Genomic DNA, 68,940 nt, shown 5'->3' with positions numbered 1-68,940 from the left:
TGCTTTGTCGACCGATATCTGTTGATGAATTTTGGTCGATTTGTTGTTGCGTCTGTCGATCGATGGTGATGCTTCTGGTCGACAGGGAATGTAAATCTAAATCTCCTCCTATTCCCCTTGAATAGCTTCTGTCTTTGAGGTCAAAGCACTAATGCTAAGATCCATTGGGAAATAGATGTCATCACATCTCCCATCAAGCCTCTCTTCTGTAGATTCCAGAGCTCTGTAGATCCCTTATACTATCTGATCTATCTCCGCCCTGGTGTAAAAATCTGGTTGAGACTTTATCGAATGTGGGTGTGGTGGATTGTCGTCGACCGATGCTCGTATGCGGTTGTCGATCGATGTGCGTAAGCGACTCTCGATCGATGTGTGTAAGTGGTTGTCGATCGATGTAGGTCAAGCAACGTCGGTCGCGCTCTGAATTCTGGCTATGTCTTGCTTCATCTCCTTCATGCAATTTGTCAGCCAGCTGATACTATCATTCAGTGGATAGTAGACACCATCAAATTTCATCTGGAAGGCTTCTTTGTTCTTCTCGTGTTCTCCACAGACTCCATAGAACATCTCATTGATCTCGTCCTTAGTGTAGATCTCTGGTACCAGCTTGGTCTGTGTGAATGGGCTAGCATGTTCAGGAAGACATATGCAGCTTGGCTCATCTCTTGAAGCTCGTTCCAGAAGTCTTCTGAAATATCTGTTGTGAACACGAATGGTGTGTCCATCTAGATCTCTGGCGTATCCCTGATCATCTCTGTATATTCCATACTCATCCTTCTCTTCCCAGTAGAATCTCCTGGTACCCAAAAGATCGAAAGCTCTTCTGCCGAATTCTGGCCTTCTGTCGACCGATGTTGGGACGTCAACGTCGATCGATGGTTGAGTTGGATGGCGAGTCCTTTGTTTGAAGCTTTTGTCTATGCCGCTAGCTGTGTCATAGGACTCTTTCTGTTGGTGTTCTAGAATGTTGCGTTGATGTATGAACAGGTTGTCTGCTCCATTAGCTGTCTGAATGATGTCTGCGATGTCCTCTCGAGATACGTGCAGTGTACGTCCGTGTATTGCTCTTGCGTAGCCATCTGGGTCCCTAAAAATACCAAATTCGTATGGAGTTAGATACTGGTTATCAGATTTATCTTTTTCGCTTACAGTGGTTTTTGGTTTTGGACGGATGTCGATCGATGTTGTATTGTTGATGTCGATCGATTGTGACTGATTGGTGTCAATCGATGGACGGCTCTCCCTGTCGATCGGATGGCTGAAACGTGTTCTTTCCCAAGCAGCTGCTGCTCGATTCTGATCTGTTTCATCGCGTCTTTGCATGTTGAGAAACTCCTTGTATGTGAAACCCTCATTAAGTTCATCATCTCCTTGATCACGGTATGCTGTCTCTACTGCGTAGCTCTCGTGATAGCAAATATCTGCCCAACTGCCAATTGAGTAATCTCTGTCTCTGGTAGCGTCGACGTTAGTGTCGATCGATGGAAAGTAGGTGTTGTCGGTCGATGCTCGAAGGTGGTTTGGTTGGTGAGGTTGAGTGTCGATCGATGTTGAACTGTATCTGTCGATCGATGGCGACTTCTTTTTCCAAGAGGAATGATGGAGAAGTCTATCTTCCTCGTCAAGAGTCGCTCTTTGCTCTATAGCTCGTTCTTACTCATAATCTTCATCATACTCCTCTGTATGCATGGTGTGTGTTGCCATAGTGGGAATATAGTAGTCGTTTTCCCATTCTCCTTGACTACCGTCGACCGATTCTTTCTTTGGGGTGTCGGTCGATTTCTGATGGGCATTGTCAATCGATGTTGCAGTGTGAGTTTTGATCGACGCTGAGTATTCTGTCTCGTACTCGGCTCCACAGTGGCAAGCTGCAATGATTCTTGGATCATTGATTCTTCTGGAGGTCGTCTGTGGATTCTTGACTGGGATGGGGTCGTAGTGGGCATTAGGATTGATGAGTGTTAGACACAACTGGTTGGTTTGCAAGTTGCACACTGCTCCCACTGTTGACAAGAAGGCTCTCCCAAGTAATAGAGAAGAGTTCCAGTTCAGCTTGATGTCCAAGACGTGGAAATCTACTGGAACTAGGGCATTACCAATCTGCACCTTTAGGTCTCTCACAATTCCTCCTGAGTTCCTCTGGGAACAATCCACAAAAGTGAATAATTTCTGTGGAGGCTCCACTTGCAGACCCAGATGGTCTGCCATAACCATAGGTAGGATGCTTACTGATGCTCCTGTGTTGCACAAGGAATGTGGGAATTCAATACCCTTCACCGCGCAAGGTATTGCAAATTGCCCAGGATCACTCTTATTCTTCAATGTAATCTTCATCCTCATCTTTTCTCTAGCTTCACATAACATTCTCCTAATGTCTTCTTCTGTCTCTCTAGTTTCTCTGAAGAACATCCACAATCTGTGGGTATAATAAGTTTCATCGAATGGCTTATCTAGAGGAATCCTGAAGACTCTTTTCCGGAAACATTCCTTTTCCTTTTCATTAGCCCTCCTCTTCAGATGTTTCACCACTTTTCCTTTCTTTTCCTTAGGGTTCTTCCCTTAGGAACCCTATCAACATCCATAGGATCCACTCCATCATCTAAAGGTGTCCTGACGGTCTCCGGTATGTTTTTTGAAGGTTTGGGTTTGGGCCTGTGTGCATTAAGACGTGCAACATCTATCTTTGGCATCTGCACTCGGTACATAATAGGTGCTCGTCGATCGATAGGAGCTTGAGGTTGTCGATCGATGACAGTCTTCTGTTGTCGATCGATGGTGGGGTCAGAATGTCGATCGATGTTTACGTAGACATGGCTGGGTGGATGTGGGTGTTTTGCTGCGAACTCCTCATGAGTCATGATCCTCACGGCTTTGCAAGATGCGGTTGATTCTGTAGGTGTTGTCGAGCGATGTCCAGGAGAGGACGTCGATTGATTTTGGATGACCTCTGTCGATCGATGTTCGTGGCTTGGCGTCGATCGACACCAATGTGATCCGGCGAAACTCATCAGACTTTCTACTTCGAAATCTCCTTCTTGCAGCTTCTCTTCCTTCACCACTTGCCAGAAATCATCCCCAATGATGGCATTCACGTGGTGTCTCATCACATCATCTTCTACCCCTTTTGTTAAGGCTCCCTGCCTCTAAACAACTTCTCTTGTCTGAACAACCTGCATCTCTAGCTTCTTCACATGAGTGCTCAAAGTTTCAAACTTTGTGTTCAGGTTGGTGTAGACATAATCAATCTTCCCATTGAAGTCCACTATCATGCGCTGATGTCCCTCTAGAACTCTATCAAGCATCTCCTCAATCTTGCTCTCTTGAGTTGGCGGCGGTGGCTTCTGGTAGTAAGGGCTTCCATAACCCCTGTTGTTGTTGTAGTTGTTGTTGTAGGGTTTCTGGTGCTGCGAACTCTGGTTGAAGTTACCCCTATTTCCATAGGAGTTTTTGTTTCCTCCCTGGTTCCCCGAACTTTGGAATCCAGTTCCACTGATGAAGTTCACATCTTGTTCCTCTGCTCTACCCACTGTGCCTACAGCCTCTACTTCTTCAACCAATCAGACCTGCTTCCTGAGAAGCTTGTGAACACTGTCCAGCGTTTCCTTCACCTCATCCATCTGATCATTCCTAAGGATGGTGGCAGATTTCTTCCTCTCAAAATCAGTGTTCTTGGTACTGCTGCTAGATGCTAAGTTTTCAATAACCTTCACTGCCTCCTCTGGATTCCTGGTGTTGAAGTTCCCATTGCGAAGCATCAAGAGCCATCTGGTACTGCACCGCGATGCCTCTGTAGAAAGTACTGAGCAGCTGTACTTCATTGAATCCATGGTGTGGACAGTCTCTCTGATAAGACTTGAATCTAATCCAACAGCTTTTGAATGACTCAGCAGGCTCCTGAGTGAATGTAGCAATCTTGCTCCTCAAGTCTTCAACACGCGCTTCATTGAAGAAATTGCATAAGAATGCATTCCTGATGGCGCCCTGGATTTCAGAGATCCTGGTGGTAACTGCTTAAGCCAATGCGAAGCATCTACAGCAAGTGAGTACTTGAAGAGCTTGCACAAGAGGTAGTCTTCAGAGACTCCTTCGACTTTAATAGCAGATATAAGATCCTCGAACCTCTCCAGATGGGCCATAGGATGCTCGTGATATAACCCATAGTAGGGGGTCTGTCCCACGAGTGTGTAGTACTGTGGCTTCAACTCGAAATCCCTCTGAATAGTGGGAGGACGAATGGTTGATTGGTTGGTGTAGAACTGATCTGGACGGTTGTAGTCAGCCAACGTTATGTTTCGAGCAGCCTCATCTACTGGTAGAGTGGCTCTTGTATCGTCAGTATCGGACTCAGGGATTTCAGCCCCCTGAGCATCTATCCTCTGACCTGCTACATTACGCAGATGACCATCCTGGTCATGCAGGTTTCCTCTGTCATATCGTACAAGTATCAAAGTAGCAATCATGTCTCGCGGCTCAGTATCGATCGATGTCGGATGGAAGATGTCGGTTGACGGAAGATGAGTGTCTTCGGTCGATAGTGGTGAGCGAGTATCGGTCGACGAGACTAGTGTCTGGTTCGACGGTGGTTGACAGAAATGGATCGATTAACAAGTGGTGTTATCGATCGATGAGGAGCGTGCTTCTTTGTGGATTGAACGCTCCAAGCTTGCAGAATCTGGTGAGAAAAGTAGTTGAGTTTCCTTGTTGCTTCTAGTACTGCTGGGCATGTACCTGAAAATCCAAGAAAAAATTTTATGTCAGAAACTTAACAAAAAATTAAATCAATAGGCGATCAAAGCTCCCCAGCAACGACACCAAATTTGATATCACTAAAATTACCCTAAGGAGTGATTTATACTCTCTTAAATAAGAGGTCGAGTTGTAGTACTTAGGGATCGAATTCACAGGGAGCTAGTGAACCTAATTGATCTAATATGATTTGTTAAGTAGGAATTTTTTAAGATTTAAAATGTAAATTTGCACTTTTAGTTGAGCAAGTAATTGCTCGATTGATTGGTTGATGTTTTTGTGCTTAAAAGGAAATAGCTAGACTTAGGGTTTCTATTCAGGAAAGTTAGAATTATAATCCTACACATGCCTAATGAGTTGCATGCATGATAATGTAAAGCTCAACTGTCAATTCAACAAGTCCATCAGTTATCACATGTTTGAAATCGTCTATTAACTAGATCTAATGACCCAAACAAATGTGTTCGATCAATAGCAGTGTCGATCGATAATCCTATAGGGATATCAATCGATACACCTTTCACTCATTCGATCGATTATCCAATATTAATATCGATCGACGCTCTTCTAGTTAAGCTTTATGCGCGGATTGAATAAAGCTTACTAAGCTCACTTGAATGAAGCTCTCGCTTTTATCTATCAATCCTAGGGCAAGTTCTAGGTAGCTAATCTAGAAACATGCATTAATGAACAATCCTAATGACACAGTTACCACAACTCAGAAATCTATAGTTTGGGCTAATCCCTCATAACCTATTTAAACCCTAAATCTAACAGTGGAACTACTCAGACATGGCCAAACAATTCATAAAAGCAATTAGGGTAGAAAACTTCATAGAATAGTAAAATAGATGTTAATGGAGTATCAATCACAAATTATAACTTTAGATCTTCTCTCCAATCTATCACAATCCTAAAACTTTTTGCTGAAAGTAATAAAACTAAAAACACAGAAAAGCACACTTTGCCTCTAACATGGTGGCAAAGCTTATATAGTTAGGTTAAAACTCGTCAGGGGTAATCTTGTAAATTGGTGAAGACTTGGGCTTCAAGTCGGCTGTGACCAAACGGGATTTATGTGCGCTTCGCTATCGATCGATGTTCAAGTGTGAACATCGATCGGTATTCCTCCTCCAATATTGACTGATGGTCGAGATCGATGGTCATCTCGGGTGCTGCTCCAAATATCTCCAAAATGCTCCAAAATCATCACTTATCTCCAAATCACTCATGATCTTATAAATTTAATAAATAGACTCTATAATATAATAATAGATAGTAAAAACACCTATAAACCATGGACGAAAATGGGTCAAATCCATGGTCTATCACACACTAACATTACCAAACCAAATCGGTTTCAAAATTGAAGTTGTGGTATATTCTGATTGATAAAAATGGCTTTGTAATAGCAAAATTCTATGGGAAGTTGATATGCTCACATTAACCCTAGGGAAACTTACTCTCTCAAATAAGAAGTTATGTTTTAGTACTTATGGATCAAATGCACATAGGCTCTAAGATTACAAAATAGACATTGTTTTGAAATAAAGCTAGACAGTAATAGTAGAAAACAATAAATAGAGAATTAAGTGTTTTAAGTTATCAAGATGAGATGAAGCTAGACTTAGGTGAACTCTTGTATGATAGATATATAAACTAAATAAGTTATTTTGGGTTTATTAAAAGATATGTTCTCAAAGTCAAACTTGAATTATAATCTTGAAACTTTCTTATGTAGAGATTATCTAATGCTAGACCAAGGAATCTAACTCTCGTATGTGAGTCCTTGGAGACTGTCATTCGGTACTTTGTAGGAAGTGTCGTTCGATACTACTTCTAACAAAATTTAGAGAATGAGTTTGATGTGTTCTCTAACCACCTAGATTAACCCTTGTATGTATCTAGACAATTAGATCATTCTAGTTTCATTCACGTAACAGACCAAGATCTTGCTTGCGCTAATCAATCCTAAGATCTAAGTTAGGGTGATAATTCCTATACTTAGCAATAAGAACAAATAGATGAAGAACTAGTTAAATAACCCTAATGATATCACTCAAATTACCTTAAGTAGTGACTTTTTCTCTCCCAAATAAGAGGTTCAGTTGTAGTACTTAGGGATCGAATCCACAAGGAGCTAGAGAACACAATAGATCCTAATCAGCAATGATTAGCTAGGTAAATTATTAAAACAATAAATAAGCAAGCAAGGCGAATAACGCAGCTGTTCAGTTGGTTAGTTTGAGGTTTGTAAAAAATATGAGAAAGCGCTAGATCTAGGGTTTCTATTCAGGTAATCAGGATTATAGAGATATATAATACTTAGGTTGTCAATCCTAGAAATCAATTTTTTATGAGAAAGTATTCCAGCTTTCGCTGTTGAATCAATCCTATTGACTAAGTCCAATATCTCAGCTGACGCTTGTTGAGACGGATCGAACGTTGATCGATGCTATGGTAAGAGCGTCGATCGACGTTCTCTTAGGCAACCATTGGCGAGATGATCAATAGGTTCACTAGTATTATCTAAATCAGCTGTCTCTTGTTTCTAGAAATCCTAGCTCAAGGAAATCCATTTTGGTGCAGAACCTACCGTCGTAGTTGTCCATTATCCTAAGTTCAAGGTTCTAGTTAGCTACTCCAGAACACAAGCATTAATAACAATTCCTCGAAGGATATTTATCACCTTAGCAATTCTATATTTTGGGCTAATCCCTCATAACCTATTTGATCCCTAAATCTAACAAGTGAATTACTCAGACATAACAAAATAAATCATAACTTATAACTGAATAAATTGCATAAATAGAATGGAGTTAGAAATACTGAGTTCCAATACAAATCTCTGAAGGAATCTTGGATGTTCTCTCCAAACTACTAAAAACCCTAAGTATTGTTTGCTGTGAAAAGTAAGAAAGTATGAAAGCGTGTGTCGCCTAGAATAATGCCAGAGCACATAAATATTTGGTTAAAATCGGCCAGGGGTATTTCTGTAAATGTTTATGACTTGGGATTTAAGTCGGTTGGAAACCTAATCGGGTCTTGCGCGCTTTGGTGTCGATCGACGGCACATGATGTGCATTGATCAATGTTTATCTTTGAATGTCGACCTCCAGACTAGTTCGATGTTCAGCTACGGGCTTCTTCTCCTTTTATCTCCAAAATGCACCAAAATCACCACTTTCCTCCAAAACACTCCTGAACCTGTAAATATGCTAAAAGACTCCAAAACAAATAATTATGTCCTAAAACACTAATATACCATGGCTAAAATTGGGTAAAACCCATGGTATATCAACTCGCCCAGACTTACCATTTTTTTTGTCCTCAAGCAAAACACAGAGTAGTCTTTATGAAAGAGTAATGCATAAGATGTCCAGCTTCCGTTGCATATCATATGTGTTGAATAAGTCCAATATCTCAACTGTCACTTGTTGATACATATTGAGCGTTGATCGATGCTATTGAGTTAGCATCGATCGATGCTACCTTAGACAAGCATTAGCGAGCTGATCGATATGTTCCCTAGTCTTAACAAAATCAGCTGTCACTTGTTTCTAGAAATCTTAGCTCAAGAGAATCTATTATGGTACAGAACCTACTGGCGTAGTTGTCCACAATCCTAAAATCGCGGTCCTAGTTAGCTACTCTAGAACACATGCATTAATAGCAATTTTATAAAGGTTGTTTAATTACCACCTTAGCAATTCTATAGTTTTGGCTAATCTTTCATAACCATAATAACCATAAATCTAGCAGAGTAAACTACTCAGACATAACAAAGCAGAACATATCAATTGTCTGAATAAAATGCATAGATAGAATAAGGTATAAAACCTGGAGTTCCAAAGCTCTGAAGGAGTCTTGGATCTTCTATCCAAACTACTAAAAACCTTAAAAAACCTTATGCTGTGTAGAACTGAAAATAAGAAAGCGTGTTTTCCCAATACAATGTCAGAGCACATAAATGTTAGGACAAAGTCGGCCATTGGTAGTTTTGTAATTATGTGGAACTTGGGCTTCAAGTCGGTCATGAACAAGCGGCCTGCTCTCGCGCTTCGCTGTCGATTGACGACAAGTGATGTTTGTCGATCGACGTTTGACTCTGAATGTCGACTATGGCTGAATGTCGACTATGGCTGGTTTGATGAACAGTTATGAGTTTCTTCTGTCTTTATCTCCAAAATGTTCCATAATTATCACATTGCTGCAAAACATGCATGAACCTGTAAAGACTCTAAAAAGACTCTAAAAAGACTCCAAATGATAATAAATAAATTTTAACACACTTATATACTGTGACTGAAAACTGGTAAAATCCATGGTATGTAATTTACGTTAGAGTAATGTTATTTTACAGAAATACATTGCACCAAACTCTAAGTTCTATTATAGAAATTCTCTATTTGAGTGGAAAATATATCAAAATACATTGGAGATGGGCTAAGACATTGTAACAGTTTCATGTTCAAATACAAAAGAAATAAAATATCATATCTAAACATTAGTTTTTAATAATTGTTGTCTTTGTAATCAACAATCTAAACATTACAATGTTACATAATTAATAGAAGACTGAATTTCCTCAAGCGTTCGACTTTTGGTTTCTGGTACGAGTTTTGATACAAATATAACAGTAACCCCTTAAATTGTAGCGAAAACATAAAATGTTCCTGAAAACAATTTGGAAATACATTTCACATTTAAATATAGAGTGAAAATTGGCTGAAACAAAAGAAGTAAAATTGGAACAAAACTTGTACCTGCAGGACTCCAATTCATTAAGAAGTTAAATGCAAAGGATATAATCCAAGATCCAACCCAGCTAACAACAGTCACAAGACTTCCTGCTGATCCTTTTATATCTATTGGAAATATCTTGACATAAAATGGAATTTCAAATATCTAATTTCAACTAAATCAAACAACAACTGTAATATAAGGAAAGCATAGAGTATATCTTATTTAACTTGTATATTAAGGAATAAGTTTCAATAAAGCAATCAAAATCATACGGCAATGAAAAATATATATACTTAAACCACACAACAAGGAACTCTACTATACTAATCAACACGAAAATTTTTTTCATGAAGTTATTTACCTCTGACATAATGACCCAAGGTATCCCATCCAACCCTAGCTAAAATGAACCTGTATACACCTGACGGGAAAATGGAAAATAACATCATATCTTTTGAAACTATGAATAACTTTTTTAAAACTAACACTAAATAATGTTTCGGATTAAAAACTTACCAGAACGCCAACGAGTGCTATATATGAAGCCCATCCACTAAACGTCCTTCCACCCTACAATTTGGTGAGCTCACATTTTATTTTTCTGGTTAAGCGGTGAGCCGGCATTTTATGATATACATAATTACATACATATATACATAATTAGCGTTGAAATATGCTACAATTATTTATATTAACAAACGAGTAAAATGTTTCACAAAAAACAAACGAGTAAAATAATCCTTAATACTTTTCTAGGCACTAAACTCAGAGCCAAGATAGATATTAAAATAACATGAAATAAAAAGTAGAAATATGGAACAATAAAACAATATGAGGAAATTATATACACAAAATTTGATATAGTTATATTTGAAGATTTAATTGAATCCTTGCAACCGTTTAAGTGAAAGTTTGCATCTGTTTAAGTGAAGGATTGCAACTGTTTGTGATTGTATCTATTATTGATGAACCGTTGCATCATTTTGTGATAAATCATTACAACCATTGATAATTAAAGTTTTTGGTGATGAACCAATGTGATTTTTAGATAACCATTTCAATTGTTGATATTAACAGTTATAACTTTTGGCTAGACATTGCAATTGTCGGTACTAACCAATTGCATCCTTGGTACTCTATATAATGAGTTGTGGCATTGACAACTTAGAATAAGAAAGAAATAAAAAAAAATTGGTAGAAACAAATAGGGATTCAATGCTCAAAGATCATCAAAAATCTTTGAAGAAACACCTATAAACACTAAATCTTTATTTGTTTTCTTGTATCTTAGCCTATAACAAGAATGATATTTTGATTCTCTTATCTTACATGAGGATTTTGTGTAGCCAAAATCTTAAAATAGGGTCAAAATAGTCTTTAAGAAAAGTGACCTCGTACGTGATTCAATCCTTATCCAAGTTCATAGTCCACATCCATTCGGTTACAAACACAAATAACCAACAATCTTAAAGAGCATATTCTTGTGAACTATGATTTTTTATTTGTGAGAGATAACATCAAATTTTGGAAAGTTAGAAATGCTCGAGAGAGAGTAAACTTTCAAAGATGAAAAATAAGATGTAACACGGAAGATCAAACGGAGAATGACGATTATATATATAATGGCTAAATTCTCAAAAGTCTCAGTATGTCCGCTCTCTATAAAGAAGCAATAAATGATATGATTAACTCAATCATGGAAACAATATTTGGATCTTATATATCGAATCATCTACTATGTTGCAGCCTTTAGGCTTCAAGATGATCTTTAAAAAGAAGATGAAAAAGTTGATGGAACAATTGACACTAAGATTCGATCAATTATTCAATGGTTTAAACTAAGAGAAGATATCGATTAAGCTTATACTTATACTCTAGTTGCTAATATCTCTTCTATAATGTTATTAATTTTTTAGCAAACATTAATAAACCATATGGTTCACCGGAAGGGTACAAATGTATTGTCACCAAATGGGTGCGAACAAGTCATCAACGAAGCGGTGCAAACGAGTTGGAATCAAATGGGTGTTAACATGTAGACACCCAAGGCCTGCGAACTAGTCTTGACGGAAGAGTTGCAAACATGTCATGGACGAAGATGTGCAAACAATTCGTGGCCAAATGGGTGCAATTTGCAAACATGTCGTGACCAAAGAGGTGTTAACGTGTTTTCACCGAGAGGGTGTAAACGTGTCATCACCATAAGGGTGCGAACATAACTTTACCAAAAGGGTGCAAAAGTTCCGAAAGGGTTCAAATGTAATGTTACCAGAATGATGCTACTTGCATCATGCATGATGTTGATCCGTATGGATTCAAGTGAATGACGATAGGGGCTGAGTCATCATGATTGTACAACATATTGTTCATGGACAGTGTTATGGATCGCGCCCATGGGAAATGGATTAATTGCTCAGAAAGAGGTGCATATGAAGAAACCTAAGATTTTATTGTTCCTTGTATTGAGCATTAAGTATATAGTTTGATCAAGTCATTGTATGAGCTAAAGAAAGCACCTAGATAGTGACATTAAATGGTTCATGAGTTTGTCATATCAAGTGGTTAAGTTAAACCAGTAGAAGAAATGTTTATATAACAATTATGAATCTGATAATGGAATAATAATTTGCTTATATGTTATGAAATGTTGATCATTGGTGCTGACTTTAGACAAGCAGAGCTTACAAAAGCATTATTATCATCAAGTTTTGCAATGAAAGACATTGGAGAAGTGGATGTGATTCTTGAAATTTGAATCATACATAAAAGTAAAGAAGTATCTTTGGTACAATCTCATTACACTTAGAAAGTTCTTAAGAGGTTCAATTGTGAGAGCACTCCCATGGATACGGGTGTGAAGCTTGCGCTATACACAAAACAAGCAATATCACATCTTAAGTATTTACAATTGATGATTCCTAAATACATACTATGACGAGCACTAGGCCAAATATAGCTTATGTTACATGGATGTTTAATAGATACACTGTAATCTTAGTAATCAATAATAGAAAGCCTTAAGACGGGTCCTAAGTAATTAAAAGAAACCATAAAATATGTCATAGTTAAATTTTTCTTTGGTGGTAGAAGGGTATTCAAATGCAAGTTGGATTGCTAACATATAACATCATTCTTCTACAAGTGGTTGAGTGTTTTACTTCCGTGCCATTAATTTCATGGATTTTAAAAAAGTAAACTTTCATGAAATTTTTTACTATGGAATATGAATTTATAGCATTATACATTCCGGTAAATAGGCAGAGTCAATATACAATATCATAATTTTTTCGGTCTTAACGAAATATACAAGATCATTTGACGAAATGATTAGCTAGGGACTTCGTAACTATGTATGTTAAAGGGATGAGAGTAAATTCCATTTTCAATCTTTCATTGTGAGAAAATAATTTCCCCTCTAATACAATATTAATACAATATTAGAGGCTGAATTCAATGTGTAAAGCCTATACTTAAAGATTGAAGCACATGTTTATATCATCCCAAGGTATGTACTTGGATCTACAAGAAAAAAGATATGTTGAAAAGTTTTTCTTAATAGACACTTTGAAAAAGTCATTTGTAGGTGCATGAATAAAAGTACCTTACTACCTATGAGTGTGAAGTGATGCCGGTTCATTAACATGAGACTTGAATTTGTATATACTCATCACTCATGAACGGATAGGGACACAACTTATATTAGTGTCGAGCAAACACTTAGAATTGTGTGGAAAATTGTGTGTGTTATTTTCATGTGCCCAAATGGGTTGAGAAGGTATAATCTGCATGTCATCATGATTCTCAGGCATTTGGAATGTGTAATACACTAAGATGAAAACTCTATTCTTAGATCATTTTTATTTATGCATAAGTTTAATATATGTCATAATTATTTAGTGAATATGTGATTACACTTAAATGATGGAGGATTGTTGGAAATTTAAGTGAATCTTTGCAACCGTTTAAGTGAAGCATTGTATGAACAATTCTAACTATTTGTGATTCTAACCATTAGTGATGAATCTTTGAAACCTTTGGTGATAATAAACTATTGAACCCGTAGGTGATTAAAAACTTTGGTGATGACCTTTGTGACTTTTGGTTAACTATTACAACTGTTGGTATTAACAATAATAACTATTGGCTAATCATTTCAATCGTTAGTGCTAACAATTGCAACCCTCAGTACTCAATATAATGAGTTGTGGATTTTAGAAAATGAGAATATGAACAAAAAATTAAAAACTAATTGTTAGAAAGAAATAATATTAATTGCTTAAAGATCATTAAAAGTCTTTGAAGAAACATATATAAACACTAAAATTATATTTTTATTATTGTATCGTAGCATAGAACAGAAATGAGACTATATATTATCACATAAAGAGATTTCGTGTAATCCAAATCTTAGAATAAGATCAAAACACTCTTTAATAAAAATGAGTCCGTGCTCGATTCAATCCTTATCCAAGTTCATAGTTGATATCCATTCGGTTACCAACCCAAAAGAACCAACAAAATTTTGGTTTACAGCTGATGAAAAAATATTCCAATGTACAAATCAATTGGATAACCTTATTTGATTTGGGGAATTTTTTTCATTAACATTATATAAAGCTTTATGATATATAAAATTATGTATTTTAAAGAGGAGAGAACCTGTAAATAAAATGATAAGGCGACGAGTAAACACCCGATAAATGTGCCCGCAGCAGAAATCTGAATTGTGTAGATATAAATTAGAGGAATAACCTAGAATAAATATGTAAAAAATTATTAATTACAAGAAGTAGTGGTCGTCTGCCTGATTTATCCATCAGAATTACGCCTATAGTTGTCATCGGTATCTGAAAATAATTAAATAGGATCAACCACAGATAATTTGGTTGCGATGGATACAACAATTTGGTTGTTGGTTCATTACCATTTTTTATTGTTATGTGCAAAAAAACATTTCTTCTTGTGTGTCAATATTTTTTAAATAACGAAAATGTGGATTGATATCCGAAATAATTTTTTTTTTCAGTATTAATTTTTTTTTAAAAACAAATGCTACCATTTTCTGGCTAATGGTATTTTATTTTTGATGATTTTAAGTTTTAAAAATATTATTCTATTAGATTACCATTCCAAATATTTAAATTTTTAATGTTGAGAAAGACATTTTTTTACTGATAAGAGTAAAACAATGAAAACAAATAAATAAATAAAAACTTACCTGTACAATAACCATTGCAATCATTCCAATTTTGGAAGAAACCCCTGAAAATAAAATTAAAATGATTACTTACATTTAAGTTTTAATCTTGTGTGTGTACATTAATATTATCTGTGTATGTACCCGCAAATACGAAAATAGAGCTGGCGTAAAAGACAATTCCATTAACACCTCCAAATTGTTGCAATACCATTAAACCAACTCCCAACTAAACTCATTTGACATTTCATCATGGAATATCATAGATTATCGGACATTCAACCATATAAAATTATTGACTTGTTTAACTTACAAGTAGAGATTTTGAGTACTGCTCTTGGAACAAATCAAATATACCATCTTCTGAAATTTGTGACAGTCTGCATGTATACTCCTTCAAAAAACCAAGAATGTTACACATTTTAAAAAACATTTATCAAAAAAATATAGTTCAAGAAACTAGAATTAGTGATGTTTTACTTTGATCTCACTAGATTCATAAGAAATGTCTGCAGATTCTCCTCTTAATCGTTGCAATACAATTTCAAATTCTTCCCATCTGCCAACTTTTGCCTGAAAATACTTGCAAACAATTACTACCATTCGTTATCAAAACCATAAAACCCTTTTCCAAACATTATGACATAAAATTAATATATTATTAGGTAACTATAGGAACCGTATGATTACCTCATTATCATTTTTTATATCACATGCACTAAGATTTTTTTAGTATAGGTAACAAATTACTTACCAACCATCTCGGTGATTCTGGAATGAAAATTAATCCCATCATTTGTACAACACATGGCATCATACCTAGGGTATTAAACATGAATTAATGACATGTATTACTGGTAAGATATACTTATTTTAGAAAGTTTACTTTATCAATATTATGTTTATATGTATATTACCTATCAAAGCCAATATTCACCAACCAACAAAAGAGCCTAGTAGATATGTTATGGAGACACCCAAACATATCATTAACTGCATATTTTAAAAAACTTATAGATAATTTATTGACATTTCAGCAATATAATAAGACAGTGAAATATTTAAAGAATACCTTTCACAAGTGGAGATATTTTGTAAATTTAGTATTTGTTTAAAGAGAAATTCAATTGTATTTAACCTGATGAACAGTTGTAAAGCAACCTCGAAGATCCTTAGGAGTAATTTCAGCTATATATACAGGCACCTGATCATTAGTTAAGAAACACTAAATCTATTGAAGAGATCAATTCAAAATATTTTGGTATATCAACAATTTTCAACAATATTTATGGTATATGAACGATTCAACATATTGCTGAATCATAGAATGACATGTTAGATACAATTCTAACTCGGTTACCAACCAACGAATCTGGAATTATAAATTTCACCATATAATTTCCTATCTAATATGTCAAGTGTAGAATGTCAATGTTTGGTATAGAACTTAAAAGTTCATTCATTGTAGATCAATAAGTCCATAATCTTACAAAGTTAATGTCCAACACTTTCATCATCCGTTTAAATTTTTGAAAACACAAAGGGCGTATGACTCATTAATGATTGTTTATACAATATACAACCACTAAATATTCATTATTCAAGTTGGTAAGGTTAATATATTTTACCACAAACGAAAGAATGCCCATCCCGTAACCGACCAAGAATCTTCCAACGTCAAGACAAATTGTAACCTAATTAAAAAACAAACAACATATATTTGTTCTTCAAATACATTTAAAAAAAAAGAGGGAGACGAAGATACCTTAGAAAGGCAGATTACTAACCAACCAAGACTGCAAAACATCTCTGAGAAACCCATTGTCTAATAAAGATGGAGATTGTTTACCAACTTAACAAATATATGTATTATATCTTTTTTTATGTAAGAAAAAAATGTAATTTACACCTCGTCTGCCAATCAAATCGGAAATTCGTCCACTCATAGCTGTGCCAATCATTGCCCCAACTGTCAGAATCGAACCGAAGAGCGAATACTGCAAGTATTTTGAAACATTCAAAGCTGAGACATCAAGTATCCGACTAGAAGATTCAATCGAATTCTTGATCATGTGTTTAGTCGTGAGATCACTTAGCTATGAATAATATAGTTCCCTCAATACTTAGGCTCGGAGTTGTAACAGCGGATTGAGCGGTGCATGACAAACGGTACAACTGCGGTGCGGTTCTAACAGTTATAAAAACGTATAGATATATGGTATATGTAAAGATTTTTGTTACTGTTAACTGCGGGGCGGTGCAGGCGGATTTAAACATTCAAAGCCTTAATGTCATTTTCATTTTCATCCATACTATCTCAATCTTTAACCTTTTACATAAGACATTTTCAACATCACAATCTACTAGATACTATTCAATACCCTTATTAAAATTACTTAGTTAATAGTGGCGTTATTGAATTCATTCACAAAGTTGTAAGCATTTAGGTAAGTTTTGCTTTCAAAGTATTATGGCCAACTGATATGGCACATCATGATACAATATTTGTATTATTATTCCGACAAACGGGTGATCAATGAAATGTGGAGTAAATCGGAATAAATGGTTGATACTACTGACAAAATTCTAAACAAGCCAGAGCTAACCCAAACTGATCTTGTAAAATATATACAAAGTGAATAGAAATACAAGACAATCAATTTGAAATTTCATGACATCTTCAGTGCGTTGGGATGCTTTCAAAGTGTTAGATGAGTTACGGTTTAAAGTGGAAAAGATTACACAAATACACACTTTTGATTCAAAGTTACATAAGAAATTTTTCAATTTCTGGTTCATCACAATATACTAGATACTATTCATACGTATATATAGTTTTTCTACATAAGCGTTAGGAAAATGGACGGAAATCGTGGGTCACGGTGGATCATCGCTGGGTTGTTTGGTTCCTATTGATATGTAGATAGAAAGTGAGTGGACAAGCTACTTATAAATGGATATGTGAAGTCCAATAAAATGATAAATCATATTGCAAATTGATAAATGTAGATGCGACTATGTCTTGAGATTGTGATGGAATATCGTTATGATCAATGTTTTTCATAAAATACTAATACATGGTATATTATTTTGTTCATAAAACTTATTCAACCATACGTCGTTCATAATATTTATTTCAAAGGTTGGTTCGTTTTAAATTATTTATCCAAAATAGAAAAATATGAAAACATATTAAAAATATAGTTCATTACATGATCAAAATAAATTATAATTTTATTTAAATAAAAAAATAAATTCATAAAATATAAAAAAGAAAAGGAAATAAAATTAAAAAGTTAAAACTTGGTTGGAAAAATGGAACTAGGGTTGTAATCATTTTTAGACATACATAGTTAATTTATCGATTAGCTAATCTGGATTTGTTTTCAGAATTACGGTTTAGATCCTTAGAAAATCTGATACTGTCAGTTTCTCCGTCATATAATATGTAATTTTTTGTCAACCCATATTATCTGTAATTACCTCTAATTTTTTTTTAGTTCTTCATCAATCCGTTAGCTCTTCACAACGGATCATAGATACTTATCAGTTATCACAATCCAAACACACTGATTATGTTACCTCTGCCACAGATAGATTCAAGTCGTTGGTTAAGTCGGACTGAACGGGTGATGAGTATCCTATCTGCCAAATATGTGAAACGATTTTTCAAGAATCAACTGATATATACGTAAATAAAATGAAACAGATTACAGATTTAATAAGACGTTATAACTCACAGCTGAGCCAAAAACGAAGGACCAGCCACAGCTACAAAGTAGTGAGGAATAGAGTTATAGTTGTAGCCGATGAGTCTTGATTTTCTTTCTCAATAAGTGAACTTTCAGGAGCAAGATCCATTTCCCATTTCTATTTGTGGGTTCTAACTTTCCTGCTGAATGTTTTGAGTAAGACAAATTACAGTTGTTGGAAAGAATCCAGTGGGGTAGTATATAGAGAAGCGATAAGGGTAAGACGTATGCTGTTTTATTTTATTGCTAATTTGTAAGCTAGTGAAAGTATTTTTCAAATATAGGGGCACAGAATATTTGTTGCAAACAAAACGCAAATGTGTGCCAAAAATTCCAAAAAGAAAAAAAAAATAAACAGTAAGAATATGTTATGAACTTATGATATGAAGGTTTTTAAACAATTCAAATTTCTATATACAATTGACAAAGATATGTTTTCGTCCGGTTAATAAAGTTTGTTTGGAATAATTATATTACTGATTATTATACTTGGTAGTTAGTAATGCCATTTAGTCCAATAGTTTGACTAAAAATTAATTAATGATAATATACTATGAAATCTTAGTTTCAAGTCTCAGAACAAACATAATTATATGATTATTGGAGAAAAATGCTTAAGAGATCTTTAACAAAGAACAAAGAGTACTGGCAAGTGTGGATCTTATAGGACGGTTCAGGGTAATACAGTTAGACGTGAATCCTCATAAGACATTTTGAATTATCGCTAGAAGAACTGTCTGTAATATTTAACCGGTAGACAAAGAGTAACAAGAGATACCATAATTAACCAGTAGACAGAGATGTAGGAGGCAAGAGTAACAAGAGATACCATATTTAACTGATTTATAACCTTCATGTATGTACTCATAAAGAGCTTGCACTCTCTTCCACAAAGTATTGACTATTACCTAATCAAACCGGTTTTCTCATGGCCAGACGACATTTCTTTATACAAGTTATTACATGGTCCCATGTGGATATTCCTGGTATTGACCCGAAGATAAAAATTCTGCAAGTTAATCCTCATCACCAGTCGGTAAGGCAAAAAATTTGCAAGTTCGCTCTAGAACAAATGATATACCATGGATTTTACCAGTTTTTAGCCATGGTATATAGTTGTTTTAGATTCTATTTATTATGTTTTGGAGTCTTTTTAGAGTCTGTTTAGAGTCCTTACATGTCTAGGTATGTTTTAGATAAATGTGGTGATTACAGAGCATTTTGGAGCTAACGATAGAAGAAACTCGTAGTTGTTCGGAAACCAGCCAGAGTAAATATTCGGATAGAGTGTCGATCGACAAACATCTATTGTCGTCGATCAACAGCAACCCGCGTAGATGGTCCGACTTGTTCAGGGCCGACTTAAGCCCAAAGTTCCACATAATTACAAGACTTCCCTTGGCCGACTCTTACCTAATATTTATGTGCTCTACCATTATATTAGGCAACACACACTTTCTTATTTTCTACTATTTACAGCAAACAGTTTGAGGGTCTTCAGAAATTTGGAGAGAAGATTCAAGACTCGTTCAGAGCTTTATATTGGAACTCCATTGATTTCTTAACCTTATTCTATGCATTATATTTAGATTATTGTTATGTTCTACTTTGGTATGTTTGAGTAGTTATCTTTGTTAGATTTAGGGTTAATTAGGGTTATGAAACATTAGCCAATACTATAGAATTTCTAAGGTGATAAATATATGAATCATTAGTTAACCTATTGTTATTTTAGGCGCATGCGACGGCTGGTTTAGTTAACCTAGTGAACACATCGATTAGAGCATTAATGCTTATCTGAGCAAGTATTGATCGACACTCACTCTATAGTATCGATCATGCTCGATCTTTGTTAACATGTGAGAGCTAGAACAAAGACTTAGTCATCTGATTAGTAATTGCATGCGAGAGCTGAATTACTTGCTTACTGAAATCGATTTCTAGGATCAAACCTTAGCATCTATAAATTATAGTTCTGGTAACCTGAATGAAACCTTAAGTCTAGCAACCCTTCTTCCGTCTCAAACAACTCCTACTATTTATTTTCTTGTTATTTACATCTTTCTATTATTTGACCTAGCTTGATCTGAAACTCAAGTCTATTGTGTGAGATATTGAGTCTCTGTGGATATGATCCTTAATTACTGCAATGGATCTCTTATTTGAGAAGGTTGCTCTTGGGGTAATTTGAGCACATCAAATTTGACGCCATTGACGGGGACTCAGAGAGACTAGGTGTAGGATTTCGTCTACATTTTTATTTTTAGTTTACTTACATAAATTTTTTTCTTGGGTTTCAGTTACATGCATATGAGTACCAGAAGCAATGAGGGGATAAGGCTCTAACTTGTAGAGCCACATGATTTAGAACGCGTGATCCATAAGTCTAAGAGGGCAGTTGACACCCTCCAAGCAGAAATCAACAGCGTAGAGATCCAAGTATTGAATGACACTGCTCATTGATATCACTTAAATCACCCTAGAGAGACTTTTACTCTCTCAAATAAGAGATACATTTGCAATACTTAGGGACCGAATCCACAAGAAGCGATAGCACACAATGGATTTATACCAGTTCCTCCATAGTTATGCTTATCCTAGCAACACTGTTGTTAAGAGGGTAATATATGACATCAATTTTGTTGTAGAAGTCTTCAAATATCTTATCCTGATCCTGCCAGATTTTCTTCACTAACTTCGACTTCATCTCTACTATATGTATCCTCATCTGGTGCATTTTGGGGGTGTAGGATTAATTCCAAGCATCTAAAAAACATCCCTTATAATGTGGTAAACTCAAATAATGCCCTCTTGTCTTGGGTCTTGATTGGCACAGTAGATGATAAAACAGTAGCAGTATGCTATAGAAGGAGTATGATACATAAGCTGAATGCTTTAGCTAAACTGTTTAATAGAATGATTGGTAGAGAAATATGAATATGTTATTTTAAATTATTATAAATATTAGTATATAATATATAATATATTTATTGCTAATGAATATATTTCTAATATATATATATAAATAAATTAATTATAAAATTAAGAAGATAATTTATTTATTTTATTTAATAATTTCAAAATTATGTTTATATCTGAAAAATATTATTTTGAAAATAAATTTTATAATTAAAATTTCTATTTTAAAAAAAAATATTTTTATTGTAAATTTACTTTTGAAATCAAAAATTTATTTTCTGGATATAAAAATAACTTTTTGATATTATTAAATAAAATAAATGAACTAATTATATATTTTCCTTAATTTATAAATTATAAATGTAAATGTTATTCTAAAAGTTTCATCTGAGAGCTTTGACCAGAGAGCATTTAGAGAGCACTAACATTGAGTAAATGTGTTCTAAATGTTTTTCTAATAAATGTTGATTGGATAACTTAACGCATAATACTAATGCTCTACCAATCAAGGCATTATCTACCATCTCCAATTTTGCTTCTATATCTTCCTTAGAAACATTGATGATCCTCACATCGAGTGCTTGTGCATTGCCATCCTCATTTATGTATACTCCATACTCATCAGACTGCACTACACAGATCTTCCTTCTTGTAGGGGTAGCAGTTGAAATCGCAAAGCTCTCGTGGTGGTCTTTGTGTGCCCAACTACCGATCAATGCCTCAAGATTCTTGTCGATTGTGTCCTCAAATCGATTATTGAACGATGGCTCATGTTGGGTGTCAATCAATGCTTCACCGTCAGACTTGCGTTCTGCTCCAGCCACCAACGAAGCAATGTGGTTGCAATCATCATAAGTGAATTTCTTGTCACCATTAATGGTGTTCTATTACAAAAAAAAAACATGGAAGCCTTTTCAATAAAACCAATCATGGACAGGAAACTATATTGAAGAAAGATCATTACCACCGCACGAAAAGGCAACTCTTTGATGAGGGATTCGAAAAGGGTGGAAGGAGAAACGCCTGTGGAGCTTAGAACAGAGTCAAGAAAAGCAGGAACAGCTATTGAAGGAACTTGTTTGAAGCTTATCGACAGTGAAGTAATCACCGAGGCTGCTAGCCAGCCGGAGATAGATATCAGAAAGACGTCAATTCTTCGTCTCTTCGGTATTAGGGTTACGGAATAACTCTATCTTCACGGGCTGCACCACCACATTCGGCCCAAACACGTGTCGGCTTCACAGAGTCCGACTTAGTGACATGGAATCCCATGTGGATAGCCTAAAAGTGAAGGAAACCCTTTTTATAATAATATACTAGGATCGGCCCGCCGGCGGGATATACTTTACTTGTGATCTAGATTATTATTTTATGTATAATTTTGTGGTTTGTGTTTTAGAATTTCATTAGCAAGAAATGTGTATGATAATGATTTTTTTGTCTTTTAGAAATTTATAGGTCTTGAGAGATTATATATAATAAGATATATTTTTCTTGTTTACAATACTTGTTTATGTTGTCCAAAAAAAAAAATAGTTGTCTCTATGTTATAAAATTGTGGTATTGATATACTGTGAGCGCTTTAAATGGTCTTCATGTTGTTTCATTTTACAAACATTCGAGTCTACATTAAAGTGTACTAAAGGAGGTTTTGTTGTTTTCTATAATTTTAAATTAAGTTTTGGTTTAATATTAATTTAAATATACCTTAAGTATACAATGAACCGGTTAAACAAATATATTATGGTAGGTAAATAAAAATTTTGTTTTGTTTTATTTATTATGAACGAACTAAAATTATTCGTAGTAATATTATTTAATTTAGATAACTGAAAATTATATTCAAGAAAGCAAGCTACACAAATAAAAGTTAGATATGATCAAAATAGTATTTTATCTTGTTCATTCAAAATTTTATGTACAAATTAATTTAATTTACAACTGTTTTTTTTTTTTAAATGAGATTTAGAATAATTGAATTATCGTCTACAATCTTAAAAACAAACAGACATACAAATAGGTTTTTTGGTTTAGTGATTAAACAGATTTATCAATCTAACTATATTTACAGTTTTGCAATCGACAATATATATATATATATAATTTTTTTGTTTTAATTTGATCAACCTGAAACGTGTAATGTAAAAAAGATTCTGGACAAAATGGTTGTGTTTTAGCATAAAACTATTTTTTGATTAATCGTGTTTAATTTTATCTATATATCAAACGAATGGTGGAGAAGAGTTGTTAGCACTATCTATTTAATTTCATATATTCCTTTTATTTTTTCCCCATTTTTTTTATTTGCAAAAAAGGTTTTCAAACTTCTTCCCAATATTTCTCTCTTTTCTTTTTAGATCTACTTTCTTATGCAAAAGAACCACCGTGAAACTTCTGGTTCCACCGCAACTGCCACAAATTCTTGCACCACCACTGTCCGCACATCTTTCACCGCCACTACCGCAACTCCTTTATGGCCTCTCCCCAACTCTTTGCATCGCCACTGCCGCAACTTTTTCACCGCCGCTGCCGCAACTTCTTCACCGCTGCTGCCGCTGCCGCAACTTCTTCACCGGCAGCCTGCAACTCCTTGCCCTCTTTCTTTGCATCCAGCCACCACAACTCCTTGCACGACCACCGCTACAACTCTGTTTACCACTACTTCCATTCCGCTCACTTCTCATCCGCTATCACCACCGTTGCATCATACACCACCAATTTTATCAAATTTATTGCCAGCAGGAGATCTGTTCTTTCCTTTTGACTTTCTTGTTATTGAATTTTTACATTTATTATGCAACAAAATATATGAATATTTTTAATATTTGTTATAATTTAATTAAAATAATTTTTTTTTGTATAAATATTTTCAGCTGCCAGAAATTAAACCGGAGGTGGATTATACAAAAAGTCATCGGTACATTCAAATGATTTTCCTATGAAAATTTTCGACAATATATGTTATCGTAACTTACCGAGAATTTTCCAACAAATGGTGATTTTCTAGATCCAAACTCCGATGAAATTAGGATTGTCAAAAAATGATAGGAAACACTCGTTCCGATAAACTTCTGTTTAATATGATTGTCAGATATCAATTTTTTTTTTCTTGTAGTGAGTAAAGCTTTATTAAGCAAAACATAAAATCCAATTCTAATCGAAGCTTACAAATATTGTTTACCAAATTAAATAAAACAATGTGTTTTAAAAACCCGGACAAGTAGCGGCTTTAGAATGCATGAATTAGTGAACTGGAATCGTACAAGGAGAGAAGCAATCCCATCCCAGGTAAAAGATGGATTATGAGACGAGTTTGGATAAATGGCTCGTCTTCGATGCGCTTGGGCCCAAAACATTTCGCGTAAAAAACAAGTATCAACGAAAATTGCTCAACTGTTACTTCTCTAGCAATCTAACACCCTTCACACGGCACGACAGTAACTCTCTTTATTTTTTCGTCTGACAGCGACGCTCTGAAATATTACAAAATCGAAGTGAAAATAAAAAAATAATAACCAAAAACTAAAGCCTCAGGAAAGAAAAGAAGAAAACAAAAAAGAGAGAGAGGAAAAAAAAAGACGAAATCGAAAAAGAAAAGAACCGTTTCTTCTACTACTTCATCTTCTTGGTCTCGTCTTCTTCCCCGTGAATAAGGTCATCAAAAGCAACAAAAAAAATTATAATACAAATTCCACCGCTAATCCGACTAACAACAAAGGTGTGGGTGGCTTCACTGTTTCAAGAATTGAAAGATCTAATATTTGTTATTATCCCTTCCTTGCCGACGGTTTATGCTTTATTCCCGTTCGCTTTCTCCTCTCCGGTGACCTAAAATCTCTTTCAAAAGGATTTTATTTATCACTATTATGAAGAGCAGGAGCAGCAAGGTCAATATCAACAACGGAGATAATCATCAGACGAGAAACGGTACAAATGGCTTTTTGCCTAATTCCCTAAAATTCATATCAACCTGTATCAGAACCGCTTCCTCCGGCGTGCGCTCAGCTAGCGCTTCCGTCGCTGCTTCTCTCTCCCCCGAATCCCACGAGCTCAAGGATCAGGTTTAGTCTCAATTTGATTTCGATTTTGGGTCTTTTAATTGAAGTCTGATTAATTCATCTTCCTCTTCCAATTCCAATAGGGCTCATGTTCTTATGATTAGATTTAGGAATATCACCTTTTTTTTTTTTTTTGTTATAGGTTTGACTTGTACGAGAATGATCATGGCATTGAGATTCTACAAGTTAAGTTCGGTTTGATGGGATCAACGATGCCTAACTTTCATGTCTTTGATCAAGCAGGTGCTGTGGTCTTCCTTCGATAGGTTACATACAAGTGAATCTTCTTTCAAGAACCTTCTTTTACTAGGTTATGCCAACGGGTTTCAAGTCCTTGATATCGACGATGCAAGTGATGTCAGCGAACTTGTGTCGAGGCGGGATGATCCAGTTACGTTTCTACAGATGCAGCCTTTACCTGCTAAATGTGAAGGAATCGAAGGATTTAGTGCTTCGCATCCCATGCTTATAGCAGTTGCTGATGAAGCCAAGGGCTCAGTTCCTCCTATTAGAAATGGTTATGATGATCCTCTTGCCCTATCTCCCACGGCTGTACGATTCTATTCACTTAGATCTCACAACTATGTTCATGTTTTGAGATTCCGATCTACTGTCTATATGGTCAGATGCAGTCCCCGGATTGTAGCTGTTGGCCTCGGTTCACAGGTCAGCTTTTACGTTCTATCTCTTTTATATGGTAGATAGCTTACCTCATTTTGCATTTTGATGCAGATATACTGTTTTGATGCGCTAACTCTTGAAAACAAGTTTAGTGTCCTCTCATATCCTGTTCCTCAGCTTGGAAACCAAGGGGTCAATGTCGGATATGGACCAATGGCTGTCGGATCTAGATGGTTAGCTTATGCTTCCAATAATCCCTTGTCCTCTAGTATAGGTCGCCTTAGCCCTCAGAATGTTACTCCCCCTGGAGTCAGTCCATCTACCTCCCCTAGCGGTGGTAATCTAGTGGCGAGATACGCCATGGAATCTAGTAAGCATTTGGCGGCGGGTTTACTTAATTTAGGTGACAAAGGTTACAAGACTATATCTAAATACTGTCAAGATCTAAAACATGACGTTCCTGGTTCCTCTCTTTCGTCCAGTCCTGGCCAGAAAGTTGGTCGGGGCGCAACTTCTGCTGCAGATTCAGATGTTGCTGGAACGGTGAGTCTTCCTAGAGAAAGCATCATTAGTTATGAAACCTGATCATGTCTTCTATCGCTAGTGAATTATGTTAGAACGTTAATGTCTCTCTTATCATGTCGATCAGGTTATTGTCAAGGATTTTGAATCCCGGGCTATTATAGCACAATTCAGGGCTCACACCAGTCCAATATCGGCGCTCTGCTTCGACCAAAGTGGCACTCTATTAGTGACGGCCTCGATCCACGGTAACAATATTAACGTTTTCCGGATTATGCCATCGCCTTCAAAGAATGGACCAGGTCCCCAAAGCTATGATTGGAGCTCTTCCCATGTGCCTCTTTACAAACTGCATCGTGGCATGACATCAGCTGTATGTTTTCCTTATTCCTTATTCTCTTGTATTATTATTTTTTTCTGTTAGCTACTGTGAACGTTGCTGTTGTATTCCCACAGGTAATACAAGATATTTGCTTTAGTAGCTACAGCCAGTGGATTGCAATCGTGTCATCTAAGGGTACTTGCCATATTTATGTTCTGTCCCCGTTTGGAGGAGAAAATGTTATTGAGATACGGAGTTCTCATGTCGATGGACCAACGCTTGCTCCGACATTGTCCCTGCCGTGGTGGTCGAGCCCATCGCTTAGCACCACCCATTTTACGTTTCCACCACCAGCATCGGTAACTCTTTCTGTGGTTAGCCGAATCAAATGCAACAATTTCTTCCATGCTGCCAGTTCCGTTGTAGGAAAACCGTCCTTCCCTTCTGGCTGTCTTGCTGCTGTTTTCCATAAGGCAGTCCCGCAGGTGTCAGCTCCTGCGTTAGACTATCTACTTGTTTACACTCCATCGGGTCATGTAGTTCAATACAAACTCATTCCATCTCTTGGAGGAGGAGACCAGGCTGAGAGCAGTTCGCGAATAGGAGCAGCTGAAGAGGAATTAAGAGTGAAAGTCGAACCCGTTCAGTGTTGGGATGTCTGCCGGAGAACAGATTGGCCAGAGAGAGAAGAGAATATATGCGGAAGAGTTGCAGAGGACAGCGTTGATGCTTCTGATCTAGCGAAGCCTCTCGAGAAACACCACGTTTATGTTGCCAATGCAGAGGTTCTAATAAACTCGGGAAGAAAACCAATCTGGCAGAACTCAGAGGTTCTGTTTACTTGTCTGCTATTTCCTTACAATAAAAAAAAAACATCATGTCGCTAACATTACCCTTAAAAATCCAGATATCTTTCTATCCCATGTTTCGACCGGACTCCGCTGGATTGAACCACGGGGAGATGGAAATCGAGAAAGTATCTGCAAATGAGGTTGATATCAGGCGCAAGGATCTGCTGCCTGTGTTCGATAATTTTCACAGTGTGTATTCCAGTATGCGTAACAGGTAAACTTACTGCATCACATGTTTTTGAATTGCGTTTGTCAATAACCCTTATCCTTGTTTTGCATGCAGAGGATTTCCTGTTGAAAGAGATTCAGATTCTTCTTCTTCTTATTCTGATCCTGGGCTAGTTAAAGGTAGGTAATCAAATTAACTTCCTTTAATAGATGCATGTCGACGTTTCTCAAACCCTATAACTGAACTTTGCAGGTAGAGGAAGTAGTTCCTCCCATTTTGCACTAACTCCGAACCAAGACCCTCATAGCGGAATTGTAACATTCAAACAACCAGTGGTTTCCATTTCTTCTGCTGTGAAAGACACTGATTATACTGTAGACGACGCTCATATGTTGCTAAAGAACGCCTCCCTGCCCGCTGAAACAACAATTGTAAACAACAGCGGGACAAGCGGAGCTTCAAATGTAAGTTCTAACCCTTCTGATCTCAGCATGAATGCTACGGACGAAAGTGAGGAGGGACCTGTTGATGATGGCTACCCAAACTTTGAGCAGTTTTTTAAGGAAACTGCTAAAGAAGCAGAGAACAAGAATGCTCCATCTGATCAAAGAAAACTAGATGATGATGATGATGATGACGACGATGACGACATGCTTGGTGGTGTTTTTGCTTTCTCCGAAGAAGGTGAGAAGGGCTTGTTTATCTGATCTGTTCTATTTTCTAATTAATTGAATCATCAGTTTTTGATGGATATTCTATTTGCAGGTTGAGTTTTTAGTTCAACTATGGCCAATCTTTAATGGAGAACGGAAGTTCGCTTACGAATCCCTTTCGCTGCAAATTACTCACAGATGGATCTTAATACCCTAAAGAAAACGTTCAAAATCAATTCCCTTTTATCATTTGCTTCTGTAATTGCTTGTAAATGGATTATTCGTTATCCACGGTCTCTCTATTTGTATGGACTGTTTTCTTGGTTTCTTTGTAATTCACGTGTACCTTTATACATTCATTGGAAAAAAGAGAGAAAAAAAAGAAGAAACAAAACAGGCATGAAAAAGAATAATTTTTTTTTTTTTGGTAAATATTGTTAAGATTGAATTACCAATTTTTGAGTTTGTGACAGACGATACAAAGAGATAGTTGTAGCAGAGAATACAAACACCGAAATGAAACTATTAACATAACAAAAAACACAGTAATGAAAAACACGATTGAAGGACAGATATCAAAAGACGTAAGAGAAAGCACTCGAGAGAAACTTGAGAAAGTCGCCAAGAGTATGCATCATGCAAGATCAGAAACTCCATAGTAAGGCATCAGTTATGAGTCACGAGTCGATAATATTGGCTTGTCTAGACACTCGCCTCCAAAAAATGATCTCACAACAAAGCCCTATCACCTGCAGAGAGCAAAGATACCAGCGAGAACTCGGAGCTCGCAGCAGACGACAATGGGCCGCACCGAAGCAGCGAAACCAACGAGCCAGAGCCTGTCGAAACCCAAGACACCAATCACCGCAGACAGCCACCTCTGCTCCTCCCTCCTGAAGTTCAAAGGTACCAGGATACTCTAACAACCCATAAGACCCTCACCGACAGCACCAACACCCCAACATCAAGCCCAAAACCGCTCTCATTTGGAGAGACTAATGGATGATAAACCCGCCACTTCCACCAGACCCTGCACGATAAAAGGAGGTAACACCACAGGGCAAGAACCGAAGCACCAAACCCTTACTACAGAGATGCTAGCGACACTCGCTGTCACCGGAAATGAGGACGAATGTAGACTACAACAAACTAAGACCGCATTGATCCGCACGAGCGACTGACTCTGAGAACCAGAGCCTGGCCAAAAATCGAACATGGAAGCTAAGTCTAATCAGTTCACCAGACCGCCACCTCTGGTTAAGATGAGAAGAAGAACTCAGCCCTCCTCATAAGCGTGACTGCGACACCTTCTAGCCACAAGAATCCCTGCACCACCGAAAAAGGAGAAACTACTAACAGAGAGTTACCACCACCGCCAGGGAGCTCGCTTGAGACCCAAAATCGACTCTTGATGCATCAGTTTCTCATTGCTGGTGAGAAACAGCAATGAATCTGAAGTAGAGATCTCAGAGAAGAGAGCCCTCCAACCGAGAACGAGGAAACCTGTCTTCCACACCAGCTAACAGACACCGGAGGGATCGGCGATGACCGGATCACCACCACCAAAGCACAATCATCCTCTATTGAAAGCAGATCTGGCCAGATCTGAGCGATGCCTCGAAGTTAACCCTCGAAGAACCACCAAGCCCCACCCTTATAACGCACCTCACCACCTCTCAGAGCCGGTCCGGAAAAATTAGTGGTTGTTAGCAAAAATAAAAAAAGTGGCCACTTTTTAAAGAAAAAGACAGAAAAACAAAATTATTAGCTGATATGTGAATGAGGAGGTACGAACCCGTGTTGGTAAGCCTGTAGACACAGGCACTAGACCACTTGACTAAAAGGAATGTTAATTATTTGTGGCCAAAATTTCTTTATAAATTGAACGGCCGGAAGCAATCGGTTCTTCCACGTGGTCCAAGGGCCGGCACTGCCACCGCTCCAGATCCTTAACCACCGAGCAGTGACGTTAGTGAAGAGAGGGAGACCACAACAGAAGGTATATCGGTGAGACAATGAGCAGGGAAAAGAGGCGAGACAGAAAAAATTATTTCGTTTAAGTTTTAATACTTCAGACATCAATCATGTTGTATTCTCTGAATTGCACAATGCTATTGTCATTAATCTAATGTTTATCTATTTGAGTAAATCTCTTCAAAGATTTAAATGGGTTTTTTTAATCAAAATAACCCATTATAGGAAAATAACTAAAGGATATTTTATAAAACGGTAAAGGCTCATATACTTTTACTTTATTAATATAAATAAATATTAAAATAGGAAAACAAAATTTCAATTCAAACTTCTTTTTCGAACTTTTTTTTGAAATTCAAATTTTTTTTTTAAAAAAAAACTAATTTTAAATTTTTTATTTTAAATAATTTTTAAGAAAAAAAATTCTATACTTTATTCCAAACTCTATCCCTCGGATTTAAAATCTAAATATAAATTAGTTATCTTAGGAATTAAGAGTATAGATATTTTTTACCTTTTTTATGAAATTTATTTTGGTAATTTTAACCTTTGAATACCCCCTATATTTGTGATAAAAATAAATTTTTTACTATCCTAAGAAATTTCTTTTTTTCAAAAAAAAAAGGAAATTTTACCATAAATTTGATAGCTCTTTTATAAAATATTTTAAATTTACTGATTAAATTAAAAGGGAAAATTACCAAATATGATCCATAACTTTATTCTAAACACAAAGGTATACCCCAATTTGAATTAAATGCAAAACTACCCTAAAAGGCTAGTGAAATTACAAGTAGCCTCGTATGACCAACAAAAAAAGCAGAATGTACTGGTTTGTATTTTTAGGGTTAGATTTTGGAAGCTTAGCATTTTTTTTGAAAAATTAAAATTTAACATATATGTGTTTAGTTTCATGTATATTAAACACTTTGAAAGTTTATTTTAAGTTTAATGAAGTGTTTTTTTCTTTCTATTTGGCTAGTTAATAAAGTTTAGGGTATAAATTTTCGGTATAGACGACAAGTCTTATGGGCAAGTAGTATATTTAGAGACAGGATACTTCAAGGTTCCTGAAGTTCTTCTGAATCAAAAATATTTAACCTAAATAGAAATTTTTGTCTCCATATAAACAAATGCATGCATTCTTTCTCTTTCTCTCAAATGACTGCAACGGAAATGTAATGATTCTGACTAAAATTCTTCAACCTCTCTCTAATCTTTTGAACTTGAAAACATCATACTTTATATGTTTTTTTCATTTTTTTGTCTCATCTCACTAATTTATCTTTTTTTTGCAGATTTTTTATCATATGGTTCTCATCACTACAAGAAAACACAAAATTAGCGACGAAATGTAACGAGGAAAATAAGTCCTAGGAAATGTACGTCTTATTTACGAGAACCTTACGAGGAAAAAATAAATCAACGTAATTTCGTCTTAAAATAACGACAATAAATTTCATCGTAAAAAAGACGCAATTTAACGTGGTTTGTACGAGGAAAACATATTTCGTCGTAAAGTGGACGTAAATATAACGAGGAATTTACGACGAAATATTTTACGTCTATTTAGCGTCGAAATCTTGAGTGCACCAACTTTTTAGTTTTAAACATGTTTTTTGTTTGGGCTACCTAACTATATTTCCCCGTAAATTCCTAGTAAAATTTCACCTACCAGTTTCAAAAACTTCCTATAAATATGGCATTTGTGTTTCATTTGAAGTACACCAAATTGAAAGAAAAAACTAAAAACGTGAGAGAGAAAAAAATGTCGGGTGATCGAAATATAGTCGAATTGGTGGATGTATACGCACAGAGATACTAACGGCAGAGTGACGAAAGAATATCTCTAAGGGCTGGAGACATTTATGCATCAAGCAGATTCTACACCGCTCGCTCAGGAAAGCAATAAGATGTTTTGTCCTTGTCGAAAATAAAACAATTCAAAATTGGCAACTCGTGAAAATGTACGGAAGCATTTAATAAATAGAGGTTTCACGCCACATTACTATATCTGGTTTCAACATGGAGAAAGTTAGGATTATGTGAATGAAGCTAGTAGTAGTAATAGTAATTTTCAGGATGAACCGGTTGATCATTTGCATAATGAACATAGTTACCATCAAGAGGTGTAGATGGTATATCATGATATGGTTCATGATATGGTAGCTGATGCATTTGTAGCTCATGATGAAGTTGAAGAACCTAACTTAGATGCAAAAAAGTTTTATGAAATGTTAGATGCTTCGAATCAGCCACTTTACGGTGGTTGTAGAGAAGGTCTCTCTAAATTGTCGTTGGCTCCTAGAATGATGAATATTAAAAATGATCACAATCTACCTGAAAGTTGCATGGATGCATGGGCAGACTTGTTTAAAGAGTATTTTTCGGAAGACAATGTGTCAGCTGATTCTTATTATGAGATTCAGAACTGGTTTATAGTCTTGGGTTGCCTTCGGAGATGATAGACGTTTGCATCGATAATTGCATGATCTACTGGGGAGATGATGAGAAGTTAGAAGAATGTCGATTATGCAAGAAGCCACGTTTCAAACCGCAAGGATGAGGACGTAACAGGGTACCGTACCAAAGGATCTGGTACCTACCAATTACAGACATATTGAAAAGATTGTACCAATCTGAGCAGACTGCTAGAGGGATGAGATGGCATGCCGAGCATACTCAGACGGAAGGTGAGATGTCTCATCCATCAGATGCAAGAGCCTGGAAACATTTTAACAAAGTACATCCAGAATTCGCTAGCAATAGCCGAAATGTGTATCTTGGATTTTGCACATATAGATTTAGTCTATTTGGAATGTCAGGGAGACAATATTCATTGTGGCCAGTCTTTCTTACGCCATACAACTTGCCACCGGAGATGTGCATGCAACGGGATTTTCTATTCTTGACCATATTAATACCTGGTCCGAAACATCCAAAAAGGTCTTTGGATGTTTTTCTACAACCACTGATAAAAGAGTTTAAAGATTTGTGGTCAACAGGGGTGAGGACGTATGATTACTCCACGAAGACGAATTTTACGATGCGAGCGATGCTTCTGTGGACCATAAGTGACTTTCCTGCCTATGGGATATTATCTGGATGGACTACACATGGGAGATTGTCTTGTCCATATTGTAATGGAATGACAGATGTGTTTCAACTGAAGAATGGTAGGAAGACAAGTTGGTTCGATTGTCACCGACGATTTCTTCCCATTAGCCATCCGTACCGAAGAAACAAGAAATTGTTTAGGCACAAAAGGGTTGTGAGAGACACTCCACCTCCATATTTAACTGGAGAAGAAATTGAAGCGCAAATCGATTACTACGGAGCTAATGAAACAGTTCGTTGTGGTGGTAATTGGCATTTTCCCGGTAATATGCATGATTTTTACGGAGTTCAGCACAATTGGCACAAGAAGAGTATATTTTGGGAGTTGCCATATTGGAAGGATCTTCTTTTGCGCCACAAACTCGATGTGATGCATATAGAGAAGATTTTTTTGAAAACATCATGAATACAATATTGAATGTCCCACGGAAGACAAAAGACAACAAAAAATCGAGGTTGGACTAGCCTGATATTTGCTCAAGAAGCGAGTTACATATAAAAAGCAATGGACAAGTTCCCATTCTGATATTCAGATTGTCTTCCGAACAAAAGTCGGTGTTGTTCAACTGGGTGGCATCAGAAGTGAAGTTCCCGATAGGTATGTTTCAAATCTCTCTAGATGTGTTGAAAAGGGTCAAAAGTTCTCCAGGATGAAGAGCCACGATTGTCATGTCTTTATGCAATGACTACTTCCCTTTGCATTTGCGGAGCTGCTTTCAACAAATGTACATGAAGCACTTGCAGGTAATATATTAATTACGCATTAAATTTTTTGTTGCTCTATAATATGCACAAATAAATAATATGACTAATAATGTGCTTAATTGGAATATACAAGGCATTGGAGCATTTTTCAGGGATCTGAGCACACACACTCTTAAAGAGGATGTCGTAGAACAACTTCATGAGAACATTCACATCTTACTGTGCAACTTGGAGAAGATCTTTCATCCAGGCATTCTTTGACTTCATGGAGCATCTAGCTGTCCACCTCCCATATGAGGCATTGCTTCGGTGTAGTTGATGGAAATGGTGGACGAAGGTACAACAAATTAGAGCCTTTCATATTAGCTTCACAAGCAGACCAAGTCAGCTTCCTTTCATACCCTCGGATGAGAGAATCAGGAATCAATTGGTTTGCCGTTGTCAAAGTTACACCTCGTGGACGAATAATTGATGGAGAAGAACAACCATTGCAAGAAGAACACATCAATGAAGTCGAGGAACCTGAACAACAAACTTATGACATCCTTCTTACTGATCCGCATAATCGTGAGTACGAAGATCTTCCCAACGATACGACAGACGAAGCTGTTGAAGACGAGTTTAATGAAAATGATGATGTTTCTAGTGATGACGAGAATGTCAATGATGTATCTGAATGATTATGTAATTTTCTTAAATATGATTTATTTTTAGAGTTAATGTATGTGTTTAGTTTGTTTAATCATGAAATTTAAATTATATAATTTGATTTTGTGTAGCTCAATTGGGGGTTTGGGGTTTAGAAAGAAGAGATTGAGTGATAGATGAAGTTAAGGAACTTGGGGTTTGGGGTTTGGGTTTTCGGGTGATAGGGATTTGCATAACTTCCTCGTAAAATCGTCGTACAAAAACACGGGCCTTTTTATTTCCTCGTAATGTTACGACAATTTTCCGACGAAACTGAAAACACGGGCCTTGCTAATTCGTCGTAAAAGAAAAGACGGGCCTTGTTATTTCCTCGTACTATTGCGACTATTTTACGACGAAATTGAAAACACGGGCCTTGTTATTTCGTCATTAATTTATGAGGATTTTACGACCCCAACTACTTCTATAAATAAGCACACCCCTCCCATTCTAATCTTGCACACAAAAAAATAAACAATAGTTTCAAAAATCTGAAGGGAGTGAACTGTCACCAGAACAGTTCTGATCAGTTTCAATTGCTATTTTGAATTGATAACAACTGTTCTGGTGCAGGTCTCTTCCTTCTTTTTTTTGTAAATTGAAAATCTTTTCGTCGTAAAATACTCATATACAGAAATAGTCGTAAAAGAAAATACGGACCTTGTTATTTTCTCGTAAATACGTTGTAAAGGAAAACACGGGCCTTGCTAATTCATCGTAAATGTACGTGGGCTTTACGACGAAACATAAAAAAGAAAACGCGGGCCTTTCTAATTCCTCGTAAAATCGTCGTAACTTCACGAGGTTTTTACGATAATATATAAGTTTATATAAACCCGAACCAAATCACTTCTCATTTCCTAGTCACTTCCTCTCCTCCTCCAAGCAAGGTACTCTCCTCTCTACTTCCTCTCTAATTTATAGCTTAGGTGGTTAGTTTAGGGTAATTAGTTTATGTGGTTAGTGTAGGGAATTTGTAGATAGGTTTATGGAATTTGTAGATAGGTTTATAGAATTTGTTGATAATATAGGATGATCGATGATTTTTAAATGTTAATTAATAATATTTATATTTTTATATGATTAATAATGACATATAATTTTTTTTCCAGATGGTTCGAAAGAACAAGCGTACACAGCATTACAGTCAGATGTTTGGTGAGCCTGGTACTCGTACAGGCGCATCATCTTCAACAGCTCCCAGCTCTTCGTTTCCGGAGACTGTCCCCGACTCTCAGTCTTCTCAGAGAGTCTATCAGACACCTCCGTATGTTCTGCCACCGGTTCCTCGGTTTGATGCGCCATCCACGCATCATGATCATGTTCTTGAGGAGGTACCTCCTCCGATGGTGCCAGACGAGATTCATCCCGATTTGCTGGTGCCGCCGAGTGCTTCTTATGCTATGTACACCGTTGATGACCTTCTCGCTCAGCCAGGCAGAGGAGGTTTACCAGTCTTAGATCCCGATCGACCGGACAGAACTTTGTGGTACGTTACATTTTTATTGTGCAATTGTTTTATAACAAAAAATAATTTAAACACTTTTTTTGGTTTTTTCAGGTTTGGGGTTGACGGTTCTGCCGCTCGGAACGTAACCGAGGTGATCAAAGGCTACTTCCCTCACGCTCATCCGAACTGGAAATTGACGCTGATCTACATTAGAAAGACGTGGTTCAAAATGTTTGCCGTAAGTTACTATTAATCTCTCTTTTTTTATTATTACGAATTATTATTTTTAAACTAATTACTAATCTAATTTTTTTTACAGCAAAAATAACATTGGTCCATAGGAGTGAATGAGAGGGTGAAGAAGGCGTTTGAAGGGAAGGCGAAAAAACGATTGTTGGACACGGTATCCAACAGGAAGGATGATTGGATCTTGAAGGGTTATGAACAGGGAAACCCCGCTGAGCTCACCACGGCTGTGTAGGATGGCCTCATCCGTTATTGGAACCTGCCATCGTCCATTAAAGTCGCCAACAGTTGCTCCGCCTCCCGTCAGACGAAAGATGAGCATGGCCACGGGCCGATGCTTCACACCACGGGTCAAAAACCCCACGCCGGTGTTTGTATGGAGATGGTAAATATTTTAATTACTTTATTTTTTTATACACATATTCTAACTTGTTAAATGTTTGTAGGCCAAAGAGATGGGAGTCCCGTCTCTTAAGGATCTTTACGAGAGGACCCATAAGAACAAGGCTAGGCAATTTGTTGATCCTAGGTCCGAGCAAATCGACAACGAGGTGGTTGCTCGAATTTAAGACCGACAAACCCAGCTGACCCAGCAGTCTCCCGATGGAATACCGGTCACATTATCTACACTTGAAGTGGATCAGATTTACGACGACGAAACTGAGCGTCTTCTGTACGAGGAAATTGTTTACGTGTACTTTACGAGGATAAAATTACGTGTACTTTACGAGGAATTATTTACGTGTTTTTTACGAGGAAATGATTTACGTGTTCTTTACGACGAAAAAGTTTACGTGTCTTTTACGTGGAAACAATTAACGTGGCTTTTAGGAGGAAATGGTTTACGTGGCTTTTACGAGGAAACGGTTGATCCCACTTTACGACGAAACATTTCCTAGTAAAGTTACGACGAATTAGCGAGGAAATTTGCATTACGACAAACGTTTAACGACGAAATGTCTTTCGTAGTCAATTCCTCGTAAACCCTATTTTACGACGAAATAACTACGAAAACCGTCGTCGTTAAAATTGTATTTTCTTGTTGTGCGTGCATCTTCCACTCCTTTAAAGGTAAATCTATAAATTTTGGATATCTATTTTTTGTGTGTTCAATAAAGGTAGTTATATCTAATCTTCCACTTATTGTTTGGGTCACAATCGGTCACGACGGAATCAATGTCTAAAACTCCCCGAAAAATATTTCTCGATTTGTGAATTTCATATAATTTTTATTGAAAAAATTATACGACGAGTTATTAATATTTTTGGGGTCAAAAACGGACACGACGAAGTTAACATCCTAATATCTGTAAAAATCAGCATGAACGTTTTTACGAAAAGTAATCTTCGTAAAGAAATCTTTACGAAAAACTTTGCGGTGAAATCTTGCACTAGTCTCGGTTGATTCATCGAAACTAAACACCCATAGTCCAAGAACACGTTCATAAAACGTCAGAAAAGGATTCAAACAAGGTCGCCACGTAGCGACCGGTCCGCGAACGACCGACCCGCGAACGATTCGATCGCTACGTAGCCACCGACCAAGCCACTCGGTTGCTACGTAGCTACCGATCCAGCCCGGACCAGGTCGCTACGTAGCGACCGAACTGTCTCGGACATCGATCAACGGGTACGACCCAAATCCGTGAATTCTCGTCTGTTCCTCAATGCTAGCTCCCCTGTACCGCAGCCATATCATTTCTCACATCATTCCGATCAAAGTTACCGTTGAAACTTTACGATAAAAACCGCGAGACCTTGTTTTTGTCGAAAAGAAAATCGTAACAAACGTTTTATGTCGAAAGACGGCCCAACGAGGTCTAAAACGCGACTACAAGCCTACTTACGATTCCTTAAGAATGAGCTCGTAGATACTATGGCGGTTTATGTTTTTATTTTATAAAAATAAATATAAAGATAAGTTTCCGCAGAAAAAATGTTAAGTTTCCGCGGATAAACATGAAGATCGGAAAAAATGGAATATCTCCATTTTTCACTTAAGACAGATTAAGGGCAGGAAGGGAAAAGCTAAAACCAACCTTGGAGGAGTATATAAAGAGTCTTAGGCGAGAGGCACAAGGAGAAGAAGGCTCGGCACTTAGAAACTTTGATACATTATTCTCGACATGCTCTGTTTCTATGACTGGCACCCGATTACGAGACGAACGCGCACAAGCAGTTCGATCTCTTGGTTTACTCTTGACCTACGTTCTGCTTGATCCTTGAAAGAGGTACGTAGGCAGCATTTCATAAGGTTCAGTCCGAAATTAATCAAAACCATTTTTATATCTTTTTCGTCTTATGTTATCGAGCTGCGACTCAACTAGGTTTAAGGTTTTAGGTTGCTAGAACTAGGTAATTCGCTGACAGCTCTTGCGGCCGAAGCTTTTATAATCTCTTGTAATGATCGCAACACTCTTAAGCGGATTCGAAATAAGATCTACCTTTTCTATAAATTCGTTTTGTTATCTTTTCATATTTTCTGCATTTATTTGGTCACTTGTTGTTGGCTCTCGCAGAGAATCCGAGACCTCAGGGAAAGTTAGGGTTTCCTGACTTTCCTCCGATTACGGAAATCGACGGTGTGAATTTCGTTTCCCACAGTTTGGCCGCAAAACGCTTGATCAAAACGATGTCTGGAAATACGAAAGACAAAATCACAGTTCGCAACAATGCTGGTAATACAACTCCATCAGAGACTTCTCCTATGGCCAACACTTACGCAAACCCCGTACTGCTCGAAAAAATCGAAAACCTAGCCTCGACGTTTCGCCACAGGAAGTGCTACGAAACGAGATCGCGGTTTCTCTGTCTAAACAGAAAGGGAAACGATAAATTTTATCAATCCCCGTAAGTTTGGCTGGCTTATTACCGAGCTAAATAAGTCTCAATGCGTAAGGGTTTTACCAAAACACGTTTTCCGAAAACTTTTCGGAAAAGTAAAACTCGTTCTCCCCCAAACCGTAGAAAAACCCTAGGTTAATCGCAGAAAAGGGAAGCACATCAGATCGGGTACATAACTCACCGTTGTACTTCTTCCGAATATCTTTCGAAAAAACCCTAGGTTAATCGCGGAAAAAGGAAGCACAATAAATTGTCCCAGGTAGGCAAACGACAATCTAAAATTCGTCTAAACGCTAGCAACATATCCAGACGATCATGAACATAATCTCAAAGACTATACAGCATTTCTTGTCGCAATCAGGCGTATAGAAAACCTGTACCATATCAAACTGAAACTCGACGATTAGCCAAAGTCTTTGAGATTATGTTCATGATCGTCTTGATAACTAGGTAATTCGCTGACAGATTTTGCGGCCGAAGCTTTGATAATATCTTGTAATGATCGCAACGCTCTTACGCGGATTCGAAATAAGATCTACCTTTTTCTATAAATTCGTTTTGTTATCTTTCCATATTTTCCGCATTTATTTGGTCACTTGTCGTTGGCTCTCGCTGAGAATCCGAGACCTCAGGGAAAGGTATGGTTTCCTGACTTTCCTCCGATTACGGAAATCGACGGTGTGAATTTTGGTTCCCACACTCATTTTCTCTTTTTGAAGTCATTTGAACATTTTTGGATATGCAGGTTTTTTAGATCTAGGTGAGACTCTGAAAGACTTCTGGGAAGTCTTCTCGGAAGTCTTCTAAAATATAATGAGCCAAAAGACTTCCGAAGACTTCTGACTTCATGGAAGACTTCTTGTAAGTCTTCTTGTAAGTCTTCTGACGGAATCTTCTTCCATGTTTCCTCTTTCATAACACATCTGAGCGTTTTGGTAAATCTCCATGTCTTATTTTTTTTTCCATTTGGTAACCTCTTGTTACATAAAGATCTTATTTTTTTCCCAAACTAACACATTCCAACCTCTTTATAATCTCTTTGAACATAAAAACCCCAAACTTTATATCTATTTTTCATTTTTTGTCATGTCTTTCTCACTAATTTATCTTGTTTTTGCAGATTTTTTTATCACATGATTCTCATCTTTCACGCATTTAAAGGTAAATCTATAAAATTTGGATTTTTATTTTTTTGTATTTTATAAAGGTAAATATATCTAATCTTCCACTCATTTTTTCTATTTTGAAGCCATTAAAACGTTTTTAGATATGCAGGTCTTCAGATATGCGTTTGGATATGCAGAATTTTCAGATATGGATCTGACTCTGGAAGACTTATGAAAAGTATTCTCAAAAGTCTTCAACAATATAATGCACCAGAATTCTTCCTGGAAGTCTTCTTAATTCATGGAAGACTTGCTGGAAGTTTCCTGGCGGAGTCTTCTCTCATGTCTCTTTTTTCATAACAGATTTGAGCATTTTGAAGTCTCCATGTCTTATTTATTAAGATAAAACTCTCTAATCTTTCTCTAATCTCTTTGAACTTGGAAACACTAAAGCTTATTTCATTTTTTTATTTTTTGTCTCATGCCTCTCTAACATCTCTCTAATCTCTCTGAACGTTTTTGGATATGCACGTTTTTCAGATTTGAGTCAGATTTTGGAAGTCTTCTAAAATATAATGCCATAGAAAATTGGGAAAATTGCCAAAACGGAACAAAAAAACAACATAGTTGTCCATATGGTATAAAACTATATTTGTCCATTTATTCTCCCTTTTATCCTTTCCATTTCTGAAATTTAATGAAATAAATAGTTTTATGAATCCAAAAAATATTAAAAATATAAACAATTAATAAAACACCTATATACACAAATACATATTTTTTTTTTGGTTAAAAACTTGATAAATAAAATTTTAAAATTACGTTCCACTAAAAGTAGAATTCGTTTTCTACGGAAAATGGGTTAGTAGAAAACGAATTCTAGAATAAACAAATCCATCTACTTTTTTTTAGAAGAAACAATATAAAAATTATTAAAATTCTAAATATGGGGAATGCGAATTCTACTAATTGTAAAGATCGCTACTTTTCTTTTGAATGCAGTTTCTACTTTTATGAAGTATTCTAAAATTTCAGGTATGCGAAATCTAAACTTAACACGAACGTCTACAAAAAGTAGAAATTGTATTCAGCATTTTTGTCATGGTTCTACACAGTGTAGAAAGTGCCTTCTACGGATAAAATACGGATAAAAAACCAGTTTTTTTTTCCGAAAATTAAGGAAGTTTCGGTTAAGAAAATATTCTAATTTCCTAAAACGTGTCCTGGTCGATTTTCTTTGTCAAAATAAAAAAAAAATGATTTTGGCTTTTCTTCTTCATCAATCTATGATTTCACCATAGTTTGTCTTGTAATTTTCACAAGCTCTTGTTTTATAATGCATATCTATACAATATGTGGTGTTTGGGAATTTAGTACAAGCACGGGATGGGTATTTTCGGCTGATGATAAAGGGGGTAGGCTACTGTTATTGGAATCAAGTTCTAGTTTAGAGGATTTTAAAAGAATAGTTTTGGAGGATTTTAGAAACCAAATGCAATTGGGTTAGGGGATATTTTTATATGTGTCTTGTGTTCTTTTTTAAAAAATATATATTTTTACATTTTTTTCCTTCCTAAAACATTTTGGAATTACCTTTTTTTTTATCTTTTTCCATTAAACTTTCTAAAAATGGTTTTAATTTATGTTTAATTTGATTAAGGAAAGGTTAGTTTTGGGATTATGAAAAATAATATACTATAGGGACAACTTAGTGATGATTTTATACCATAGGGACAACTATGTTGTTTTTTAGTTCCGTTTTGGCAATTTTCCCTAGAAAATTTTCAGGAAATCTTTTGCCAGAGTCTTCTAAAACATAACTCTCTAGAAGACTTTCTCGAAGTCTTATGATGGATTATTCTCCCATGTCAAGTGGAGTCCAAGCTTATCTTTATGGAGGAATAATCTCTAACTCCATGTGTAATAGTTTTATTTATGACATGTTTTTTTATTTATGTGTGTACTCTTTTAGTTGTGAATTCTTTTGTAATTTTGAAGAGATATTAATGAAATTTTTAGTAAATATGTGCATGTTTACCATATTATCTTGCCAAAAATACTTGAAATTATTGATACAACTTTAATAGCAAAATAAAATAACACAAAAATTTAATCAAATTTATTAAAACTAAGAGAGAAGGCTTCTAGGAAAACTTAGTCAAATTCACAAAATATCAAATATTACACAAGTTCAAACATATAGCACTTTCACTAGAAGTCTTTTAGGAAGTCTTTTGGGAAGTCTTCTTGGAAGACTTAAATTTTAAGCGGGAAAATAAAATATAAGTGGGTAATTTAAGCGGGAAATTAAAAATTTAGGCATGAAACTTAAACTTTAAGTGAAAATTGAAATTTTAAATCTCATGAAAATTAAAAAATATATCTTATAATCTAAGAAGACATATTAAACCATATAACTTGATAATTTTGAAGTTAATTAACAATTTTGAAAGTTAAAAAAAAAATATCTACAAGTTAACAAAAACTAACGTAGAAGACTTTCGTAGAAGTCTTCTCGAATCAGCTAGAAATATTAATAAACATGAATGTTACTAATCTCATAATTAAAATCAATTAAGTTATGAATTTCATACAGGAGTCCCAATATCAATTAATATACATGAATTAACAAGAAAATGTTAAAAAGCTTTTATAGTTTTAGAGAAAATAAAAGTTTATTAAACATTGTCGTAGAAGACTTCCACAGAAGTCGTCTGCGTCTTTCATTTAGGTCATTTTTGCAACTGATAATTTACAAAAGAAAACTTCCATAGAAGTCTACTCTAGAGCAGACTTCTTTGGAAATCTTCCTTTGTAATTATCGGCTTACTTTTGTTTTTGAAAAAAACTCAAAAATACCAGAGAAGACTTACCGGAAAGTCTTCTATGATAAACATATTAGTTTGCAATTGAACGAATTGTGACAGAAATTTGACTTTATTACAAGACTTACATGGAAGTCTTCCACCAAAAAAATAAAAATTAAATATTACATTTAATTAGATGCAAATGAAAAATAAAACTTAAACATTTAATTTTAATTAGAAGACTTCCATGTAAGTCTTCCGGCAGAAAACTTACGCGGAATTCTTATGTGATAACCAAAGTTTGACCAGAATCTCAGAATAAAATTCTGGAAGACTTCCGTGTAAGTCGTCTTTCAGAAGATGGAAGTCGTCAAACTAAAATTAAATATTTAAATTTTATTTTTTAATTACAAAAGTAACCCTAGACGACTTTCACCGACAGTGAGAAGACTTACAATGAGAGTTCAGAAGACTTACAGGGTAGAAGACTTCTGTGTAAGTCATCTAGAAAAAGTCAAATTTCTGACACAATCCGGTCAATTGCAAAACTAACTTGTTTATCTTAGATGACTTAAGATGACTTACCAGGAAGTCTTCTCTGGTATTTTTGAGATTTTTTTGTTAACAAAGAAAAGTTGGAAGACTTCCAGAGAAGTATTCTCTAAAATCATACATTAAGTCAATTGCATAACTAACTTCTACATTGACCAAAAGACTTCCATATAAGTCTTCTGACGAACATATCTGGAAAAAAAAATTAGTTTCATATTTTTAACCAGTGAGATAACTTGATTAGCTTTTCCTATCACACAGAACTTTACCACGAAACAGACCCACTTGTTAATGACCAAGAATCATGAGCTTGAACCCTACGAAGTTTAAAATAAAAATCTTGGGTTTTTTTTCTATGAACATAGAGAGAAAATGAAAGAGGTGTAGTTTGTGTGCAAAAGTAATGAGATATGAAGAGTAAAAATCGAAATTTTGGTGTATTAAGAGCTTCAAATTGGTTGTTCATGGTGGGTTGGTGTATTGATGACAATGGTAATATTGTAAATATTTGATGAAGATGAGAAGATAGAGTAAACCATTTATTTTCAAAAAAAAAAATGGCATTTTCGATATTTTGTAATGAATATTACAAATGAAAGTTCCAAAATCATGAGTTGGTTTTTGTGTTTGACTTTTTGTTTTGAGTCATATTTGAAAAAAAAAATCTAAATTAAATCTCTAAAATCATTTATAATTAAAAATAATTTATAAAAATTTCAATAATAATTTATAAATTTAGATATTTTTAATTGATTATATTTTCAAAAGTGATAGCCAACTTATATTTCAAGTAATTTTTTAAAAAATATAACGTTTTGATTTTTTCTACTTCATTTCCATGACCCACCCTCGTTGAGTTTAAGCCTGTAAAATAGTCTGGTCTCTCTTTCATAAGATTTTTGAGATCTTATGTGGTTTAAATTGGGTGTTTGCATATCCGGTAATGTATACAGTGTCTCTTAAAAGGAAGCTGAAGTTATTAGGAAGAATACAAAATTAGTTTACATATAATGTCTAGAAATTGCAGATTCAATGGCTTCAATACAAGCACCAATCGGTTTGGCTTTGGCCATTGCTTTTGCTAGTGAAACTCTTGCTTCATTGTATGAATGTAACAAAGATACAGTGTTGGAAGCAGCCCATCTGATATGAGCCGCCTTTTCCATTTCTGTGAACCCTCGCCATTGCAGAACATTGTTCAACTGCAAAATCAGATTTTTTTATAAAACATAAGAAATTAATCTCTCTGCATATGAGTAAGACATTTTGAGACGACATAACCTTGACAACATCGGAGTAGAAACCTTCCGAGTATCCGAAAAGCATATGTTCTGTTACCATTCCTCCAAGTATCACACAAGAGAAGTTGTTCAGTGTCTGCACTTACAGTTCCAACCACTCACTACAGAAACAGCTCTAGCTATGTAAATCTATATATCAATCACAGGTAAGTTTGAGATAAATATTACCTTGGACGATATATAGCCTTGAGAGACCTTCATGGTATAAGTCAAAACATGTTAGTCAAGAAGATACACAATGATACATAAAAGATCGGTAAACCCGTAACATGGTCACAAATCCAGTCTTCTTAAAAAAACTCAATCCCAAATAAACCACGGAAAGACACATTAATGACCAATAACCAGTAACCGAAACTGTCTATTGCAGCTTGAGTGTTTAGTTACATACCGAAAGATCCACATCATCTTTCATAAATTGGTTTGCAGCACCAACCTGCAGTAATAACAGGCTTGAGCATTCATTTAACATTTTCCCTATGCACCAAAACAACTCACTTGTTTGAGGAACTCGAAGCCCACAAATTCTACTCTCCCAGTTACACTGGCTACATTATCCCTCATAGCTTCCAAATTTGGTATTTCATAGCGTCTTGGAAGAACTCCAAGCAAATAACCAACCAGAAAATGGCCTGATTCATGCTACATACACATCCATAAGATAGATACATTACACAAGGATCCTATGACGAAATATAAACATGTTAAGTAGAAAGAAACTGGACATAGACAGCTAAATCACAAAAGAAAAAAAAAACTTATTTTGCTACAAGATTTTCACCTGAACAACAGCGAACCAATCTTCTTCAGAAGGAGAAGTTATAGCTTTGTGCTCTTGAAAATTTCTTACTGAATTCTGCAAATTAAAAACCAGTTTTGCTTAAGACAAACGACTCCAAAGGCAATCAAGAAACACTGAAAATTGGATAGCTAATAGTAAGATTACCGCTTCAGCAGAAACAGATTCAAAGCTTCTGGAGACTGAATCTATCAACCCACCCAATGTATCCAGTACTGGTGATTTCTTCGGAAGCTAAAAAAAATCGAAGAAGAGAGTTATTAAAAGAACTAAAGAAGAAGCAAGAATGAAAGAGAGGAGATAGGAGAGAAGAGAGACCAATTTGGCAGAGGCGAAGGCAGAGAGGCAGCCATGTTTTCCCTTGAGTTGCTTGACGAGAGAGAGTGCAGTTTCGTACTTGCCTCTTGAGAGCTCTTTATTCACTCTCTTAAGTGCCTTCCGGCGACGATCCACCGGCGATTTTGCTCCGACCACCATGAGGTTGGTCGCTTGGAGATGAGAGGTGAAGCTCATATTGGTTTGTCGTTCAGGCAAAGGTGGGGATGTTGCGCAAATGGTAGAGCTATAGGCCTGGGACAAATCCAGATAAAACTCAGGGTACCCCCCCCCAAAACCGTGAAATTGATATTCGGATCAGGATTCGTGGTTTCCTGATATCCAGATTTCGGATATCCATTTCGATATTCTATTACCCGCGGATATCCGGATCTGGATCCGTAAAAATAATTAAAAAAAATATATTTTTTTAAAAAATGAATTTTTTTAATATAATACATAAATTAAATATTTATAAATATATTTATAAATATTTAATTTATGTATTATATTAAAAAAATTCATTTTTTAAAAAAATATATTTTTTTAAAAAATGAATTTTTTTAATATAATACATAAATTAAATATTTATAAATATATTTATATATGTTTATAATATTATAAAACTTAAATATATTATTATAAGATTAATTCATGTATAAATATTAATATATCAAATATAATATTAATGAAATTTAAAAATTTAATGTGTTTTAAAAATACGGATGCAGATATCCGGATCTAAAAATTAAGATATCCGGATTCGGATTCGGTTTGTACGGATCCAAGATTTTACTATCTGGATTCGGGTCCAGGCACCACAGATATCTTATTTTCAGAGCGGATCTAAAGATGATCACTTAGCACATGAAAATGTTTAAATATGGAGTAATCAATAATCAAACTTCGTTTATGGTCATATTGTATTATTTTGTTGCCCAGACTTTTAGTGTAAATTTGATATTATTAGCATAAATAGACACAGCCAAACCGGTTAAAATATAATTAGCATAAATACACAATTAGATATACGGTTGAAACTCTATAAATCAATCTCGATAAATTAATAAATATAATATATTAATAAAAAAATTTGGTCCCAAGTTTTGTCAGTTCAAAATATGATATAAATCGATAAAATAATAAGATAATAATTTTTAGAAAGTCCTATGTAAACATATGGTCCCATTAAAATCATAAATTAGCAATCTCTCAATATATACATTTTATATAAGTAAAAACTAAAAATTATATTGTTGAGTTTATATTCACAGTAAAAACTAAAATTATATTTGCGGCTCCCTGCATAGAGATGTTTTGTTGACCTATAGTGTAATCTTCATCATCAATGATTTATAATATAGTTTTATATGAGATAGACTCTATGTTTTGCAATGTAAATATTGTGTTTTCATGTACCTGTTTAAAACCAGTCCAACTATGAGTTTTGTTTCTATTTTTGGATTGTCTTAGTTAGTCTCTTGAAACAAACAAATTTGTCCAATTACATTTGCTCTATTTGACAATTTAATTTTATTTTTCTTAGGGCAACGTTTTTGTATTGTAACCTGGGACGTAAATTATGAAAACTACTTCCTATTACAATTTTTTGAAACTACATTTTTAAGATTCTAATATACCATTTCTGTAGCTAAATAATAACTTAATTTTTTTTTTCATTTTTATATCCAGATACTAATTCAGATAATAAAACATCTTTAAAAATAAATAATCTTAATTGATCAGAAACACTCACCTTCAAATTCAATGGTAAATGATTATTTCATATGCAATTCACTCATGTTCTAAATTCAATAAATTTCTTATTTGTAAGTCAAATTTTTAAAGTTGAATTATAGAATAGGAGATACAGCCAATAAATAATTGTACGACAAAATTCAGCTGTTTTTTTTTTCTAAATAAAAAATAAGATGACAGATGTTCTATTCAGAATCATAATACTCATCATTTATCTTCGAATTGATTGTACGGGCATTAGCAAACAATCCACCTTACTATTACTTATCTCCGCATTTTTCTAAATGCATAACAATGAAACTTATATACAAAAATATGGTAATAACTTTGATATATATGTTATGCTAAAATAAAATAAAATTGAAATTTTATCTAAACTTTTGAGACTATAAGCTAATATGTAAAGCTATTGTGGTTTCTAGCATGATTATTATTGATTCATTGGTCCCTTATGTTTCTCATTACGTCCATGTTCTAAGAACTCAGATGTGGTCTCTTTTGCTTAATCAAACTCCATTAATGTGCTATCCTTTGGTACGACTGGATTTTTTACTGTAAACAACAATATACAATGCAGTGTGGTTCTCTTTGGATTTTGGAGATTCAACCTTTTGAGAGTGGATCCTACGTCTTCCACATGTATATATTAAATGAAACTGAATCTTGGGACTCTATGTTAACATAAATAGTAGCTTTAGCAACACATCACACTTTGCAGTCTCCTTGAAAGGTTACATGCTTGTAAGAAAGCCTCCCAAGTTGTTGGACTGCCGTTAGTATAGCTATTGCCGCTGCTTCCAGTGAGTAGTTAGTTTGATCCAGTGAGGAATTTCCTTGGAAGTACTTGCTTCCATCTTATACATTGTCTAACCTATTTCTATTTTCTCATTTGACGATATCCATGACGTATCTTCTTCTTTCAAGTTTATATTCATTGCCTCCTTCCATAACTTTAAGTCCGTGATCACATTCTTTATAAGGTAGATTCTGTGTTCTCTATTGTTTTCAAATATAAGCATGTTTCTCATTTTCCATATTCTCCACCATATAAACATATTTGTGCTCTCATCTTCATTCTCCTTTATCAATCTTATCAAGGATTCCAAGCTTTGCAACAAAATTATTGCAGAGCGAAACATTGTATTCGATAACTTCCAAACAGAGCATGGTTTAAGGTTTCATCTTTCTCTCCACATAGCTGACAGATCGGGTCTAATTTAGAGGCAGTCGGGGGAATTTATTGTCTAAATATTAAAGTTCTTTTTACGTGAAGGAGTTGTATGTATGGCAAAAAGATATCCTCATTATTAATTTAGGTTAAAAAAAAACTTAACCAATTAAGTATATGTTTGCAGGAAGAAAAAAAACAACACTGGAAGATGTAAAATGAAGAAAAGAGTCAAAGCTCAAACAGAATTAGGACGTTGCAAGGCTACTTCGGACGTTGGAGCAAGTGGGTTTTCATCTGATGATACTAAAGGTGGAAGAATTGTTAGAAAGAGAACCTTTGTGGCAATTGTAGTCTGAGTATTGCCTGTTAAGCTGTATTCAGATACCATGACACTGAACTTATGTGTCTGGCCAATGGTGTTGATTAAAGCTTTGGGGGACAGGCATCTCCTGGTCAGCTCCTAGGTTTTCATTAGCCTAACATTCCAGAAAAAGCAATATGAAATTAAATAATCAATTGGTGATGTATATTTCGATGGCAAGTTACCTCAAAGTAGCTATCGTTACCAGTCTACTCACGTCCTGCATCACCAAGAAGGGCAAAGACTGGTCGTTATTGTCGTAGACAGAGATCTTCGCTAGGTACTTGTCAATAAGATAAAACATGAGTTAATTCCAAACAAAACGTAACTTATTAGCAAGTTTAGATCTCATACTGTGCAAAACTGGTTACGTTAACGTTGCCACATTTTGGGTACATCAACGAAGGACCTCTGGTGGCCTTAGTTTTACAGTCACTGCAGGCAATGTACCTAGAAGAGTAACGTAGAACATAATCAGTTGTGGCCATGCATGCAAATAAAGCCTTGCAATCGTGTAAAAGGAGGTGATTTTAGTAGCTACGCTTCTCGTTTTGAATAAGAAATCTAGAGCAGTAATTTTACTTTTGCAGATTCCTGCTTGATGTAAGCGAATATTTCCCTAATAGTCATTGTCTCAGCTTTAGTCAATACCTCCTCATTAACCAGATAAGCAATCTCTGGGCTAGAACCCAACCTGAGACAATTACAAAACATTAGCTTTGCTAGTCGCTGGAGCGAGGCTACATTTAAGCATCACTCGAAAATGTCAAAACATAAAACTGTTGCATACATAAACACTAACCAGTTCAAATAAGATGGTTGGTTAGATATCATAGTCCATGAAAACCCTTGAGGATGACACTGAGCTGAGGGCGAGGGTACCTGTTTTTGTTGGTATGATCACTAAAAATAACACAAAGTATGATGAGTAAACACAACAGCAAGATGAACATAACACCAACCATTCGTCAATTCACTACTTGAAGAGCACACTATTCTGATTTCTGCATAATCTAATACTGTAGCAGACACGTAAAGCTCAAAAGGCCAACCTAAATATTCCAGTTACAGCTCTGTGAAGTTTAAATAGATAAAGAACAAAACATTTCCCAAGTTTTACATGAAAAATAGAGGCATATACGTTTCTGTAATGATGATGAAATAACTATCACATTGGCAAACGATGCGTCGATGACAAACAGTATGGCAAACATTTAACTCAATGATTAACATAATACAATGAGTAATCAAAAACAACAGCAAGGTGAACATAAAATATTACGCAGTGATCAACTTACTGCTGTAAGAGTTCACTATTTTGCAGAAGTCAATACTGTAGCACAAACGTAAAGCTCAAAAGACCAATCTAAATATTTCATTTGAAGCTCTTTAAAGTTAAAATAGATAAAGAACTAATAATTTCCCAAGTTTTACGCCAAAAATATAAGCATATTCGTTTTTGAAATGATGATATAATACCTATCACATTGGTAACCGGTAACAAAAAATACGGTAAACATTTTAACTTTACGATTAGCAGTGAAGTAGTTATGCTATAGTGAGAAATGGTACCTCCTAGACGTTTTGTGTTCACCGGTCTTCATCAATAGGGAGGCGAATATGATCAAAGACAGACAAAACAAAGCTGTATGAGAAAGAAACGGTGAAACTGTGATCATCGTTTTGCTTTTGGCACCGTAAATAATCGTTCATGGTTTGAGATGTGGCATGTATATTGAGCATGGCTTGATGATACGATTACAGTGCCCTGTAGGAACATAAATTAGTAAGTGGTTTTGGAGATTTCTTTAGACACAGATGTAAAAAATTTATGAGAAAACACACACATCTGTTCGTCCTTAATGAGGAGAAGTTCTAGGCCAATAAGAGACCCTCCTTTTGCAGCGTTTCTCGCCTCTGAGAAATGTATCAGTTGGAATTGTAGTTCCGATTCTAATGAACCTTCTGGGATGACCTTGAAATTAAAAGCTACGGGAGACTTACCGGTGGAGACATGTGAGTTGCCGTTGGATTTCATCCCCACAGCTCAAGATATTTTGACGGAGGTTTTCGGAGATTGTTTGGAAGTAAATCTTGACGAACCGGTTAGCAATCTATATACGTGAAGAAAGAGAGATGAAATGATAAAGAAGACATTAAAGAGGTCATAACTCATTGATGATGGAGAGCTCACGGAGCTTAGAAAAAAAAACGAATGATGAAGACGAAGTGGAAGAGTCAGGGAGATGAACTTGCTCCAAAGTTAGGGTTACACAATATTGGGATGGATGTGGGTCGAAAGTAAATGCAAATAAGAAACCAAAATGTACAAACCCAAGATATGAACTCAAGTCGTCGGAAATAAGTGATGTGGCAAAGACACTGTTTCTTATTGGCTGATTTTTTTCAGCTGACGTGGACGCGCTTAGAGGACTTGATATCCTGCTTTTAGTATTGTTAGATAATCAAACTTCATTTATGGTCATATTGTATTATTCTGCTGATCAGACTCTTAGTGTAAACTTGTTTTAATTAACATAAATAGTCAAACCCAACCGGTTAAAATATAAACTCCAACTCTTTGGTTTGTAGTACACTATACACTATTTATTTAAACTGATCGTGTTTATGCTCATAGGCATATAGAATCAAATCATTTAATGACATCAAGTAAACATTGATCCAAATAGAAATTATATATAATTATTAAAACTCCTCTGAATCAAACATAGACTGCCCAAAGATGGGGAAACCCAAAAGGAAAATAACGTACTCCTGCATGAAAACGTAAAACTGCGGACTCTTGTCAACGCGTGCCTTCTTGACCGCTTTGGAAGCTGCTTCCGCTGAAGGCGTCTTTGGCTTTTCACCATTTGGGACTGTTCCCGTATCCGGTGTTGTCTGCTGAACGTTACCACCAGTCTCAACCTTAGCAAGATCCGCATTGTCATCTGGCTTGTCGTCCCCATCATTGTCGTTGCCAAAATGGGTTTTAGTCTCTCGAACCATCACACAAAATGGCAGCCACAAACGAAAGCCCGGTCTACATTGAGAGAACACTTCGAAGTTTATCCTGTAAAGAAGATTACTGGTTTATCTTTTAAAAAAATGAACCCTACGCTTATGTATAAGTGTTTAGTTCATGATTCTAGAAGCTATTTTACATTTCCACTTCGTGTAACCACATGATCACGCATTGATAAGTTCTTTGAACCGATCGATGCTTGTGATGGATATTATCGGCTTTACGGGTCTGGATACTTATTGCGATCTGTTTCTTGGGAAATATAAGCTGAACCAATAAAACACGTCTAACTTCTCTAAATATGTAAGCCTAATAATGAGCATACCAACTCTTTTACTTGTTGTATTCGTTTTTCTTAGCTACAAACAATACAAAGAAGTGAAAGTTTTCCTAACCCGGTCTGAAGAGGTGAAGCATCTAATCGTGTTTCCACCAATAACTTTGATTCCTTTATCACCAAGCGGCTGCAAAATCACTGCCTAGCAGAGAGAAAACTAATATATCTTGTCACATAGTTCACAAAGGGTCATTAATTCCACAACCTATGAAGTATAACAACCAATCCTAAACAAACATGTGTAATTGCATGTAGAAATGGCACCTCTGATCTCCCAGGATAAAGAAAAAGACTGGCCAAGTAACTTTCTGACAAAACACTGAGAAAAGTATTTGAAATAAGTCTGAGATAAATAGCTAATTAGAGATGTACTTGGAAGTTGTGTGTGCGTGATGGCTAGGCCAAGCAGCGAATCATGATCTCGGAACCTGAACCGCTCTTCAGGGATTGGAGAAACCGGTTCGGTTAACATCACTGAACCGAATCGTCAGAGAAGAATCAGACAGAGCGTGTATTTCTGATTGCACCGAGTCAGCTGTGTGTGAACACTGAACCAGCCTTGAGACGGTGTCGGAAAGTGGTGAGACGTTGACCATTCACAGTGGCTGGCATGAGAGTCGACTGAAACAAATGTGAAAAATAAAGCATAATCAGCAAACTGTTTCAAAAAAACTCATTCAAAAGAGGTTCAATAAAGATCTAAATATAAAAGTTCTATACTTATGAATGTGAACGCCCCAATATTTTAAAAATACAATTAACCATGTGATTTAAGAACTGGAAAACCTTTGCATCAAGGAGTATTTTAGTCGCACCTCAATGGTGGAAGAACATCGGCCATCTGAAGAACAGATGAGTTAGCCAGCCATTATACTGCAAAAACTTTTTTGATTATCACACTGTGGGGATGATGTTCAAGAGATGAAAGCTTACCTTTTATAGGTGGAGAAACACTGATAAAAGAGGAATAAGTAGCATTGAATGAGACTGTGACACCCCGATTTGCATAATAAGAATAATAATAATACGATAAATAATAATATCTGAAATTTCCATTTATAAATACTTAAAAGTCAACATCCATGCTGGAAATCCATAATATAAAATAACATCCGAAATATAAATAACGACATAATTTCGAAATATAAAGACAACATAAATCCAAAAGTCTAAAATAGGAAATAACATAACGATAAAAGTCCAAAGGCCTAAAAGCCCAATAACGATAAAAGCGATAGAAGCGATAGTAGCCCAAAATCCCAATAGCACCGGTCCGATTATCACTCCTACTCGTCGGTCTCACCTGAAAGGGGGAACGGAAGGAGGGGTGAGCAACATGGGAGTTGCCCAGCAAGGTATGGGATGCTAAACCGCAAACCACTGACTCAGTTCATAGCACTACAACTATATAGGCCTAGCTTTAGCATGAAACAACCACGGTGTCTAACACACCACACAGAACAATCATATGCCTATTGCACCATACAACGACAAACAATGCGATGATAGTACATAGCTATTCTTTGCACCCCGTATTTTCCTCATAAGGATATATGTATATAGCTCTCCAGACGTAGCTAGTAAAGTAGTACACTCTGTACCCCCGCAATCCAAAAGGCGTCGTTAGTACAAACATATTTGTACCCCGCAATCTCCACAAACAAGGCGTAGCTAGCACAGACGTCATGTGCCCCCGCAATCCACAAACATAGGCATCCAGTATAGACGTCTCTGTACCCCGCAATCCACCACACATGGACTCGCATATATATACATATACATAACCGTTCTTAACATCAATCATTTCACAAAATTATTGAATCCTCTATTATCCTATTTCCGGTTTAACAATCAATAATAATAATAATAAAAACAAGACTCTCAAACAGACTCGATTCACAGAGACGGATCATGTTTCGAAACTAAACTTTCAATAACGGTAGTACTAAACTAGTTCAGGATTTAAACGGAGAAGCCTTCACCTTAGAAACAAGAACAAGTGGTATCTATGAACTCCTGATGCTCAAATAGACTCCAAATCTGAAATCAGGGTAAAAAATCGAGTCAGAACGCCTTTCGAACGGTTTAAAATGGGTCTGGTCAAGGTTTATGGAAAAGTCAACTCGCTGGTCAAAGATCAATTCGGTCAACCCTTGACCAGAAATCAATTTGTCATAACCGACTGGTTTACCCTAACCAAACCGAAATCAATTTAAACCGGCCAAACCAACCGGTTGACCGAGTTGACTCACCGGGTCGACTCGGCCGGGTTGGCGAGTCCCCTACGAGTCACCGGCGCTGGTCATCGGCGGTGGCTGCGAAGGGCGGTGGCTTACCGGAAGAGTCACCGGCGACGGCGATGCGGCAGCAGCAGAGATCCGGCGGCGGCTTCCCAACGTCGGACTGACGGCAGCCAAGCACGGTGGCTCTGGTGAACGGCGGTCGGAGACGGCAGCGCGTGCGTTTCACGCGTGCGCGAAGGGCGATCTTCCGGAGGCGCGTGAGGGCTCGTCCGGACTCCGATTGCAGCGCGGTTGGTGTCTATGGCTTCGTCTCGACGAGAGGAACACGATAGTAGTCTTGCATGCACGAAATTTTCAACGTTTAGGAAGTTATGGTTGATTTACTAAAACGGCCAAAACTGAACTAAATGCATGGCGGTTTGCGGTGGTTACCTAGGGTTGTGAACGGTGGGGACGAGGTCAGCGTGGTCACGGTGTGTGGTGGCTCTGGCGAAAATCTCAGAACTCTCTACAATTTAACATTCCCATTTCTCTTAACTCTCTCTTCTCTTTTCCAATTTTTTTGATGTTTTGGAGAAAACAAAGTGGATAGAGGTGAGTTTTTATAGAAAAATACCATGGGCTAGAACGGATATGGGCCTCGACCTGAATTCTTTGGGCCAGAATTTGGGTCATTACAGAGACATATGCTTGATTTGCGTTGATGGAGTTAAGAGGCTTCTTAAAGCCGATGAATCAAGACATCGTAACGTCTTCGAGGGTAAGAATGAAAAACGAAAAAACGTTTCATCTCAATCAACATTCAGAGACTCCAGTTTTGGTTTAGATCATCGAAAAACACAGATTGAAGAAGACGATTGGTGAGATCACGAAGAAGATCGTCTCTCCCAATCAGATTGGGTTACAAAACTAAATAAGAAAAGATGAGTCCAATAAGCCCATAAATAATTAAAACCATAAAGAATCAAAACAAAGCGACCAATACACAATAAGACATTAATGAAACAGTGAATTTTGTTTTAGGGGACAGGTGTCAGCATTTCCTCTCTCTATTTAGTGACATGACAGCCTAGGAGGAGAGAGACATTTTTCTTTATAATAATAGATAATATAAAAGGCACTGTGGTCGATTCCTATCCCCACTTATTCTTATTTCTTATAATAAAATATTTTCACTTTTATTATTCTTGTATAATATAAAAGGCACTGTAGTCGATTCATGTCCCTACTTATTCTTCTTTCTTATAAAAGTTAAAAGACTCTTCACTTTTATTATTTTTGTATAGGAAAATTAGAATCAATAACCATAAAAAATTAATTAAGAAAGTAAAAACATGATTAATACGGAAAATCCTAATGGGATTTTTAATAAATATTTAACTAATAAACTTAAGTTAAGAATTTTTGTTAAAAAAACAATTAGTTTGAGTGCTCCAATGGTAGAACTCAATTTAGGGTTCTTAAAAAAATTATAAAACATTGTTTTATTAAAGATAAAATTTATTTATTAAATAAAATATAGTCAAAGATAACATTTAAAATATAGATTTTAAAATAAAAACATTAAAACATAGATTGGTAAAATAAACGACAGTTGTTATGTTGATCACGTCCAAATTTACGCCATATATGTTCAACAAATCAGCTTTCAGTTGTTGATGAACTTGTCTATTACGAATTCTAGTTCGAACACCCATCATATTGGCGATATTTGTAGGAATATCTGTAGAATACGTGAGATCCACATGTGAACTTCCGTTTTCTTCTCTTTGTTGGAACTCTGAAACATCAAATTGAGTGTATCCATCTCGTTCGTCTTCTACTATTATATTATGGAGTATAATACATGATCTCATAATCTTGCCAATTTTGACATTATCTCAAAAAAGTGCTGAATTTTTAACAATGGCAAATCGAGCTTGCAAGACTCCAAGATCACGCTCGACATCTTTTTGGGCAGCTTCTTGATGTTGAGCAAATAAAACTGCTTTCAGCCTTTGGGGAATTGAAATAGATTGGATAAAAGTTTCCTATTTCGGGTAAATACCATTGAGATAGTAAGCGAAATGATACTCTCTTCCATTGATAGAGAAAGTCACTTGCTGAGCTTGACCTTTTATTATGTCATCAAAAATAGATGAGCGATCAAGAATATTGATATCATTTAAGGTACCTGGAGGTCCAAAAACACATGACATATCCATAGATCATATGAAGCAACCGCCTCTAAAATGATTGTGAGTTTTTCCGAACCACATGAATATTGACATTTCCAAGCGGTAGGACAATTCTTCCACTCCCAATGCATACAATCATGCTTTCTATCATCCTGGGAAATCCACGATGCTCTCAAATATCAAGTAGACGTTGAAGATCAGCCGGTGTTGATCTTCTTAGGTACTCATCACCGAATAACTATATTATTCCTTCCACAAAATTTTCCAAACATGGCTGAGTAGTAGTTGTATCGAGCCGGAGGTATTCGTCAACCGTATCAGCCGCAATACCATATGCCAAGACATGAATAGCTATTGTACACTTTTGAAGTGTATAGAGACCAAGCCTTCCAAGACCATCTTTCTTTTGTCGAAAGAATTGAACTTCATTGGAGAGTCGATCAACAATATGCATGAACAATGACTTGTTCATTCTAAATCGCCGTCGGAATAAATACATAGTTTACACAAGAATACAATACTTCAATTCAGTCTGTGATTCTTCCACTCCCAATGCTCCACTCTTTCACTCTTTCAAGACCTGAAAGTAATGACACACGACAAGGCATCAGAACAAGAAAGCGTTTACATAAAATAAAGAGTAGCCATAGTTAAAATACAATAACTTCATGACATTACAATAAAAAAGGACAGATAGTTAAAATACCACAAATAACAAACAAGTCATTAGACTTAAACTTCAACAAACAACAAACAGAAAGTTAAATTCCGCGACCTCAACACCTACGACAAACAAGCTTCTTCTTAGACTTAAACTTCAACTTAAACTAATTAGACAACAAGTCATTAATGAGCTTTTTCTTTAGAGCTTCTTCATACTCAGCTAGCGGTTCTGTTTTTTTTGCAATTATACTGTCAAGCAGACTCATCTTTGACAGTCTTTCTTTCATTGCCAAATCCTTCTGTTTAATGGACCACATATTCTGAAACTCAGACAGTGCCTTCCCATCTGCCATCGTCTTCTTACCATGCCCCTTTGTTGCCTTAACACCCAGTGGACGATTTGTTCCTTGGTCATCTTCAGCAGTGTTGGTTTCATTTGCGTGAGAGCTTGATGATTGTGCACCGTCATCACACTTCCTCCTTTTAGCGTTTCCATCAGTTTTAGAAGTAGAAAGGTCACACCATTTCTGGTCATTGCGCAGCTCCTTCCAAGCATGTTCAAGATTGAATTTCTTTTTATGGTTGTTGAAGAAGATTTCATGAGCTAGTTTGAGAACATCATTCCCATTTTTGACCGCTACTTTTTTCTCTAGTTTCAGCTTCATACGACCCACAAAACTTGCTGACTAGGTCATTTATCTTGTGCCAACGTTGCTTACAGTGACTTGGCTCTCTGTGTTCACAGCCTGCAACCTTCAGACTTGCCGCGAAGTAGGCTGCAATCCTTTTCCAGAAAGTACCAGATCTTTGTTCATTCCCTACAACAAGATCTTTGCGTGTGTATAACCACGAGCTGATGAGCACAACATCATCTATTAGCGTCCATTTCCTTCATTCTCTACGCTCTGCAAGAGTGTCTTCACCAAAGTTTGAAGCTTCAGTACCTTGAGTGCCAAAAACATGGACTTGTGATGAAGATAGTTCGACACTATCTTGAACTAAACCAAAGACAGTTTCTTATTGCCTATTAAGAAGTTCAACAAACTTTTGACTTCTGCGTATATGGATTGGAATCCATATCCGAATATGTCAAAAAAGAGAGAAAGAAAAGAACAATGTTTTTGATAGATGGAAGAGAAGAAGGATTGTGTTTTATAGAAGAAAGAAAGAAAATAACATTTGCGTTTAATAGATGAACGCATTCATCACACCCAACCAAATCGATTGCACATATATCTAACACATTCATCACACTTCAACATCGATTTCTATCTAACCATTACATCTACTTATTACGTAACATAACCACAATCTAACACTAACCAAAACATTTATTAACGACCTACGAATATAAACAATGCTTTTTCTTAGACTTTTATTCAATTTAACAGATCAAAGAAAATTGTTTTACCTGTATTGCAATTGTAGTCCTCTTCTTTGATGAACCTTCATGTCTCTTGATCCATCCATCTTAACACACAAAGACAGAAACAAATCAAAAAGAATCAGAGGTGAGCGATACATTAATCACGAGACATAAAAAAACACAATAGACAGAATCAAGCGACATAAACCAACACAACAAACAAATCAAAATAACATAGAAGAAGCACAATCTAAGACATGCATGAATTGAAGGATTCAGACATAAAAAGAAAAAAAAAACATAGCTTTACTTATCGACTCGACCGAGCATCAACATCAATAGTCGCCGATTTGATGTCGTCGAGGAGAGCGAGAGACACGCAGAGTGATTCCGTCGAGAGAGAGACACCGAGAGAGACGCGGAGTGATTCATCGTCCAGGAGAGATCAAGAAAGAGAGGCAGTCGTCGAGGAGAGCGAGAGAGACGCGGAGTGATTCCATCAAGAGAGAGACACCGAGAGAGACGCATAGTGATTCATCGTCGAGGAGAGCGAGAGAGACGCGGAATGATTCCGTCGAGAGAGAGATAGAGATGAGTGCAACTTTTTCAATGGAGGACACGTGTCTCATAAGAGCCATGTCTTGTAGCACTTTATTAAGAAACGTTTCTTCTATTAACAGCTAATTTTATTTATTTTTTCTAATTCTAATTACATTTAAAACCCCCAACTAAACAACCGCGTTAATCATGGTCTAATCACACGATGAGCCTAATGGTTAAAATATAGCATATATAATATGTATTTATTCCATTAATCCTCCTAAAAACTCACACGCACATATTCATGTTTTTTTTCTTTTGCAGCTTATATGATTTTCTTCTCATCCATAATTAAGTATATGTTTTCTATTCCAAAGTTATTTTGACCAACCATGAAATAACATTAACTAAAAAAAGGTGTTAATGATCAATATTTGACAAAAACGAAAAATCATGACACAAATTTAGTAGATTCAAATTGTGGTTAACTGTTCTGAATTAGCAAAAGATGGAAAGAGAAAAATAGAAAAATCAGACATCGAACTATAGAAGATGATAGAACAGTGCTACATATATTAAATAGTCTATTCTATTTTTTTTTACTTGTACAAATAGAATAGAAATCAGTTTTTTTGTGTAATATAAAGTTATAAACAATTAAATATTTTTGATATGAATCACCTTGTGTAGAGTTATTTAAACATAAAATCTGACTTCTTGTACAACCACATTTTTCATAGTTTCTTTTTATTCTACACCAAAACAATCAGTCTGCAACCATGTATAAAATACACTAACATACTACTCTATGTTATTGTCATATTATAATATGTCATTGTCATTCCCCTCTTCACTCCTCACTTTCTTCCATCTCCTCGTTCTCTTCCTCACTCGTCAGTTCTAATTTTTCATTTCTTATTTTCACTTTTTACTTTCAGATTCACTATAAATCTATTGTTTTATACTATATGTTTAATAAATATAACATATTATAATATGTAAATTGTGCTTTAACACATGTTCGGTTCTCACTCTCCTCTCCCTCTTCACCCTTCACTCTTCCTCTCTTTTACTCTTCACTCTCCACTTTCCTTTTCACTCCTCACTTCTCATCCTTCACTTCTCAATCCTCCCCTTCCTTATTACCTCTCAGCTCCTCTTTTTCTTTTCTTGTTCATCAATTTATTTACAATTCTTTCAATTCTTCCGCAAGTCATATATTTTTTCTTTGTTTCTTATTTTTATTTTGCAGTTTTGGAGAATATAAATAGTTCACGTTAAACTACATTATTTTGTTGTATTTTTTCTATTTGGAAATATAAAATATAAATGTTGCTCCTCTTGTTTCTTCTTTATTAATTCTGCTGACAACTCCACCAACTCTTCTAACCAATCATATCCCCTTTCTCCTCCTCATAATTCTTATCATTCACTTCTTAAAAAGATGAAAAATTCACATTAAAAGGAAATATTTGGTGTATTCTATTGTATTTGAAAAACATAGAATAGAAATATTAATCTTTCTTCTCTTTCTTTTCCTTCAAAAGTATATAAAAAGTACCTTAACAATATAGAAAATCTATCTTTGTGGAACAAGAAAAAAATCTAAAAAATCTCACTTTCGGGAACGGAGGGAGTAACAAACTTGAATGGTTGTCCCAGTGACTGTTGCAAAAAGATTTATGTAACCAATATACAACCATAAGTGTCACAAGAAAAAAAAAAAAACAAATATACAACTATTTTGGAAATTGGAATGTCCAACCTTAACTTATTTGAAACAACTAAAATTTACTTTCATTCGTATTTAACAATTAACATTTATTTAAAATTTCGTTTTAAGTTTATAAATTTTGGTTGCCTATTTAATTAAAATATAATTAATGAGAAAATCTTCTTTCATTATATAAATAGAGGTTGGTTGATTTAAAATACTAATTGATTTTATTTAGAGATATGATAGGATAAATGTTTATACTAATAAAATCTAATAATTTCTTCACTATGCACCACTTCAGCACCTGAATAAAGAGAGAGCACCAAGCAGCACATTTTAAAATATTACAGAAATTTCTACATTTTTCGTTTTGTTAATATCTGATTAAATATATTTAAATAATATAAATAATACATTTTAAATCTAACCAAAATTAAAATAGCGATATTTTAATATAATGAAATTTAATAATATAAAACAAAATACAAAAAATTAAAACTACTTATGTTATTCCTCTTGGACCAAAGAAAGTTCAAAACAAAATAATACACTACTGATGCTAACCACTATCAAATGAATCAAAACAACTACCATTCTGTTTTAACATATTTTCATCTTCATATATTTAAAAATAACTTATTTATTAAGACCATAAAATTTATTTTAAAATCATTAAAAAAAAACAAACACGGTGCGTAGCGCCGGAAAATAACTAGAGATTTTTTCCGCTCTACGCGCGGATTGTGTATTTTAATTAGTTATTATATAATGTTTGTTTGTTGTTCCATTTTCTTTTGATTTATTTTCTATTTTTTCATGTTTCATTTTTTTTCCTTAAACATTTATTTAATAAAGTATCATACCAATTTTGTTTTAAAATGTGTGACAGTAATTTTATATTGATTTGTTATGATATAATTTTTTTTATTTTCTTAACAAAGAAGAATAGCAAAAAATATATCTTACATATTGAATGTTAGGTTAATTAGTTGTAATATGTTAATTTTATTATTTTATATGAAATATATTCAAATTATGTTTATCTATTAATTATTTAAATAAACGCAAAGGATAGTGTATATCCATTTTAATATTTATAATATCTTTTACGTCTGTATTATCTGATGCCAGTGCTAGGAATTTATGGCAATTTCCAATACGTGTATTGCGCGTTATTATTATTATTATTATTTTTTCATTAAGTTTTGTGATTGAATGATTCTGAAATTATTTATATATAATCGTGTGATTGTTTTTTCTTTCGAATTATGAGGTATAATTAATTTTGGTTTGTTTATGTTTTTTTGCTTGGTTTTTGTTATTTGTGTCCGCCTTAGTTCTTCATTCTCTTGTAACTTTTTTTTTGTATATACACAATAAACTTTCCCCATAAATTTTTTTTTTCCATTAATTCTTGACCGTTTTCATCCTACGTGAATAATTTTTTTCTTACTCAAATCATATTCATAAATTTATAAGAGTGTATTGTGTAAGATTCGTTCGTAGTTTTGTGACACCATCTCCATCACCTTTAAAAGAATGACCATATATATACAGCAATACCTTCAGTTACTATTAGAGTACATGAACTGGACAATAGCTCAATAAGGGTAAACATGGTGTTTGATCAAAAAGAAAAAATAAACATGGTGTGTTTTTAATATTAGGTATTGGAAACACATTTGACAGCTTCTCCTTTAATAAGAGGTTAAGGGATCTGAGCCTGGGAAGTAAGCAAACATTACAATTTCAAATTTCGAGAATATATGTCTAAAATATAAGAGGAACCTAGTTTGATCATGAAGAAAAATGAAAAATGAATTAATACCCTACATTATTTCATATCGTAATCTTTCTGATCCTAGTCACTTACTTCGAAAAAAGGTTCAATAACACCACATATTGCATATCGTAAGCTTATTTGTCCCAGTCTTCAATCCATTTGTAAACTTCACATCGTTTTGTTGTTCAATTTAATTTATCGGCTCATTCGTCTCTGCCAAAAACAAAAGAAATAGCAAACAGAAAAAAGCATGACACAAAGAAGTTGAAATTTTTCAACGTGTTACATTATTTCATGCTTTCTCTAATTTATAAAAGGCCATTATAGAACGTTAGAGGTTGTAAGAGTGTTTCCAATGTATTACTACATTTATTACTTCAAAATGGAATGGAGTTGAGTTTCTTACAATCCTACTTCATTTTAAAGTGAAAAAATGAACAAAAAATAAAATGTAATGATTTTAATTTTACTCTATAATGGAGTATAAAATAGAGTAGGATTGAAATATTCTTTACTTCAAACTCTATTTTAGAGTAAAAAGATGGAGCTGAAGATGCTCTAAACATTTACATGTAACTCTTAACTTTTATCATCTAGTGAGTAAGAAAATCGTTCGAAGATAAATATATTTGAATATATATGTTATATTTAGATTTTAATTAAATTTAGACTTTCTATATATATATTTGAATATACATGATATATACATATATATATATATATATATATCAGAATGATTTTTGAAATCTAAATTGGTAAACAAATTTTTTATTAATGTTTTTTTCTAACACAACTGGTTGTATCTTTATTATTTTATAAACTTCTGTTGTAATTTTATGTTTTATATAAATAAAATAGATGTCAAAAGAAGAACTCACAATTTGTTATAATTGTAAATGGAATTATATATTGAATGATGAATAAAAGTTAATTAAACTTTAGTTATAATCTATTTACTCTTTTGTTTATGTTATTTATGCTTTTATACAAAATAACTGTATAAGTTTTCAATTGATTTAAACTTTGTTTTTGCTTTAAAATCATTGAATTCCAACTAAAAGAGATTGTTTTATACGCTTTTAACTTCTTCCATTTAGGGTTAGGGTATGAGTTCCAAACAATACTTAAAACATGAATATATGATTGTAAATAAAGTGATAATTGATCTTCTTTTGGAACTTATAAATAATTGATCTTCATTAACTAAATATTCACAACACATCAGTTTCTAGGGTCCAAACAATCATTTGAGTGATGTGACGTGTTACTTTGTTTCCTCATAAATTCCATCACTCTCTCTTTCAATCCATGGTTCTTGCTTTGACTCTCTTATTTGAGCCACTTCATTTTTGTTACATGCATGTTCACGTAGATTCTAATGGCACCACCGCTGCAATTCTATAGAGTATAGTCGTGAGTAGCTTCTAGTTCCACAACTTAGGATCATAAGCGATTAAAATCAGTAAACCAAAACTAAGCACCCAGCCACAGTCAGGTCCTATTCAATTTCCTTATGTTATCCTTGCAAGATGCAAGAGAATCTCCCCAGTATTCAGCTCTGCTCCTCTAGATTTTGTTGATAATTAACCCGTATCTTTGAGCCTTTCTTCTTTTCCTCTCAAGATAACTCGGCCAGCCAATGGCTCTGTCTCTGCTTTCTCTGGAGCTTCTCTCTGCTACAAATGTTATCTCTCTGTCACCATTCCTGTGTATCCACTTGAGCGCCTCTGTGGAGCTAAAAGAGGAACTTGGTCTTCACTTCAGTTTCCAGCTTGTCCCGGTCTTTTTACCGGCTTAGAAGATGGATACACTGGCCTATACAAAACGGTTCACATGAACATAGAAATACATGAGAAGGGACAGCCTTGTTTTTGATTGTTTAATGTAATAAGAGTACGAACAAAGCAGACAAACCGAAAAAATTGTACGCATGACCACAAAGGGTATGTGCATATGTTAATCTTTAATTCAGTTGGATAGCTATCTGAAACATCTTAAGAGCAGCTTCGTGATCTTAACACAAACTGTAGCAATTCCCAACAGCACACCTGCTTTTCAATTAAAAAAGACTAGAAGAAAATATAAAAATATAAAGAGAACCAATAAGAGAAACCTCTGGTGAGGAAATAATTCAACATCATGGATAGTCGAGGCAATTGCCCAAAGTATCATCAACATTAAAATTCTAAAAAGCAGTGAATTCTTGTGAAGCAATTCAAACCCAATTAAAGTAGAGCACATGAATTTTCTTTTCTTACATTAGAAGATTAGAAGAAAAACAGTGAGCGACACACGGAGGATATGGTCATCTAGCAGAAGAAGAGGTTAAGAGGTAATAAATCCAAACGCATCCAATAACGTCAACGTATTTGTAAAATACAAATCCATAAATCATCGTTCAGTAGACTAACAAAGGGTATGAGGAAAGAAAGAGAGAATATCATACACTGGTTATTCTGTTCTTCATTCTCTTGGGAGAAAGGGTCACTCCCCAAAAGCAGTATAGATGATGATGCCATCAAGTTGGGTAGATGGAAAACCCAATCTATGAAGCCTCTCATCCTACCTGCACAACAAAAAAAAGGTCAACGCTGACGTAGCTACGATCAAATGCAGGAACTACAAAAGGCTAAAGGTTGGTTTACACAGCTGCAAACGATAGCTAAATATCTGTAGAACAGATGACAATGTCATGAATGCATCTTTATGAGCTGAAAAAGAAACCCGGTTCCCCAGATTTTCATGAATCTATGTTCAGCAAGTGGGCTCATTGGAACATTGTAACCTAAGAACAGCAATGAGTCATACGGAAAAATGAAAGAGAATCCAACGGAAAAGAAGAAGAGAGTCAAATTCATTACCGCATGATACTCAAAACTGTAAAATCCGTGGGAGAAAAGAGGTTAAACTGAAGGAACTAAGACAGTCATTACAGCAAAAAGAAGTCCAAGGCAAAAGAAAATCTCTGCAGTTTCAGGTTTAGGAATAAGTTAGTGCTAAAAGCTTGTTTGGTGGTTAAAAACTGCGGGTGTCAAAGTCTGTACTCAGACGTATGCGGTTAATCACGTTGGTTTCTTGAGATTAAGATTGAAGAGTTAATGAACATTCTAAGAACTATTCCGGGATGCTGGAGATAGGGGGTCAACTGAAATAATCTTCTGAGCCAGATAGCCCAACCCCATCTCTTCTTTCAGGTGCTTCAATAAAATGAGACACAAAATCAGTAAAAGTAAAACATTAACATAATAATCTTGCATGTTGATCTAAAATCAAGCTCTGAGTTAACATCATAGGACAAATTTTACTATGAAACTGCATCTGCTACTCTTTAGACTGTAGATGCACCAAGACTCGCCAACTTTCTCTGTCCATTCTGTCAAGAACCCGCCGTTGGTGGAGAGGCTGCTCATTGACGAGCTTCATGTGCCCAACTACGTCAGCCACAATCATTGAAGAAATTAGTCCTCGAGGGGAGCCTTAGAAAATGTACAAAATTTAAGTAAATAATTATAGGAGGTGACAAAAAATAAATCTTACTGTAGAGTCACCTCTTAGGCGCCTCAAAATCTTTTAATGAATGGAAACTGAATCTATCTGAGTCAATCACCACCTGGTTGTCTTGAAGCGGAATTGTGTGTGAAACTAATGGAGAGACTGTGACCGTCAAACAAATGGTACAACAACACCCTTTGGTAAATGAAAGAAGTTAGTCACTGGATTTGGAAACTCAGACGGAACATAATCGGAAGAGGACAATGATTTCATACTTGTTCATTGGTCATAAGCAGTTCAACACTAATAAGCATACCCGCTCTGGATGTGTTTCGTGCTTCCCAGAAGTGTACTAACCGGAAACAGAGCTCCGCCTCTCCCAAACCAAGAGTGAAGTCGTTGAAGATCAGAGTTGTGCGTTCCTTGCCATTACATTTCACCATTTTGATAGCGCCATTGGTTCTTTCGACTATTAGGGTCTGATGACTTTTGTGAAGGTGAAAAGTCAAAGCGTGGAGACATATATATTGTGTGGAGGCGGAGAATTGAAACAGTAGATAGCGTGAGAACGTTTCAGAGGAATTTTGGAGGTTGAGATAACGGAAGGGATTTTCAGAGGAGGAGGAGGAGGAGGAAGACGAAGTGGATGAGTCTGCGTGTGTTACGATCTGCTTGTCAAATAATTTGGGTCTATTCACGGGCCATTTGAAAGCATAATTAAGAAAATAGCAAATGGGCTAAATGTGAAGCGAAGGAAGCCTTAGAATTGATCAACGATTAATCTAGGTGATATGAGGGTTAGATGAAGCTGACATGTCACTCTTTAATTGGTTGAAATTAAGTAGCCGACGTGGACAGTCTAAGAGGAGCTCATATCCCCTTTTAGTATTGTAAGATTTTGGTAACAACTTCACTAACTCATCCTTTCCCTCTTTCTCTTCATCTTCATCTGCCTCTTCATGTTCCTCTTCTTCCTCTTTCTTTTCTTTCTTCGGACCCAACTCGACCGCTCCTCGTGCATGTGTTTCTCAGTGCTAACTCTCAAACTCTTTGTATCTGTTTTTTTCTCACGGCGTGTAAAATTGGTTCTAGTGATTAGGGAAAATTTTCTAAAACGACGAAACGAAAGAGACAAAATAATACTGAAAATGCACGAATATTTTGTTCCATACTACATGTCTAATAAATATAGTATAGTAAATTTAATATAATGCATTTGTCGATCGTTCACGCGCGGAGAAGGATAAAGTGGTCCATATTTGTGTCAAATTGTCACATCGAAATCTCTACCTTATTACATGATTATTCACATAATATTTTTCTCAATATGGACATTCTACCAATTCACCCTTTTGTATAATATAAAGTTGACAAAAAAAGGTTGGGACTTATTATCCGGAATTCAGTAGCAATTCGAGATACACTTCAGAACCGTTCCAAAAATAGATTATCAGGCGGATACAAATCTAGATAGTAAACTGTTGGATCCGTCTAATCCAGATCCAGATATCTTGATTTTTACATCTATTTTTATTTCTTATAAAAAGTAAAAAAACTCTTCAATTTTATTATTGTTGTATAATTAAGTTGACAAAAGAAAGGTTGGGATTTATTATCCGACATTCGGAACAAATTCGAGATACACTTCAGATCCACTCCAAAAATAAATCTCACGAGCCGGACAGTAAAATGTTTGATCTGTTGATTCTAGATCCATATAACTTATTTTAAGTTTAGATATCTCGAACAGGATCCGGATTTTTTTAAAATATTGAATTTAAAATTTTATTAATAATTATAGTTGATATATTAATATTTATACATAAAATTTGTTTTATAATATTTATA

The 68,940-nt window shown here is 35.4% G+C and overlaps 3 protein-coding genes across 4 annotated transcripts; 1 reads left to right on the top strand and 2 right to left on the bottom strand.

The window, feature by feature from the left end:
• Window positions 1-9,264: 9,264 nt before the first annotated feature.
• Window positions 9,265-18,334, bottom strand: LOC106293751 (sugar transporter ERD6-like 5). The gene is given in 17 exon segments (XM_013729403.1): window positions 9,265-9,422; window positions 9,513-9,627; window positions 9,854-9,913; window positions 10,009-10,062; window positions 14,152-14,211; window positions 14,277-14,339; window positions 14,711-14,754; window positions 14,834-14,918; window positions 15,003-15,083; window positions 15,170-15,262; window positions 15,444-15,508; window positions 15,607-15,682; window positions 15,828-15,893; window positions 16,318-16,383; window positions 16,455-16,514; window positions 16,597-16,686; window positions 18,272-18,334. Coding segments are annotated over 16 exon segments (1,167 nt in total). The 5' UTR covers window positions 16,651-16,686; window positions 18,272-18,334; the 3' UTR covers window positions 9,265-9,297.
• Window positions 18,335-24,905: 6,571 nt separating this feature from the next.
• Window positions 24,906-28,969, top strand: LOC106312946 (autophagy-related protein 18h). 2 transcript variants are annotated; one of them, XM_013750653.1, is made up of 9 exons: window positions 24,906-25,421; window positions 25,662-26,084; window positions 26,151-26,582; window positions 26,689-26,934; window positions 27,018-27,713; window positions 27,791-27,948; window positions 28,018-28,082; window positions 28,156-28,587; window positions 28,669-28,969. In XM_013750653.1, the coding sequence occupies exons 1-9, from the start codon at window positions 25,227-25,229 to the stop codon at window positions 28,671-28,673; spliced, it is 2,652 nt and encodes an 883-aa protein (XP_013606107.1). In that variant the 5' UTR covers window positions 24,906-25,226; the 3' UTR covers window positions 28,674-28,969. The 2 variants fall into 2 exon arrangements, with proteins under 2 accessions (XP_013606107.1, XP_013606116.1); XM_013750662.1 differs by having other exon boundaries at window positions 25,242-25,421; window positions 25,561-26,084.
• A 16,011-nt stretch (window positions 28,970-44,980) lies between these two features.
• On the bottom strand, window positions 44,981-46,764 carry LOC106324304. Its single transcript, XM_013762297.1, has 8 exons — window positions 46,463-46,764; window positions 46,292-46,378; window positions 46,127-46,201; window positions 45,844-45,987; window positions 45,737-45,781; window positions 45,514-45,540; window positions 45,326-45,421; window positions 44,981-45,246 (listed from the first exon to the last, which is right to left on the bottom strand). The coding sequence occupies exons 1-8, from the start codon at window positions 46,655-46,657 to the stop codon at window positions 45,046-45,048; spliced, it is 870 nt and encodes a 289-aa protein (XP_013617751.1). The 5' UTR covers window positions 46,658-46,764; the 3' UTR covers window positions 44,981-45,045.
• Between the last annotated feature and the right edge of the window lie 22,176 nt (window positions 46,765-68,940).

Source organism: Brassica oleracea, chromosome C1 (assembly GCF_000695525.1).
Source record: "Brassica oleracea var. oleracea cultivar TO1000 chromosome C1, BOL, whole genome shotgun sequence".
Classification (NCBI taxonomy): Eukaryota; Viridiplantae; Streptophyta; class Magnoliopsida; order Brassicales; family Brassicaceae; genus Brassica; species Brassica oleracea.
Note: the sequence above shows the minus strand (reverse complement) of the source record. Positions and strands in the feature narration are given on the sequence as shown.

What these genes read in the sequence shown, in the direction of transcription:
- LOC106324304 (XM_013762297.1), bottom strand. Translation starts at nt 46,657, where the DNA reads ATGAGCTTCACCTCTCATCTCCAAGCGACCAACCTCATGGTGGTCGGA. An exon ending in AAGGCTATATATCGTCCAAG is followed by an intron (nt 45,422 to 45,513) that starts GTAATATTTATC and finishes CTGTAAGTGCAG; the next exon opens with ACACTGAACAACTTCTCTTG. An exon ending in TCTACTCCGATGTTGTCAAG is followed by an intron (nt 45,247 to 45,325) that starts GTTATGTCGTCT and finishes CTGATTTTGCAG; the next exon opens with TTGAACAATGTTCTGCAATG.
- LOC106312946 (XM_013750653.1), top strand. Translation starts at nt 25,227, where the DNA reads ATGAAGAGCAGGAGCAGCAAGGTCAATATCAACAACGGAGATAATCAT. An exon ending in ATCGTGGCATGACATCAGCT is followed by an intron (nt 26,935 to 27,017) that starts GTATGTTTTCCT and finishes GTATTCCCACAG; the next exon opens with GTAATACAAGATATTTGCTT. An exon ending in TGATCCTGGGCTAGTTAAAG is followed by an intron (nt 28,083 to 28,155) that starts GTAGGTAATCAA and finishes TGAACTTTGCAG; the next exon opens with GTAGAGGAAGTAGTTCCTCC.